We start from the raw sequence: 70,552 nt of genomic DNA, 5'->3' as shown, positions 1-70,552 counted from the left end.
CCCTGCGACCTTCTTAACCTCATCCGCCCACCTAACTTTCTGCCGCCCCCTGCTACGCTTTCCTTCCCTTGGAATCCAGTTTGTTACCCTAAGCGACCCCTCTCTTCGCACTACATGTCCTGCCCATGCCCATTTCTTCTTAATTTCCACTAGAATGTCAGGAACTTGAGTTATTTCTCTGACCCACTCTGCACGCTTCCTATCTCATAATGTTACCCCTTCCATTTTTCGTTCCATAGCCCTCTGGGTTGTCCTCAACTTAAGTAGAACCCTCTTTGTTAGCCTCCACGTTTCAGCCCCATAGGTAAGTACAGGAAAGATGCAACTGTTGTATGCTTTCCTCTTGAGCGATACCGGTAAGCTGCTAGTCATAATCTGCGAGTGCTTGCCAAATGCGCTCCATCCCAATATTATTGCTTTTATTTCCTTTTCATGGTCCGGATCTGAGGTTACTACCTGTCCTAACTTATAAGTGGACATATTCGCCTACTACTTCCTGTGCCTCGCTACCTAACGTAAACTGCTGTTCCTTCCCGAGGCTGTTGAACATTACCTTAGTCTTCTGCATATTGATTTTTAAGCCTACCTTTCTACTTTTCCTGTCTAGGTCATCAATCATTGTTTGCAGTTCATCCCCCGAGTTACTTAGCAAGGCAATGTCATCAGCGAATCGCAGATTACTGAGGTATTCTTCATCTACCCATATCCCTAACTGCTTCCATTGCAAGTCTCTGAATACTTCCTCTTAGCAATAGTACTGGGGGGATCGTGTCTCCTTGCCTAACACCTTTCTTTATGGGAATTTTGTTACTTTCTTTATGCAGAAATATGGTTGCTCTGCAGTCCCTATATATTGTAACAGTACAGAAGATGAAGTTTAGAACACAAGAGAAGGAGAAAGACGTCGGAAAAAGACTCTCGTGCCGGACGCGCAGCCCTTGACCAGCTGAGCTCCCTACCCTATCGACTTGCTGTTCAGCGCTCCGGCGCCTTACTCCCGTCGTAACAAATTGGTGGAGGTGTGGGGTGCGACTACCCTCAAGACGCATCCTCAATCGCTGGAGCTTCGCCCGAGCCGTCGTCTCTCTGGTCTCCTACCCTTTTCAACAAGAATGCAGCAGACTACCGAGCAGCCCCGAACATCAACACGGGACCCTCTACTCCCGTCTCGCGATGCGCCGCCGACCACCACGAATGCGACGCTACCGTTTCGCGAGCCTCGTTCCTTTGCCGGCCAAGCAGGGGAAGATGTTGATGACTGGCTCACTCATTATGAACGTGTGAGCCGCTATAACCGCTGGGATTCAGTGGCTAAACTAGCCAATGTAGTCTTTTTTTGACGCAAACCGCCTTGATGTGGTATGAGAACCACGAGGACTCCCTGACAACTTGGGAAAGTTTTGTCGAATTTATCAAGGAATGTTTCGGTGACCTAGCTGCAAAGAAGAAACAGGCCGAGCAGACACTTGCTCAGAGGGCCCAGGAAGCCGGAGAAACTTGCACCACCTACATAGAGGCCATACTCAAGTTGGGCAAGACCGTTGACAGCAGGATGAATGAAGATGATAAGGTAGGCTATCTGGTCAAGGGCATTGCGGAAGATGTCTACCACTTCCTCATTGCCAAGGAAAACTTGAGTTCGGTCTCTGACGTTATCCGGCACTGCCGAACATTCGAGGCCCTAAAGACTCGCCGCATTACACCGAAATTTGGACGGCTCGCAAATGTGACTACAGTGGCTAGCATTGAAGAATCGCAATCTCAAAGCCTCCTGTGCACCATTCGTGAAATTGTTCGAGATGAGATGTCACGACGTGAGCAGCTTGCCCGGCCCAATGGCTTCGGAGGGGACGTATATGCTCGTCCAACCTATGGGAGTGCATGCCCGCCGATGTCCGCGAATGTCACCGACTTTGTCTGCCGCGAAGACCTATACACTTCGCGACAAAGACCTGAAGAGAATTTCCAATAATTCTCTTGCCATCAGCGTAGAGATCCTCGCTCTTACTCCAGTCGTACATCGCGCCGACCGCCGGACGACTACATCGTCCCGGAACCACCATCCGGATATTCGTCGCGGCCCACCATGCAGGAACCAGCTGACACGCCACTTTTTGAGCGACCTCTTCCGGTGTGCTACCTGTGTGGTGCCGCGGGTTACATTTCCCGCTACTGCAATCGGCGCACATCGTTCCGGAATCCCCCGACGGCACCGAACCGACGCATCGTCCAGCCCTACATCGACAACTATCGGCCAGAACATCCTTCCCGGAGGGGCCGTTTTCAAAACGAAGGGCACCGCAGCCATTCGCCAGCGTCTGACCGTAGTGGGACACCACTTCCGTCATCTCGTGTGTGCTGCTCCCCGTCTCCACGGCGCCGAACTCCACCACCAACGCTGGAAAACTAGCCAGCGCAGCCAATGGAGGTGAGGTCGCATGACAATGTGCGCTGCTGCCTATTATTCCTCCGTCTGTGTTCATGTTAGAGAACAAGGTCAATGTGATTGTTGATGGTTTGCCAACGATGGCGTTGGTAGACACTGGTGCTACAGTTTCAGTAATGAGTTTAAATTTTAAGAACCTTTTGAAGAACAAAGTTATGTTTGTTTGGGACAAAACTGCAAATTTTTATGGAGTAAGTGGAGAGTTATTGTATCCGGTTGGGGTATGCAGCGTTAATGTTTCCTTGGGGGGCACAGTATTTCCGGCGTTGTTTGCAGTACTGCCCCGATCTACACATGACGTAATCTTGGGAATTGAATTCCTGCGTATGTACGGCGCTACAGTTGATTGTCGAATGGGAGAGCTGAGTGTTAGTGGTTCTCTTCGACGTGAACTTTTGGAAGAACATCAAATTATGGAGACGTTTTGTGTGTGTTCACACACACAAAATGTCTGCACAAGTCGTCATACCGCCACATTCAGCAGTGTGTGTCCAGGTGTCCTGCTCCCGTGCTATTAACGACTCTTTTGAGGCTACTGTGGCGCCTCTTAATTTACAGTGCGTAAAGAAAAATGCGTTTGTGCCTCATTGTTTGGTTCGCGTGAAAGAGGGCCGTACCGGACTGTGGACTGTAAATTGCTCATCGGAACCAGTTGTTTTTCCAGCGGGCTCCAAACTAGCTTCATGTAGCGCAACTCTCCCGAATTGTGTAGCTGTCGTTACTCCTTCCCTAGACAACCCCGCTACTAACTCACCTGCTGACGAAAAGCTTCTTCCGATAATCAGCGCATCGTTGAACACCTCACAACGACAGATATTGAAGAACCTTTTGTCCCAGCACCTATCCGTCTTTGATTTCACGCAGTCCGACGGCTCGCAACGTTTTCCGCTGTCGCGCGCACGCCACAGGATTGACACGGGATCTGCCCATCCGATCCGTCAAAAGCCGTACAATGCGTGTGTCGCCATCAGAGCGTAAGATCATCACCGAGCAAGTCCAAGACATGTTGAACAGGGGCGTAATACAGGAATCGTCCAGTCCTTGGGCTGCTCCCGTGATATTGGTGAAGAAAAAAGACGGAACATGGAGGTTCTGCATTGACTATCGTCGCTTCAACTCCACCACTAAAAAGGATGTGTATCCTCTCCCACGCATCAACGATGCCATAGATTGCCTTTTCTCCGCGTCTTATTTCTCTTCAGTTGATTTCCGATCGGGTTATTGACAGATTCCGATGGACCCTGCTGACAAGGAAAAAAACTGCATTTGTTACGCCGGACGGCCTATTTGAATTTAACGTGATGCCCTTCGGCATATGTAATGCGCCGGCCACATTTGAAAGATTTATGGACACAATACTTCGTGGCCTCAAGTGGGAAATCTGCATGTGCTATTTAGACGATGTTGTTGTTTTTGGCCGGACTTTTACTGAACATAATACGCAACGTTGTTTTAGATTGCCTACAGAAGGCTGGCCTTGTCCTGAATTCCAAAAAGTGCCGTTTTGGTGAACGTCAAGCGCTAGTACTCGGGAATCTCGTCGACCGCGATGGAGTTCGGCCAGATCCACAGAAGACTGCAGCAGTTGCAGCATTCCAATGACCTGACTGAAGATAAAGCGCACAGGAAGACACACACAAGAGAAGAAGACACAGGACACGCTTCTTCTCTTGTGTGTGTCTTCCTGTGCGCTTTATCTTCAGTCAAGTTGCAATGCACCATCTAGCCCAACTTCAAGTTTTGTTAAATTGCAACGACCACAGACTCAAAAGAAGCTCCGCAGTATTCTGTGCCTGTGTTCCTACTTTCGACGATTCATCCCAAGGTTTGCCGACGTCGCCTACCTTCTGACATCCCTTCTACAAAAGGACGTCCCTTTCGACTGGACCTCAGATTGCGATGCGTCTTTCCGCCAACTAAAGTTTCTGCTTACGTCACATCCCATACTACGGCACTTCAACCCCTCCGCTCCGACTGAAGTCCACACTGATGCAAGTGGGATTGGTGTTGGCGCTGTGCTTGTGCAACGTTCGACAACAGGCGAGCATGTAATTGCGTATGCAAGCCGTTCCCTCAGCAAACCTGAGCGTAACTACACTGTTACAGAGCAGGAGTGTCTTGCTGTAGTTTTCGCTGTTCAGCGGTTTCGGTGATACCTGTATGGATGCCATTTCACGGTTGTGACGGACCATCATACCCTGTATTGGCTTGTCAACCTTCGTGATCTATCTGGTCGTCTGGCACGCTGGGCCCTTCGTCTGCAAGAGTACGACTTCACTGTTTCGTACAAGAGTGGCCGCAAACACGCCGATGCAGACTGTCTTTCACGTCTTCCTCTTCCTACGACCGAATGTGACTCTGGTGATTTCGATCATTACATCGCCTCCGTCGTGCCCGAGTTTCCCGACGCCTCGGCTCTGCGGACTGCGCAAGAGACCGATATAACCCTCGAGCCCCTGCTTGCGGAGGCGCGGGATTCCACTGCTTCCAGACCATTTTGTCTCCGTGATGGCCTTTTGTACAAAAAGGCTTACTCAAGCACCGGTACGAATTTTCTGCTTGTGGTTCCCAAGAGCTACCGCTCGTGCATCTTACGCGCCATGCACGACGACCCCACTTCCGGTCACCTGGGCTCTGCAAGAACGCTCCATCGTGCCCGCGACCGGTTTTATTGGCCAAAGATGCGCCAGACGACTGAGCGATATGTGGCGAGCTGCACTGAGTGCCAACGACACAAACGCCCTACATCCACGCCACAGGGCCTGCTGCATCCTGTGACTCCACCAGGTGGCGCATTTGAGAAAATCGGAATCGACCTTATGGGTCCCTTCCCGAAGTCATCCGACGGATATCGTTGGATCGTGGTTTGTGCCGACTACCCCACCCGCTACTGTGAAACGGCAGCTCTTCCTTCAGCCACCACTCACCACGTGTCCCTGTTCTTGCTCCGTTCTGTGATCCTCCGCCATGGACCTCCGCGAGTGATCATCAGTGACCGAGGTCGCCAGTTTATGGCAGATGTTGTGGAAGAGCTTCTTCGTTTGTGTGCGTCGCATTTTAGCCATTCCACACCATATCAGCCTCAAACCAACGGCTTGGCGGAGCGCACAAACCGCACACTCACAAACATCTATCTATGTACATCGCATCTGACCACAAGAATTGGGATACTATACTGCCATTTATAACGTTTGCATTCAAAACTGCAACCAATGAGACTACTGGCTACAGCCCGTTCTTCCTGCTATATGCCCGTCCTCCTCGGTATTGTCTAGACACCATTCTTCCTTACTCCGTCCATGATGAACCGTGCATCGCGGAAACTCTTTGTCGAGCCGAAGAAGCTCGCCGTCTCGCCCGTTTGCGAATTCTCGCTTCGCAAGAGCGTTCAAAAGCTCGGTACGACAGCCGCCATAACCATGTGTCTTACGCCCCTGGAGATTTAGTGTGGCTTTGGCGACCTCTCCGAAAGCGTGGTTTAGCCCAGAAAATGTTGGCGCATTACGCTGGCCCTTACGTTGTGCTTGAACGCGTAGTGAAGTGAACTACCAAATAGCACGTATGACAGCAAGTGGTCGTCATTCAGTTAGAACTGAAGTTGCCCATGTCGCCCGGATGAAGCCGTGTCACTCTCGTGGAAACGAATAGCTACCTCGCCCGAGGGGCTTCGTCTGCCCAGGGGGAAAATGTAACAGCACAGAAGAAGATGAACTTTAGAACACAAGTGAAGGAGAAAGACGTTGGAAAAAGACTCTCGTACCGGACGCGCTGCCGTTGACCAGCTGAGCTCCCTACCCTATCGTCTTGCTGTTCAGCGCTCTGACGTCTTACCCCCGTCGTACCAATATATCTTCCAGCATTTTCACGTACGGCTTGTCTACCCCCTGATTTCGCAATGCCTGCATCACCGCCGAAGTTTTAACTGAGTCAAATGCTTTTTCGTAACTAATGAATGCTATGTATAAGGGCTGGTTATATTCCGAGCATTTTTCTATCACCTGGTTGATGGTATGGATATGATCGATAGTAGAGTAGCGTTTCCGAAGACCTGCTTGATCCTTTGCTTGATTGCAGTCTAAGGTTCTCCTGATCTTATTAGCGATTACCTTACTAAATACCTTATACGTAACAGACAGTAAGCTGACTGGTCTGTAATTTTCAAGGTCCTTAGAGTCCTCTTTCTTATGAATGAGGATAATGATTGCATTCTTCCATGCTTCAGGTACCGTCGATGACACCAGGCACTGCGTATACAGGGTGGCCAGTTTTTCTAACACGATATCCCCCCCGTCCTTCAGCAAATCTGTAGTTATCTGATCCTCTCCAGCTGATTTCCCCCTTTTCATAGTTTCTAATGCTTTCTTGACCTCGTCCTTCATCACTGGTGGAACGTCTGACTGTTTTTCCCTACCGCCAATCTCATTACGGTCCTCACAACTTTGGCTGCTGTGGAGATCTGTATAGAACTTCTCGGCTACTGTACTTTCTCCTCCATATTCGTGATGACGTTGCCCGCCTTGTGCCTTATCGCATACATCTGGTTGTTGCCTATGCCCAATTTCTTCTTTACCGCTTTAAGGCTTCCTCTGTTCTTTACAGCATGCTCAATGCTCTCCATGTTATACTTCCTTATATTGGCCACCTTGCGCTTATTGATTAGCTTTGATATGTCTGCCAATTCTATCTGGTCTGTTAGATTGGAAGCTTTCATACTCTGGCGTTTCTTAATCAAATCTTTCGTCTCCTTAGACAGCTTACCGGTACCCTCTCTAACTATCCTCCCGCCTACTTCTACACCGCACTCAGTAATGATATCTCTGAAATTATTGTTCATTGCTTCTAGGCTAATGTTGTCATCCTCGGTCAGAGCTAATTATCTATTCTGTAGCGAGTTCCTGAATACTTCTGCCATCCCCCTCACCGCTAATTCGTTGATGGGGTTCTTTCTTACTAATCTGTCGCGTTCTTTCTTCAGAATTAGGCTAATTCGGGACCTCGCCATCCTGTGGTCACTGCATCGCACTTTTCCGATTACCTCTACATCTTGTATAATGGCGGGAGTTGAACACAGTATGAAGTCAATTTCATTTTTAGTCGCCCCGTTATGACTTTTTTAAGTCTATTTCCGGTTCTCCCGTTTGCTAAAAATGTATTCATGATTCTTAAGTTATTGCGCTCTGCAAGCTCTACCAGTAACTCCCCCCTGCTATTCCTAGAACCAATGTCATAGTCACCTACTGCCTTGTCTCTTGCCTGCTTTTTCCCTGCCTTGGCATTGAAGTCGCCCATTAGTACAGTATATTGCGTCTTTACTTTTCGCATTGGCGATTCTACATCTTCGTAGAAGCTTTCAACTGCGTGGTCATCATCACTACATGTGGATGCACAGGCCTGTACAACCTTCAGTTTATAGCGCTTATTAAGCCTAATTACGATGCCTGCCACCTTCTCATTTATAGTATAGAATTCGTCTATATTGCCCGCTATATACTTATTGACAAGGAAACCTACTCCTAGTTTTCGCCTCTCCGGTAAACCTCGATAAAACAGTACATGCCCATACCAGTACATGCCCATGCCCATGCTCATGCGGCCTCCTAACCTCACTAAGCCCTATGACATCCGATTTCATACCATCCAGTTCCTCTAACAGCCCTGCTAAACTAGCTTCACTAGCTAGGGTTGTAGCGTTAAACGTTGCCAGGGTCAGTTTCCAATGGCGGCCTTTCCAGCGGAGCCACAAATTCTTAGCATCTCCCGCTGCGTCACAGGTCTGACCGCCGCCGTGGTCAGTTGTTCCGCAGCCGCTGGTGACTAGGGGCCGGGGTTTCATGGAACTAATCATGAGAGGTTGCGGCCAATTACTGCACCAGGGTGGCCAACGCCTGTTCTGGTGAAGGAGTCCGTTGCCGGAGAGGTGTTCACCGGCATCAGTTAGCACCCCAAGCCTGTTTATGCAATCGCACCTAAACGCGTTTTTTTTTTCTTTTTCTCTTTTCTTTTTGTTTATCCGGTGGAGAATTGCGTGGCACCGGGATTTGAACCCCGGTCCTCTTGCATGCGAGGCGGATGTTTTACCGCTACGCCACCGCTTCGAGTACAATTCGAGTATAATATGGTTAATTGTTTCTGTGGATTTAACACATAGAGCACATGTGTCATCTTCATTATGAAATTTCTTTTTGTAGCTGCGTGTTCTAAGGCACCCCGATCTAGCTTCGAAAAGTAGGGCACTGCCTCTTGAGTTATCAAGGGAAGCTTCCTTCCTAATCTGCCTTTTCCACCTTCGGTATAGTTCCACACTTTCCTTTTCCATCGCATTTATCCAGTTTTTTCCTTCTGGCATAGGGAAGGAACAAAGCGATACCTGGCGCCAAGCACGGTAAGTTCGTAGGCTGCCAGGAAGAAGTTACAGCTGCGAGAATGAAAGAACGCGCATGCGCACTGGTATGTATCGACACCAGAAGTCAGGTGGCTCGACGATGCAGTTTTATCTCTTCTTTGCCGCCGTGCTCCGACTTACTTGGCCGCCCGTTCTATATATAGAAGAAATAGATGTGGCGTCGTGCGTGCATGGCTGACACGTTGCCATCCATCCCACTGACAGCACTGCATGTCGTCTGACTGATCAGCCAGTCGTTTTGAGTGCGACAGCACTGATTAACACGGTCAAAGTCAGCCAAGAACCTTGTAATAGAGGGGTAATTACTCATTGGTACACACTCAAGCGCAGACATATGGTTACAAAGAAACACTATACAGCTTTCTCGGAAACTTCATAGTTAAAGAAAAATTCGTCCTGGTCCGGAGCTACGGAGAACTCGCCATATTTTGGAAGTTAGGACGCCGTAAATAGCCGCTTCCCCACAAGACAATCACAAGACATCAAGCAACTACCTGGAGACGGCTACAACTCATACCCAAGTCGCTACATATACAGTAAGATTCGGCCTACGCAATACACTCCAGAATGCGTGTGGTGCGGAGAGATAGCCTCCCTCTACCACACCACATGGGGCTGTCTGGCGTGCCAGATAGAGCCCAAAGTAACAAACCCGTCAGTCGAGCAGTGGGAGGGGCTTTTGTCCAGATCGAACCGACAAGGTCAGCCAGCGCTGTTTGGGCGGGCCGAAGAGGCAGCAAGAACCAATGGGATCCTGTACCTAGGAACACCATCTGCAGCTCAAGACCCCAACCCCTAAACCCCTTTCCAATTTGTGTGGTATGAAGTTTTATAATAGCACTTACAATTTCAATTTTTGTGCAGCCTTGTACAGCGCAGCGAAGAGACGGGAAGCGACTAACCTGAAGGCGAGCAGCTCTTCCATGAACGTTCGATCATCGGTTGAGTTGAGCACTTCCTGCCAGTGGATGCCCGAGTCCTGCATGCGCTTGTTGAGCAGCGGCCACCGCTTGATGGACCACGCCTGCTGGCGGAAGTTAGGCCACTCCGACTGGGAGGTGGTCAGGTCGTACCTCACTTCCCTGCGAGCGAACATACGGGGCTCGAGGCCTCGTCTCTTCACCGAAAAACGAGGACAAGAGAGGACAAGCGCTAACTTTCCACATTGTAATTCCACATTGTGAATACAGGAGCGCGCACACACACACACACACACACACGCACACACACACACACACACACACACACACACACACACACACACACACACACACACACACACACACACACACACACACACACACACACACACACACACACACACACACACACACACACACACACACACACACACACACACACACACACACACACACACACACACGTGTGTGCGTGCGTGTGTGTGCGCGCTATCCTGTTTTCATAATAAATTCTCCGTTGAAAGTTAACGCTTGTCCTGTTTTGTCCTCGTCCTCCGTTGTTACCGCGCTATGCTTCCTGAATTATGAGAAGCGGCGCTAGCGTTCATGTTTGTGGTGTCTTTCTTCAGTGGTTGTCCTTGTCGGCTACCTTTTTAGTCTAAGTGTGCCTCCTGAGTTACGAATATCTACCAACATGCCCAAGCCCTCATCAAAGCCGTTCTCAAAACGCCAACCATGTACGACGCCATGAAGACTCAAACATCCAAAAGACCGCCAGAAAGATGCCACCTTTATATTCGTCCTTACATCGCGAGACCAGACCATCAAGTTGTTGGCGTCAGTAAAACTATAACGACACCGTTAAATTACACCACTCATCATTTAAACGATGATTACAGGCAGGCACCTCTAGATGTTTCAGGCTTAGCGCAGCAGCCATCTCTGTCCAAAGTACAGTCAGACAAATGGACGTTGCCACAATGTAAAGTGTCAATGCTCTCTAACTGCGAGATCGATCCTGCGGTTGCTATACGTATCAGTGCCAACCAGGATGCCACCTTGGATGCTATGCTCATCGTACTCGCATCTCGTCGACATGTTTCGCAAGGTGCTTAAGAGTAATCCTCCTTCACTTATGTAGAACACGTCAAGATTGACCAGAACTTGATATTTCACACCATTATGCAGATTGAACAATCGTGGTAAGGAAAGAGTTGTTTATAGAAGTAAGGGTGACCTATTTTGATAACCTGCAGGCCATTTGCTTCACCAAACTCACTATATATTGCTCCGGGGTTGTTTTTTGACATTTTATTTTCCCGCGTATGCTGCGCAGCATTCTGCCCGACTAATCGCGAATATGCATATTTTTCCGGAATATTATGTGTGCCCTCAGAATGCAGCGATTACCCGCTTATATACTTATTGACAAGGAAACCTACTCCTAGTTGTCGCCTCTCCGGTAAACCTCGATAACACAGTACAGGCCCATCGTTCAGTACAGTATATGTCTCATTCGGCCTCTTAACCTAACTAAGCCCTATGACATCCCATTTCATATCCTCTAGTTCTTCTAACAGCACTGTTAAACTAGCTTCACTAGCTACGGTTGTAGCGTTAAACGTTGCCAGGGTCAGTTTCCAATGGCGGCCTGTACAGCGGAGCCAGGAATTCTTAGCACCCCCTGTTTCGTCACAGGTCTGACCGCCGCCTTCGCCAGTTGTTCTGCAGCTTCCGGTGACTCAGGGACGGGTTTTTACGGAATTAATCATGGGAGGTGGCGGCCTATTACTGCACCAGGGTGGCCAACTTCTGTTCTGGTGAGGGAGTGCGTTACCGGAGTTGTTCATCGGCATCAGGTCGCACCCCTAACCTGGTTTTATCCAATTCCATCGGCACGCGGATATTTTTTTTGTATCCGGTGATGACGCGCGGCACCGGGATTTGAACCCCGGTCCTCTTGCATGCGAGCCGGGTGTTCTACCGCTACGCGAGCGCTGCAACGACGAAGGACGAGGTCGAGAAAGCATTAGAAACTATGCAAAGGGGTAAATCAGCTGTACAAGATCAGATAACTACAGATTTGTTGAAGGACGACGGGGGGGGGGGGGGGGGGGGATATCGTGTTAGAAAAACTGGCCACCCTGTACACGCAGTGCCCCGTGTCATCGACGGTACCGGAACCATGGAAGAATGCAAACATTATCCTCATCCATAAGAAAGGGGACACTAAGGACCTTAAAAATTACAGACCAATCAGCTTACTGTCTGTTACGTATAAGGTATTTACTAAGGTAATCGCTAATAAGATCATTACAACCTAAGACTGCAATCAAGCAGAGGATCAAGCAGGTTTTCGAAAACGGCACTCTACTATCGATCATATCTATACCGTCAACCAGGTGATAGAAAAATGCTCGGAATATAACCAGCCCTTATACATAGCATTGATTGATTACGAAAAATCATTTGACTCAGTAAAACCTCAGCGGTGATGCATGCATCGCGAAATCAGGGGGTAGATGAGCCGTACGTGAAAGTGCTGGAAGATATACATATATAGTGGCTGCACAGCAACCATAGTGCTGCATAAAGAAAGTAGCAAAATTCCCATAAATAAAGAAAGGTGTTAGGCAAGGAGACAATCTCCCCAGTACTATTCAGAGCTTGCTTAGAGGGGGTATCCAGAGACTTGGATGGGAGCAATTAGAGATAATGTGTGTTGTGTTGTGTTTTACGGCACATAGGCAACTAAGGCCATCATGCGCCAAAAGTAAGGTTTAGAATCTGGACTTTTTTACAGGACTTTAAGAAATTATTATAGGTTCTATAACCTATTTAGATGTTTTACTTCTTTAGGAACGAAAATATGCAGGAAATGTTAATGAGTGACTTTTCTCCTAAAAGTAAGCTTGGGTGGAATGATATATGTTCATTGTAAAGTTGTGGGAAGTGCTTCTGTCGTAGGCCCTCAAGTCTTGTACAACTGATTAGGATATGGTTGATTTTGAGCACGTCTCCACATTCTTCACAAGTAGGCTGATCGTGTTTCGTTAGTAAAAAGTTATGTGTAAGGAGTGTGTGACCGATACGAAGACGACATAGAACCACCTCAATGAATCACTCTTGGTGGCTACATGTTTTCCATTCCTCTACCATGGCTGCTTATTGCTGGTTTCTTTGTCCTATGAATCCTTCCATTTCTCTCTCAATTTTCTTTGTATATATTTTATGACATTTCTGTGAGGTACATTTACTTGTTCTATTTTTGCATTCTGGACGGCTGCAGCACACGCATCAGCTCTTTCATTTTCATTTATACCTACGTGACTTGACACCCAGCAGAATTTAATTTCGCGCCCCCGTGTTTGAGCTGTTTTTATGCAATGTATTATATTTCCTAATAAGGGTTGTGTTGCATTTCTGGCGTGTAGTGCTGTGATCACACTAAGTGAGTCTGTGTAGATTATACTTTTTACGATGTTGCACTTTACTATCTTTTCCGCATCTAAAGAGATGGCATACCATTCGGCAGTAAAAACTGTTGCACACAGAGGTAGCCTAACTGTTTTTTCAAGTTTTTCTTTTACTACACCACTACCAACGTAAAACGTTGTTTTAGAACCGTCTGTATAAAATGCTGTGTGGGTTTTGCGCTTTTCCTTCAAGGCTAGGGAATTCTTATATTATATGATCAGGTGGTGTCTGCTTTTTACGAAATTGTGTTAGTGAGAGGTCGCATACAGAAGGGAAGCTGCACCAAGGGGCAATTTGTTTGGGACTGTGGACAACGTTTGGAAGTGTATCATGTATCTTTAGTTCCTGGCATATCTGTTCATAACGGAGAATTAGGGGTCTTATTGCTAGAGGTTTATTGTTAAAAAGTATTCTAGATGGGCCCTTTGTGACTACAGAGTGGCAAAGGTGTTCTGGGATGGATCTTATTTTTAGCACGTAAGCACACGACAGCATTGTCCTTCTGTCTGCGAGGGGTGGTTCATTTGTTTCGACATGGAGGCTATTTGCGGGGGATGTTCTGTATGCGCCAGTTGTAAGCCGCAGGCCAAGGTTTTGCACAGGATCTAGACGTTTTAAGTAAGATGGTCTTGCTGACCCATACAATACACATCCATAGTCCAGGGAAGAGCGTACTACTGAGTGACAGACACGCATAAGACATGTTCTGTCAGAGCCCCAGCGTCTGTGTGATAGCACTTTCAGTATGTTCAGGGATCGGAAAGCTTTCTTTTTGAGGTTGTTAATATGTGGTAGAAAAGTGAGTTTCTTGTCAAACGTTACACCGAGAAATTAGTGCTCGTTTTTTATTGGCAGTATTATTTAATTTAGGTGCAGGTTAGGGTCAGTTTGTAACCCTCGTCACAGAGAGAATAGAACAGCCACTGTTTTTGTGGTGAAAACTGAAATCCATTTTGATCTGCCCATGTCGCCAGCTTGTTTATAGTAAGCTGCACTTGTCTTTCACATGTTGATACATTGGAGGATGTGTAGATGGTGAATACGGATAAGGGTAGATGGAGAATACCTCAGTAATCAGCGATTGAATGATGACATTGCCTTGTTATGTAACTCTGGGGAGGAACTACAAATAATGATTGATGACCTAGACAGGAAAAGTAGAAAGGTACGTTAGAAAATCAACATACAGAAAACTTAGGCAATGTTCAACAGCCTCGGGAAGAAACAGCAGTTTATGTTAGGCAGCGAAGCACTGGAATTAGCAGGCGAATATGTCTACTTGGAACAGGTAGTAACCCGCAGATCCGGACCGTGAAAAGGAAATAACAAGAAGGATAAGATTAGGATGGAGCGCGTTTCGCAAGCACTCGCCGATTATGACTAGCAGCTTACCGGTATCGCCCAAGAGGAAATTATACAACAGTTGCATATTACCTGTACTCACCTATGGGGCTGAAACTTGGAGGCTAACCAAAATGGTTCTACTTAAGCTGAGGACAACGCAGATGGCTATGGAACGATACATGGTAGGGGTAACATTAAGAGATAGGAAGCGTGCAGATTGGGTCAGAGAAATAACTCGTTACTGACATTCTAGTGGAAATCAAGAAGAAGAAACGGGCATGGGCAGGACATGCAGTGCGAACAGAGGATAACCGATGGTCGCTTAGGGTAATGAACTGGAAGGAAAGCGCAGCAAGGACCGGCAGAAAGTTAGGTGGGCGGATGAGGTTAAGAAGTTCGCAGGGGTCAAGTGGATGCAGCTAGCACAGAACTGTGTTAATTGGAGAAATATGAGAGAGGCCTTCGCCCTGCAGTGGTATAGCCAGGCTGAAGACGATTATACTCGAATGTAATGTTATGCATCCGGAAGCCGATGCAGGCGCAGTCACTTTTCCTGAAGTCCTGGAGTTTAGAGATACCAGTGACCGGGCGAATGAACCTGAGGCGTAAGCTAGCAAAAAACGATTGGAAGGTTGGTGGCTTGAAAGCAGAAAAGTGGCATAATGCTAGTAATGTAGAAACCAAAATTCAATAAATAGAATGATGGTATAGCTAACCAATCTAAAACAATAATTAGGATACAGGGGAAAAAATGAGCATGATAGCAACTGCTACCACCCCGTTTCAAAGAGGACGCTCCCGTATTCCATCCATTCCATCCATCCATCGGCAGCGCCCATGATAAAACGGTGTATATGAACGACAGTTATTCTCCACTTATCCATGGCAAGTGTAGCTAGCCAGCACACAGTAGTGTTAACTGGAGGCATTGGGGAGAGTTTCGAACCGTTCCTGCAGTCGACGCAGTTAAGCTGTGGATAGTGATGGCATGATTTGAAATGTCCCTCTCTACCTGCTGTGTGTCTGCAACCCACGAAACTTCCGGCACAAATTCAGCAATCAGACTATAGACTAAACATGCATGACTGGTAAAGCGCGAGAGGAAACGCGAATGACTCACAGAAAACGACATGGACAGGTACCAACGCGCAACTTATTACAGAAAGACACGACAATAAGTGGGTAGACGAATGAAAAAATGCAAACAGAAAACAAAGAACCAAACATTGCCGCACGTCTAAAAATTAACGACAAAGAAAAAATCTACAGTGCACTCAGCTGTTTGGGAGAACCAAAGTTTTCAGCAACCATGATGGAATTGTTCACGAGATAATGGAAGCCTTTCATTGCGTCTACATGGGGAAGAATGTGTAAGGCAAAGTTCGGTATGTTTGGCTGTTATATTGGAGTTTTAGTTTCTGTCCGCATCGCTGGGGTTTCAAAAATAATCTACTCTTTATGGTTCTTTTGTGTGGGTGCCGGAAAAAGATCGCCGCCTTTATATGGTTGTTTGTTTCATGTTTGGAATTTTTCATTTGCTTCCTATTTATTCTCTAGCCTTTCTCAAATAAGCTTCAGTTGCGAGCTAGCGCCTGTCCGTGTAGTTTTCTGCCTCTCTTCCGCTTTTCCCTTCGCACTTAACCAGCCATGCCTCTCAACCAACTTGCCTAACTTTCTGCCCTTCTAGACTGTGTTTAATTACATCCTATAGCCCCGTCGGGGTGGCGCAGTGGTTACGGCGCTCGACTACTGTTCCCAAGGAAGCGGGATCGAATCCCGGCCTCGGCGGCCGCTTTTCGATGGAGGAGAAAAGCAAGGCGCCCGTGTGCTGTGCGATGTCAGTGCACGTTAAAGAATCCCAGGTGGTCGAAATTTCCGGAGTCCTCCACTACGGCGTCTCTCATCCTGAGTCACTTTGGGACGTTAAACCCCAAAACCAAACCAAGCCAAACCAAGCTTCAGGGTGCAACAGTGTGATCACAATATCCAAGACAGGAACCAAAAACAGGAAGGAGATAGAATGAAGCGTGCAGATATACTTACACGCATTCGGGAAGACATAGCGTCTTGCACTGCTGCCCTCCGCTGGACGATGTGTAGGAGCGGAGATAACGTGTGCGGCAGCGAGCTGTAAGTGGTAGTTAAGCATATTGAGCTTAGCGCCCTCAAATCCCAAGGTTATATTGCATGTTTCTGATAATTCAAGCGCAACAATGACGGCACACAGATACAGAAACCACAGGACATGCGCAACCTGCAACAATTTATTGAAGCGACACACAGCTGCCTATATAGCCATTAAAAGGCGGAGGGAAGAAAAAGGGAACGAAAGGTGAAGGATGCGCGCGCGATCGCAAAGAAGGCACAAGAAGTGACGTGGTTGATACAATGGGTGTGTAGAATCAATTCCGATTCAACACACGCAAAAACTGTTAAGCGCGCCATAGCCATCATGTGCCTTGAATCGTCCCTAAGAAAATCATGTAATCACAAAGCGCAGCAAAGCTTCGACGTCCAGATACGTAAGATTCAACAGATTGATTTTCCTTCTTCCATTTTAAGTTCTGTCACCAAAGCGCTGCTAAAAAAGGTCAAAAAAGACAAAAAAGAGACAAAGACGAAGGAAAGACCGCAGAAAAGAAAGATAAGCTGGTGGTGATTTATTATTCTCACCAAGTTGCTTATAGTCTGAAGCATATGGCGGTCAAGTACAGAGTTCCCGTCATCTTTTCTGCCTCCAGGAAACTCTCATCGTTATGTAGAATGATCAATTCTGGAAGTGATAAAAGAAAGTATGTGATAGTAAACATGCTAACCCTTTTGTAGAATGTGCTGGGGCGGGGTTGTGTACATCATCCCATTGACGCGTGGAAAGATTTTCATCGGACAAACGGGCCGATGCATTGATGAACGACTAAGAGAGCACAAACTATCGCTGAAGAGCGGAACAGGCTCAAATCTTCCACTTCACTGCAAAGAATGCGGGAAAGAAGAAAAGAGGAGTTGCAACGCCAGACTTCAAGAAACAAGAATCGTCTGCAAAAGTAATGACACTGTGGCACGCGAATTGATTGAGGCACACAAAATAGCAAAGCACTCCCTTAATCATGATATGTAAAAAAGAGTGCAAGTGTGTAGATATGTTTTAGATACCGTCGTATCACCCATGTTCCTTCTTGTGCCTTCTTTGTGATCGCGCGGGCATCCTTCACCTTTTGTTCTCTTACTCACCCCCCCCCCCCCCCCCCCCCCCGCCTTTTAATGGCTATATAAGCAGCTGTTTGTCGCTTCAATAAATTGTTGCTAGTAGCGCATGCCCTGTCGTTTCTGTATCTGCTTGCCGTCATTGATCACAAGCAATGCACCAACGTGCCCCGCAAAGTGTTTTACTTGAGATATTGCAGGTCTCTGGTGTGTAGTTGCGTGAGACTTCCGCGAAGAACAGGGCAATATTTTAAGGGTGATGCGGCTGAATGTTTATGAGACTAAGCAGTTAGCAGTTAGCAACTGCAGTTCAGCATTGCTTTTACCTTTGTTGCGACTGTCGTTGAAAAGCAATTCGTAAAAACTGAGAGTTGAAATCACATGGAGGCTGCCGATTGAACACCCGTCTGTCCAGGAAGAAAGAAGGTACATGTGAACGTGGTAGCTTCTGGTTACTGCGAGTTACGAGTCCGACTCCGTTGATACACGTATGCCGTGCATCTGTTTTTACAAAATATTTCAGCTGTGCTTTGTGCAGCGTATTTAACTATCATCTACAGAAAGGCCATCATCCCACTGCAGCTTAAAGAGGTCTATTGCCGTACCCTGAGTGGCGTTGCAGAGGTCGCAGGAGGCGCGAGTGGTACTAGAGAGTTCGTCGAGACATCCACAGGTTCGAAGCAGCGCGGCTTCCCGGCACAGTGTCTGGCAGAACTGTAAAGCAACCAAGAACAGCCAGCACAGGGGACGTCATAGAACCGCCATCATAAAATAGTACGCCCTTTAGAATCAATATTTCTCAAATTTCCGCTCAATTTCAAATGGCCCACCTCAGAACGCCAGTAAACCCATACGAACAAATGTGCATAGTGCTGGGCTCTCATAAGACAAAAAAAAAATGTTTTCGAGTGAACCAGGTGAAATGTTTTACGCTCTCTTCTCAGTACACGATTCAGAACGTTACAGGGAAGCAAAAGTCCGTAGAAGTTTGCATCGTATTTAGAATGGAAATAAAGCAAGTTGTGTTGAAAATAAGAACTGTCTCAAAGACATGGCACCAATCAATTTGTTCTTAAACCACAACCACTAGACAAAATATGAGGTAAAAGTCCGACGGTAGATGCCGCGCTCCTCCTATTCTTGTTGCGTGCTGACTGCTGATTGCGCGCTTTGATAGATTCGAGCGAGAAAATGGCAGTTCAGTGTCTCGTGTGGTTGATTTAGAAAATCAAGTAGGTTTGTTAAGGGCAGAAAATCAGAAACTGCTAGGACAGCTTCCTCGAATAAAAAAAAAAAAAGGTCGACTTTGTCCTTAGAACCAACAAGGACGGACATTCCAGTGCGGGGCCACGTGGCTAGGACCAGCACTGGCATGGAAGTCATAAGCAAAGTAGGTCAGGCGGATCCGAAACGACAGAGTTATTTAGAAGCAGTTACTAAGAAGTCGAAAAAAAAGGAAGAAGTAAGGAAGAATAAAAATTCCAGAGAGAAGGACACAGATAACCGAAAGCAGGAGCCAACAGTTGGGAGAGGGAGAGAGAAGGCCCAGGTGCTTATCGCCGGAGATTCTAACATGAGCAGGTGCAAGCGAGATATCTTGCAACGTGTAAAGGGTGATAAACGAGTGTTAGTTAATTGGAACCTTCCCAGCGATAACAATGAGGGCAGTGCTTAAAGAGAGGAAACAAAGGCTGTTGAAAAATTCCGTAGAGCGCAATATGGTGACAGTAGCTGCGGGGCTAAACGATGTCCTAAATGGTGACGCTGCAGGAGTGGTGGAAACTTTAACTAAAGGAGATGACGATATCAGGGAGATAACACAGCAAACACAGCATGCACAGTACCGGAGGTGCTAGGATCGAACGGAAAGCTGGAAAAGGACGTGGTGACAGTTAACCAGGACATAAGAAAGTTAAGCCTCGAGAAGCGTTTAGAAGTGATTGAGGTAAACAGGGAGGTGTATAAAGCAGGTTTTGGCAGGGCTTTTCAGCGAGATGGCATTCATTTTAACAGAAGGGTGGGAACAAAGATCGGCTAGCGCCTGGCAGGCAAGGCTATAGCTTTTTTAGGGGGTCCGCGAGGGCTCAGTGCACAGAGGTAGTTAGAAGTGAAGCAGAAGAAAGCGTAATAACGGATGCTGAGCCCACAAAAATGGCAGGGAGGAGGTGGAGAAAGAAAAGTACAAAAAAGAAACTTAACACTAGGATCAGCCACATAAACATGCAAGGAGGTAGAAAAAGAGCGAAATGGCTAGAGATAGAACAGCAGTTGAAGGATGACAAAATAGGTGTGTACGCTCTTTGCGAGACTCATCTCAGGGATCTATAAGATCCGTCGTTTATAGAAGGCTACGCCTGGGAAGGGTGCAACAGAACGAGAACGAAAAAAAAAAGGTGGAGGGGTAGGTTGATGATACACTGGGGAACAAATTGGCAAATAATAAAATCATTTTGTAAAGAACATACATCGGTATCAAGAACAATTGCCGGCATAAGGACATGGCTAGGGGTAGTTTATATAGGAACAGGCAAGAAAACAATGATCTTGTTGAATGTCCCAGGGACGATATAAGCCACTTTGGAGACGGGGCCGATACTATTCCGCTGGAGGACATGAACGGCCACATCGACAATCTGGATTGATACAGTGATTGTAACGAGAAGCTAATGCCAGATTTCTATGAGCGACACGACCTAGTTATAGTAAATAGAGAAAGACAATGCGAAGGATAAATCACGTGGGAATTCCGCAATAGGCAGACGACCATTGACTACTGTCTAATATAGCAGGGAATTTATAGCAAGGCCGCAAAAATGGAAATAGACGAAGAAGGGGAGTGTAGTCTGGGAAGTGATCATAAACGTATTAGTCTGAAGATGGGGCCCTTGATGAAAACAGATATGGAACTTAGACAAAAAGTAAACACAAAATAAACGACGATCAAATAGCGCAGATAGCAGCAGACATAGAGGAAGCAATAGAGAAAAGCCGCATGAAAGACTGGCATTGTGAACAGGTAGAACTACTCATAAGGAGGAATATTAAGGAGGTTAAAGTAGCAAACCGCTGAAATAGAAAGAGGAAGCCAAGTAGCTGGTGGAATAAGGAAATCAGGGAAGCCATTGAACAACGACGGGCTGCTCCAAGGGAACACCGAGATGCAAAGAAAGCACAGGTATCTCAGGAGAAAATCGGCCAAAAATGGGAATCATATCGCAAAAGAAGCTTGATGTATACGCCCTCTTCCAAAGTAAAATAAAGCAGTCCACCGATCGCTGGATGGCTGACATACACGATGCCTCTAGAGGCGGATCAAGAAAATTCTGGGACCATATAAGCTGGCTAGGTAAAAAGAATCAAAGAAAGCAGGACCGGATTCAAGATAACGAGGGAAATTGTTTAAAGGGAGGCAACGCAGTGAACTACATTACATCAGTTATAGCCCAGTCATTTAAGAGCGACGATAGAGTAATCTCCGCCAATCAGGAAGCAGCCCAAGACAGCAGAATACAAAGCAGCTTAGAACTGACCAATTTAAACTGGAAAAAGGCAGAAAAAAATATTCATAAAAACACATCTACAGGAATAGATGGAATTCTGATCAAGCTGATTAATGAACTTGGTTCAAGAAGTAAGGAAACGTTGTTAGAAGCTTTGGAAACAGTCATAGCGAATAAGCAAATTCCGGACAGCTGGCGGCAGAGTAAAATGAATTTGATTTATAAAGGTAAAAGAGAAAGGATGCACATAAAATCCTACAGGTCGATTACTATAACATCTGTTACGTACAGGGCATGCAGGCGGTGGAAATAAAGGTGCAAGCATGGGTAGAAAGTAATAATATAGAATAGGTATTGGGCTCCGATATTTTCAGCGCCTACAGCTGAAGAGAACGACGACAAGGATGTTCAACGCGCGTGACGGGCAGGAAGGAAAACGACAACGAAGCTCGCTTCGACGCTCGTACGTGTGCTGACACGTCTCACGACTGATCGCAGAACGTTCTATTGACTGTTGACGACGTATCGCCCAGATACTCGTAGAATTCAGAACGGCTTTAAAAATGGTAGGCGCTTAGATGATAGCCTGTTTGTGCTTACCCAATTAATGCATCGAAATATCTAGAGTGGGAAAGAGACCTTTGTATTTGTCCTTCCTGAACATACACGAGGTGTACGACAACGTAAAGAGGGAACTCCCGTGGAACATATTAAAAGAAGGTATCGGTCATGATAAATAGAGTTCCTACGCGAAATATACCGGGGTAACAAAGTAGAAAATCATGGGAAGAGACAATGAGTGCAGAAGCTATCAAGGTATGCAAAGCATTAAGACAAGGTTGTCCTCTATCATCGCTGCTGTTCATTCTTTATATGAAAAATATGGAAATGAGGATACAAGACAGTAACCTAGGTTTTAACCTGACATATAGATTAGGTGAAAAGGCGGTAGAGCAGCGCCCCCCCGGTTTGAGGTATGCAGACGATATTGTGCTGCTATCTGAGAGTCTGGAAGAATTGCAAACTCTAGTTAAGTATTGCGGAGACAAAGGGAACGCTCTAGGCTTCGGTGTCAGCGCAGTTAAGTCGGGTCTGATGATTTTCAACGGCTCAACTGATCAGGGTCTTAAAATACAAGCCATGTAATACCCAGAGTAGCAGAATATAAATATCTTGGGGTAGGGGTAAACGAAGGATTGGCATACATTGGAAAGCATGAGCAATATCACTTAAGGCCAAAGGGCGAAGAAATTCCAGGATAATGAAGCATAGGGCATTGTGGGGATGCAACAGGTATGAGGTTTTGAGGGGTATTTGGAAAGGAATTATGGTGCCCGGGCTTACTTTCAGAAAGGCGGTTTTGTGCCTAAGCCCAGAAGTACAGTCGACATTAAAAATAAATCAGACATCCGTCGGACGATTAGCACTATGTGCCCACGGCAAAACCACAAATGAGGCGGTACAGGGAAATATGGGCTGGGCATCTTTCGAAGTACGGGATGCTGAGAGTAAAATATTATATGAGGAACGCCTGAAGAAATTGGACAGTAACAGATGGGCAGCTAAAGTATTTAAATATCTATACCTGAAAAGCATTAACTCCCAATGGTGGAAAAAACTAGGAAACCAACCAGTAAGTATGCTGGCCATAAGGACGAAGAAATAAAGAGCGTTAAGCAACAGGTGAAAAACACAGAAGGTAAAAATTGGATAAATTTATGGAAAAGAATCAGTGTGGGATTATACCGAAAGTGGAAAAGGCAGATCAGGAAGGAAGCTTTCTTTGATAACTCGAGAGGCAGTGCCCTACGTTTTTAAGCTAGATCAGGGTGCCTTAGAACACGCATCTACAAAAAGAAATTCAACAATGAAGATGACGCATGTGCTGTATGTGGTAACTCCAGTGAAACAATTGACCATAATATACTCGAATGTGATGGTATCCATCCGGTAGTCGATGCAGGCGCAGTCACTCTTCCTGAAGCTCTGGGGTTTAGAAATACCAGGGGCCGGGTGAATAAACCGGCGGTGGAAGCTAGCAAAAAACGACTGGAAGATTGGTGGCTTGAAAACAGAAAAGTGACATAATGTTAGTAAAGTAGAAACAAAAGTTCAGTAAAGAGAATGATGGCATAGTTAACCAATCTAAAACAATAATTAAGATATAGGGAGAAAAATGAGCATGATAGCTGCTGCTACCACCCCGTTTCAAAGGGGACGCTCCTATATTCCATCCATCCATCCATCCATCCATCCATCCATCCATCCATCCATCCATCCATCCATCCATCCATCCATCCATCCATCCATCCATCCATCCATCCATCCATCCATCCATCCATCCATCCATCCATCCATCCATCAGTCCGTCCGTCCGTCCGTCCGTCCGTCCGTCCGTCCGTCCGTCCGTCCGTCCGTCCGTCCGTCCGTCCGTCCAATCCATCCATCCATCCATCCATCCATCCATCCATCCATCCATCCATCCATCCATCCATCCATCCATCCATCCATCCATCCATCCATCCATCCATCCATCCATCCATCCATCCATCCATCCATCCATCCATCCATCCATCTGTGTCCCTGCAGGGCCGCAGCAGAAGAGCACCGCTTTGCTTCACAGTTGTTAGACATTGCACATATTGTGTCACATTCTCACAGTTCGCCTTTATGAAGAGGCCCCTTTGCGCATGCGCGCCTCTCCCCTGGTTGAAACCAAACTACCAACCCCAGCTGCGCATGCGCAGTTTTCGGCTTCCCGATCGGTGTAGCCGCAGTCGATCTCGGAGGCCATGCGTAGTTAATGTTCGTGATAGGCGTATGCGATAGATGGCGGTAGTTGTCGAGAACAAACACCGTCTTTTCGCTGGCGACTGCATCTCCTAAGGGCGTTTTCAACCAGTAGCAGACGAATTTTCAACCACTCCCAGAGGGCGCCACATTTTGTGAAAAAGTCGGATAGTTGCTGCAACTAACAGAAACGTAGTATAATTCGAAACAGAGTAGAGTTATCAGGCTGCTACGTCGTAGGGTCACTTGAGCACTTGGCAGCAGCAGGGGCAAGCTGACGAATTCATTATTTTGTCCACTATCATTGCATACACCAGTGCCCGGCCAGTGATCATCGGTGCTGGAAACAACCGTTTACAGGAACGGCAGACGCACGTCAGCCGCTGTCGCCACGTCCACCAGGGAAGTTTCTGCTACAAAAAGAGCCACAATTTTGCCGAACACTCACTTGGCAGCTGCAAGGTCAGCTTGACGAAATCATCTAAATATTGTCGGCTATAATTACAGGTTAGAACATTTTGCATGCCGTAAAGTTTCATTTTTGTCCTTACTGCCCGAACTGCTGCCAAATCTGTTGGTATATAAAATTAATTGCCCAACCCATATCTCTTGTTCTTTCTAATATCATCAATAATAGCATGTTTAAGATCGGAATCTTTCCTCACGAACTAAAGCACGGCAGAATCATTCCGGTGTTTAACAAAGGTGACCGCTCCTTGGTAACAAATTATAGACCAATCTGTGTACTCCCCATTTTCAGCAAATTGAAAGGTTAATTGAAAAACGCTTGACAAAATATTTCAATAAATTTTATGTCCTCCGAAGTTAAAGTTTTTTTTTAGCAACAGAGGATAACTGATACTGAATAATGACTATGTTATCAGCTCTGCGTAGTTTGTATTTTTATCTGGTTTAATATGGTTTAACATGCCTTTTTATGCATATCCTTTATTACTGTTTGATTTGGTGCTAAGTTACTTGCTCAGTCCTTTTTATGTTGCAAAATCATTAAATTTTTATTATCAGCTTATTTATAGTCTACGTTCAATTTATCTTACTGTGAAAAATTGCTGTCTTGTATATTACTCTTTATCTGTCATTCATAGGAGGTCCCGATACAGTCGCTGGCTCTGGGACCTTCTTCTGTATGTATATGCTGGAATGTATTCAACGGTGATATAATAAAATTGAACTGAAATTGAAAATTTGTGTCCATTGTTTTATTGCATTTGAGATGCTGATTCTGCATAACATAGGAATGAAATGCATGACATTCAACCTAAATTGGTTGGAATGTGGCTTAAGAAAAGAGTTAAAGGAAATAGAGGCGAGTCTTGAATATTTCAATCAGCAATTCGAGAACAGAAACAAGAAAGTGAGGAGCTTGCAAAAAATAAACGAAGTGCTCAAAACAGCTAATGCATAGCTTTTAGAAGAATGACAACCGCTCATAAATTAAGTTTCACAGCTTGAGGGTCTAGCGACTGTCTTAGGGCAGAATTCAAAGAGTGGAATCTTGAGATTAAAGGAATTTCTTTCTCTGAAGACCAGCACCTTCCTGAGGCGCTTAATTCGGTAGGTGAAGTTTAGGAGGAACCTACTGTGAAAGATGACATTGTAATGTGTCATAGTGTTCTTGTAGAAAGCTCCAACACTGTAAGCAATATCGCTGTGCAGTTCAAAAACCATCCCAAGCGAGATGCTGTGCTTCAAAAAGCACGAAAGATGACAACCAAAGGTCTTTATCCATAGCGCACCCTCGTTCTTCAACAAGCGCCTGTGTTCAGCACTAAAACGAGTGGCATGGCTATTCAACAAAAGAAAGCCAAAGACTGGATATTTGGTCTAGACCAAAATAGTGAAAGACTTGCTATGCGGCGGCGTATCTCGAGTGGCTATAAATCTGAAAGGGATTTCAGATATGATACACCTGTCCTGTCCTGTTTTGTCCTGGACATAGCGCCTGTCTTGTCTACATCTGTGTTGTCCCCGTCTCTTTTTTGCGCTATGTCTTCAAGAAACTGCTACCAACTAGCCCAAACCAAACATCTGTTGCATAAATCTGGCGGCGCGGTTCTGCAAAACTTCTAGTCCATTGGTGAGGTAAGCTTGATGTGGGTGCCAAATGGGTGATGCATATTCTAGCTTTGATTTCACAAGTGATTCGTAAGCTAGTAACTTGACGTGCACGGGAGCATCGCGAAGATGACGTCTTAGAAAACCAAGGGATTTGTTAGCTGAAGAAATTATGTTAGTTATATGAGTTTTCCAGGACAAATCAGCGCACAGAGCTACCTAAATATTTTTATGATAGCACTGGTAGCACGGGGACGGATTCAATTTGATAACGGGATACGAGTGAGTTACGGCGGCGATGAAAAGACAGTACAGTGGTGAGTAGCCTTGTCTAGAGCGCTCCGACGGCGCTGTGCGGAGCAAGTCAGCAACATCTAACGTTAGGCTCTGGGTTTGGGTTATGCGTCCAGTGCGCATGCGCGACAAATCAAAGGGATGCCTGCTCACCGCTTCCTTTTCCAGCCACTCTCTTGCGATTGCCTTTTGGGCCGCGCTGCCTGCATTTGTGAGGCTGTAACGGTCGCCAGCGCGTCGCGACGCTGCAGTGTTCCTAGAGTGTATCAAAACGGCTAGATAAGCAAGCGCTAACAATAGCGGATTAACGCGTGTTTCTGCATACACGGCGCTCGCCGCCCCGGCGATTTTCTCTTGGAGGATGTCAAGTTCCTAGATCTGTACGGATGCCAAATGCAGTGTCCCATGTGTAGCCAATGCAAAGACGTGATAAAACATAACGCCTGCAACGCATTAAACAACCAACAAGGCCCAATTCTCGAACTCTTAGCCTAGTGCGTGTCTGAAACGCATGATCATCCGTTATCACTCGCACTTACTTGCCCAGCCGCTTCGTGATTCGTATGAAACGCGTTGCTTTTCCGGCCGCTGTTACATATCCAGTGCGTACCTGGCGACATTATGCGCAAGCACTGAGCGGAAATGAGGCCGTGAACACGCGAGCAAGCACCGCTTTATTTTGGCCGCGCATGCGCACTGGACGCATAACTCAAACCCAGAGGCTAACGTTAGACGTCGCTGACTTGATCCGCACAGCGCCGTCGGAGCGCTCTATACAAGGCTGCTCACCACTGTACATAGCATTTGTGAGGGTTTAGTTCCATTTGCCAAATTTCGCACCACTCCTGAATCTTGTTAAGGTCGTTTTGGAGGTAAAATTGATCAGAAGTGTTATTAACTGTTTGATAAAGAACACAATCATCAGAAAACATGCGGATTTTACAGGACACTTGAAAGGGTAAATCATTTATGTATATTAAAAACAGAAGGGGACCTAGTACGGAACCTTGAGGGACGCCAGATGGTACAGGAAGGGAGCTGGAATTATATTGATTTACGAAGACGGATTGAGTGCGGTTAATTAGAAATTCGGTGATCCATATAACCACATTTGGATCGAGGTTAATGTGAGATAACTTGGGTAACAGGCGTTTGTGAGGAACTTTGTCGAAACCTTTTTTAAAATCAAAAAAGATAGCGTCAGTTTGTAGGTTAAGATCTAGGTTGGCATGCAGGTCATGTATAAAAAGCGCTAGTTGAGTATCACAAGAAAAGCATTTCCGGAACCTGTGCTGCGCAGAATGAAAGAAATTGTTTGAATCCAGGAAAGCAATGATATGGGAGAATATGGCGTGTTCCATGATCTTACAAGGCACACGTGTTAAAGAAATGGGCCAATAATTGAATGGATGATTGGTGTTACCGGATTTGAAGACTGGAATGACCTTCCTGTCATGTTCGCTGTGTATTCCTCCAAGCACCGGGAGAACGAACGATCGGCTTTAGTGTGTTTGTGTATGCCGTGCGCCCCGCGAAGCGTTGGCAGACTTAACACATTCCCGAAAGCAGAGCAGCGACCAGAGAAGCGGAGCAGCGACCGTGGTGACCGGAGAATCGGCGCCGGGAGGACGGCAAGAAGGAGAAATTTATGGGCTCCCGCAGGGCGCACTGCCCGTGTCATCCGAGCTGGCCCGCGGCTGGGAGCGGGAGCCTGCAACGGTCGCCGGCTTCTGGGAAGCGTTCGAACCTCCGAGGTGTTGGGAGCTTGGGACGCGAAGACAGCCGTGGACCTGGAGAGGAGGACTCGGAAAGAGAGAGGGGTCGGAGCGAGCACGGTGGAAGCAGGGACGAGGAGATGACAGAAGGGACTGAACCGGAATGTCATGAGGAGAGGCCGCGCTCCGAGTGATACGTACGATATGCGCGCAATTTGTAAATAAATTCATAATAATCAGGAAATGCCAAGTGTGGTCGAGCTTCGTCGGAGTATGCAAGAGGGGCAGAGCAAGGGACCTGTCTAACTCCAACTTTCCAGTCAAGTGGAAGTTGGCCTGTAGAAAGTGATTGCTGGAATAGCAAGAATAATAATATGGCACTGATGGGCTTAGTACTCTTAAGGAATTTAGCGTTGATATTATCAAATTCGGCTGAGGATGAAACTTTCATTTTATCAATCAGCGATAGAATCCCAGAGGTAGTAAATTCCACAGGTGACATAATATCAAAAAAGTTGTCTAACACAGGAAATGGCTCATCGGATTCGTTAGTGAACACTGATTGAATGCAATATTAAACATGTGAGCACAATCTGCATGACTAAGTACTTCCCCCGCTTCATTTGTGATAGTGACATCGTTTTTGTGCTTAGGGTTGATGATGGGGTCCCAGAATTTTCGAGGATTAGTATTAAGTATTTTGGGCAATGCCTATTAAAAAAAGAATGTTTGGCCTCAGTCCGAGGAGTTGACTTATGCGCCTTTTCGGCGGCGTAGTATTTATCCCAGGCTGTTTGGTTAGTTTGTGCTTTGGCTGCGCGAAAATTCCGATTTTCCAAACGTTTCAGTGTTTTAGTGAACCATGGTTTCTGCGAATTCTCTCGGAAAGTGAAATTAGGGATAAACTGATTAGTTAGTTCGGTAATCTTATCCTTGAACATAGTCCAGGTTTCTTCAATAGACCGCCTATGAAAACTAGTTTGCAAAGATGGAAAGGCGTCCAGTTCACGACTAATATGTATAGTCACCCTTGTAGTACAAACGGATGGTTTTCATTTGTAAGCTTTGGGTTCGAAGCGAAGTTAGAGCTATATCGGCATGAATCACTTCGTGATCACTTACTCCAGGAAGAATCGTAAATTATTTAACACTTTCGGGGTGGCTGATAATGTTTGCACTCGTTTGTGTTATTCTGGTTGGGGTAGAAATAACGTGTGTAAGGCCAAAGTTCAGACAGACTTCTATGAAATTCTTCGCTTCCAATGGGCCTCATGCTGCAATAGTGTTAGTAGTCCAGTCAAGCGTAGCGGTGGCGCAGCGGCAGATTATCCGCCTCGCATGCAAGAAGACCGGGGTTCAAATCCTGGTGCAGCCCAATTCTCCACCGGAATAAAAAAAAATGCGCCTGTCGATGGAATTGCATGAACAGGTTTGGGGTGCGACCTGATGCCGGTGAACACCTCCGGCAACGCATTCCATCACCAGAACCGGAGTTGGCCACCCTGGTGCAGTAATTGGCTGCAATCTCTCATAATAAGTTCCATAACACCCCGGCCCTAAGTCCCCAGCAGCTGCGGAACAACTGACCACGGCGGCGGTCACACCTGCGACGCAGCAGGGGGTGCTAAGAATTCCTAGCTCCGCTGGACAGGCCGCCATTAGAAACTGACCCTGACAACGTTTAACGCTAGAACCCTAGCTAGTGAAGCTAGTTCAACAGGGCTGCTAGAGGAACTAGAGGGTATGAAATGGGATGTCATAGGGCTTAGTGAGGTTAGGAGGTCGAACGAGGCATATACTGTACTAGAGGATGGGCATGTACTGTGTTATCGAAGTTTACCAGAGAGGTGACAACTAGGAGTAGGTTTCCTTGTCAATAAGTACATAGCGGGTAATATAAATGATTTCTATAGTATTAACGAGAGGGTGGCAGTCATCGTAATTAGGCTTAATAAGCGGTATAAATTGAAGGTAGTACAGGCCTATGCACCTACATGTAGATATGATTAATAGGCAGTTGAACGCTTCTACGAAGATGTAGAATCGGCAATGCAAAAAGTAAAGACGCAGTATACTATACTAATAGGCGGCTTCAGTGCCAAGGTAGGGAAAAAGCAGGCAGGAGACCAGGCAGTAGGTGACTATGGCATTTGTTCTAGGAATAGCAAGGGGGGAGTTACTAGTTGAGTTTGCAGAGCGCCATAACCTAAAAATCATGAATACCTTCTTCAGCAAACGGAAGAACCGGAAATGGACATGGAAAAGTCCTAACGGGGAGACTGAAAATGAAATTGACTTCATAATGTGTTCAACCCCCGCCATTATACAGGATGTAGAGTAGGACTAGCAGCTTACCGGTGTCACTCAAGAGGAAAGTATACAACAGTTGCTGTTACCTGTACTCATCTAAGGGGCTGAAACGTGGAGGCTAACCCACGGCCGGTCTCGAGGGAGAGCGCGTTTCTCTCTTCTCTTACGGCCTCTCCAATGGGGTCTGTTTCCACCGCCCGCCGCGCCTCGGTGGGGTCGCCACCGCCCCACTGCTGCTCCTCCGCTACAGCCGTTCACGCACAAGGGAAACGCGCGCTCGCTCTTCGCTCCGCCCGCATCGGTTGCAACCGGCAAGTCGTGGCATTTCGCCCCTTATGGCTTATAGGAAGAAGCCGTAATCAGCGTCTGATTTATCGTGTATAAGCAATAAAATAGTCAATAATGTGTGCGAGAGCGCGCGTGCCTTCGTCAGTGCTGTCGCGCACGGTCGAATGAAGTTTCGGGTGCACTTGCATCAACACTTTTTGCCCCTAAATTTTTCACAAAACTATATATACTATTTTATGCAGTGTGCCTTTGAAAGCTGTAAGCAGGTACAGCGCGACCTGACGCTAGTGCATGACAAACTGTTCGGTGGATATTCTGCCATCCGCTGCCGTTTTCGTTTAGAGCAAAAGAGGCACTGACGAAAATTCATAGCACATCTCAGATTCAGAGTAAGAAACAAAAATTTACGCATACAGTTAAAATTTCAGTTGTCTAGTGAAGTGGGCTGTTCTAGCTTCGTTTAAAACAAATCAGTAGGTTGAAAGACAGCAGATGTATACGTAGTCGCGACTGACGCACACGTAGACAGTCGTAGTCAGTTTAATACAGTGATAAAAACAACAACATTTAATCAAGGAAATGGGCATAAACAGATATGCATAATTGAAAAGAGCAACAAGCAATAAAAAAAATGTCCTCCAAAGTTTACACATTGCACTCATTCATCAAAACGGTACATGCGGCTAGAAAATTAATGTCTCAAAATCTTTCTGGACGGTTTGTGCACATAAGGAGCTGGCCTTTCGTTCCTGTCTGTCACTTTCTTAGCATAATTGACAAGAAGGATTCGGAGAAATTTCTCACATATTAAAGAAGTGGACCTTATAGCATGGCTATTGTCAATGCCTTCCGGGCAACTCAGCAAAGGTGAGTTCTCAAGTGCTGGCTGGATTAAGATTTGAAGGACTTCAAGGACATTTGTGTGCGGTAGGTGCACGACAGCTTTTTCAAAAAAAAAAAAACACAACCTTGTCCAAGAGGGCTACAAACTCTGGTTTTGGATAACGCAGTCCGCTAGAATCTTCTCCTCGCAGAATAGTGTACATGGGGCTGCTTCTTTCGCTGGTTTCAAGAAGGATAGCACAAGCGTCACACCCGAAGTCACTGATTAGCTTCACAATGTATCCACCGACGTAAGCTAAACCAGAATACGTGACGGGTAATGGGATGACAGGAGATGCCATCACTTCTTTCAGTTCCTCGGTTACTGATTGCGGCAGAGCTGAAATGATTTCGTCGGTGTCGACATAGGTACCTAGGCGCGCAATACAGCGCGACATACAACTCCTATAGTCACCTCTGAATAAATAGCACAAAGAAAAGCTTTTATATCCATTATTGAGGAGTGTTCCTTGAGCAACAATGGCGAATGTGTAATAAGCAAAGCATTTTACCAAAATAATGGGGCAGCGATTGCTCTCTAAGGCAGGCAATACTGCACAGATAGTTGGAACTATTTAGTTCAAAAACATACTAGAAAAAGAAAGAAAATATTGCTAGGAATTAGTGCTTGAAACAGATTTCCAGTTTTTTTCATGAAATAATCATGATATCATTAAACATTTCATTAAACCGAAGTTTATTTGCAAAATTAAAATAATGTTTATAATACAACATAAAGCATTTGCTGGTCTATAATTTATAGCAAATATGATAACAAAACTTAAAAGCGTTTACTCTGACGTTATACTAATACTTTGTCATGTAAGCATTGTGCAACTTACATTACATTTTTATAAAATTATTTTCATTTTCGGTGTTACCTCGATGGTTTCTCATCTAGCGCTGAAAGATGGTTTTGCCATTGTTGCTGTTATGTTTGCCTTGAAGAAGCTTTGATGTGATCATGCTCATTCATTTTTTTTTATTCATCTTCTTGTACAGGCTTGGGAAAAAATTCAAATTAAAATGAACAAAAGTAGATACCATATGCCGCAATAATTGTCATATGCTTGTCGAACGTTTGCTGAGCGACAGTGTTTTTTTAATATATAGACTCCATTCACGTGTGTAGCACGTTGACAGGATGCCGCTGCAGCATCTACCTTCAGTAATCTTTCATTTAGGGGCTGCACTCACCACGAAACCCGCGGGCGACAGCACGAAACCAGGCAAAAGCCACCCGCCGCCACTGAAGCAGATACGGAGCGAACGGTGAGCAGGTCGCGCCCCTTGCGGCGGCGGAGAACGTGACTCAAGGAGAAAAATTCCCATTGTTCACGCGGCGATTGAGAAGGCCGTAAGAAAGAGCGCGCGCTCTCTCCCTCGAGACCGGCCGTGGCTAACCAAGAGGGTTCTACTTAAGTTGAGGACAACCCAGAGGGCTATGGAACGAAAAATGGAAGGGGTAACATTATGAAATAGGAAGCGTGCAAAGTGGGTCAGAGAAATAACTCAAGTTACCGACATTCTAGTGGAAATTAAGAAGAAGAAATGGGCATGGGCAGGACATGTAGTGCGAAGAGAGGATAACCGATGGTCGCTTAGGGTAACAAACTGGATTCCAATGGAAGGAAAGCGTAGCAGGGGGCGGCAGAAAGTTAGGTGGGCGGATGAGGTTAAGAAGTTCGCAGGGGTCAAGTGGATGCAGCTAGCACAGAACAGGGCTAATTGGAGAAATATGGGAGGGGCCTTCGCCCTGCAGTGGGTATGGTCAGGCTGATGATGATGATGAGTCCAGTCAATGTCCGGAAAATTGAAATCGCCAAAGAGAAGTATATGTGACTTTCTATATTTAGCAGTAAGTTAACACAGCAAGTTATTAAGCTTTTCTTAGAAGTTCGAGTTGTTGTGCGGGGGCCTCTAACAAACACCTAGAACTGACTGAGGAGGTTGAAGCAAAGTGGCCTGCGGAAGCGAGCAATAGAGATCAACCACATCGATGCTAAATGCGCTGTAAACGATTTCGCTGTCGCCTGCAAAAAACTGCGCTTCTGTCTCTGAATTATTGATTCTGAAGAGGTCTTGAACTAGTAACAGGTTAAGACATTGCTGCAAATTCAAGAATGTTTCATGCTGCCATGTTCGCGCTTCTGATACTATTGTACGAAAGGCCATGCATTGTGAGACTTGATGGTAAAAAAAATAGATCAAGCTCGAGCCACTCATCCTTTTCTACCCGAGCGGAAAGGCTTTGAAGGTTCAAATCCTGCGCCAGAAGCCTGGCCTTCTCCTTTTCCTTTGAGGGTCTTTCTCTTTGAGGACAAAGAGGTACAAAATTTTCCTGGATGACTTTGAGACCTTTCTCCTAGAACAAAACTTCATCAAAATTGTAAAATATTCTATCAACTCCTACCAACTCAGTCCTTGAATTGATAGCAAATGTAAGACATGTCCCAGATTACATACAGGTTGATTTCTTGCCTTCGGACCAGCCAGCGAATACACACACTCAGAGACGCTCCGTGAACGTTCGCCTTTGCCTTGTTTGACATATCTTCCAGTGCCCACTTTTCAACAGGACGTAGAGAATGCTCGACGCCGAACTTCGGTCCGAGCCTCAGAATCGATTGCAGCCATTCTAGAAGTGGGGTTTCAGAAAGGTTGAGGAGTTTACCGGCCGACGCAGGCGGTCTTTTTCATGAAGGTATACGTCGGTCAGTTGCAGCAATATCTTAAAAAGTTGCTAATTCAATACTCGTTCAGAATTAAGAATTCAGAGACAGTAGCGCTGTTTTTTGCAGGTGAAAGCCGCCGTAACTCACTCGAATCCCGTTATCAAATTGAATCCATTCCCGTGCTACCAGTGCTATCATACAAATATTTAGGTGTAGCTCTGTGCGCTGATTTGTCCTGGAAAACTCATATCACTTCAGTTCAGTCTTTCAGTCGTGTCCGACTCTTCATGCCCCTATGGACCATATCACGCCAAGCTTTCCGGTCTCTCACTACCTTCCTAACATCACATAACTTCATCTGCAGCACCTCGGGGATGCCATCTAACCATCGCGTTCGCTGCCTACCCCTTCTCCAGTGACCTTCAACCTTTCCCAACATAAAATGCTTCTCCAGCGACTCCTCTCTTCTCATGAGATGACCAAATTAGCTGAGCTTTAACTTTAGAATTTGACCCTCCAATGAGCAGTCAGGGTTTATGGTCGACAATATCGACTGATTTGATCTTCTGGCAGTCCAAGGAACTCTCAAGAGTGTCCGCCAGCACCACAATTCAAATGCGTCCATTCTTCGGCGGTCAGGGTTCTTCACAGCCCAACTCTCGCATCCATACATCACAACTAGAAAGACCATAGCACGAGTTATACGGATCTTCGTTGGCAGACCAATGTCTCTGTTCTTTACTAGGCGGTCAAGGCTAGCCATGGCTCTCTTTCCCAGAAGCAGGCGTCTCCTAATTTCATGGCTGCAGTCTCCTTCCGAGGTAATCTTGGAGCCCTAGAAGACAATATCTGTCACAGCTTCCACTTCTTGTCCATTGATGCTCCAGGACTTGATAGGGCAAGACTCCATGATCTTTGTTTTTTTTTTAATATTCAGTTTAAGCGCAAACTTCTCAATCTCTTCTTGTATGCGCATCAGAAGTCTCTTGAGTTCCACTTCCCTTTCTGCCATTAAAGTGGTATCATCCACATATCTAAGGTGTTTGATACGTTTTCCAGCAATGTTCACTCCAGCTGAAGACTCGTCCAGACCGGCCTTCCTCATGATGCACTCAGCATATAGGTTAAATAGGCAGGGCAACAGTATGCAACCTTGTCTCACTCCTTTCTGATTCGGAAACCAATCAATAAGGCCATGCCCTGTTCTGACTGTGGCCTCTTGCCCTTCATACAGGTTCCCGAGGAGACAGATGAAGTGAATTGGAACTCCCATCTCTTGGCGAGCTTGCCACAATCTACTGTGATCTACGCAGTCAAAGGCTTTCGCATAATCAATAAAGCAGAAGTAGATTGGTTTCTGGAACTCTCTTGCTTATTCCATGATCCAGCGAAGGTTGGCAATCTGGTCTTTACTTCCTTTGCCCTTGCGAAACCCAGCTTGCACGTCCGGAAGCTCCCGATCTACATACTTCTGCAGCCTACCTAGGAGGATTTTCAACATCACCTTGCTAGCATGTGAAATAAGCGCGATCGTACGGTAGTTGGAACAATCTTTGGGACTGCCTTTCTTTGGAATGAGGATGTAAACTGGCCTCCTACAATCCTGTGGCCACTGCAGCATTGTCCAAATTTGCTGACACAATGTATACAGAACGTTAACAGCGTTATGGTTGAGGTTTTGAAGCAAGTCAGCTGGAATGCCATCAATTCCGCTAGCTTTGTTCTTAGCAAGGGTGGCTAAGGCCCCTTCAACTTCACTCTTCAGGATACCCGGCTCGAGATCAGTAATCACAATCGTCTTATGTTGGGTTTGCACATCTGGGTCCTTCTTGCACAGTTCTTCTGTGTATTCCTGCCACCTCTTTTTATCTCTGAGGCTTCAGTGAGGTCCCTGCTTCGTTTGTCCTTTATTACGCCCAGCTTAACACAGAAGCTTCCTTTGATATCTTTGATTGTCTTATACAGAGCTCTTGTGTTCCTCAATTGGCTGTTGTCCTCAACTGCTTGGCAATGTATGTTCGGGAAGGCATTCTTATCTCTCCTTGCTAGTTTTTGAAAATCCGCATTGAGAACCATGTATCTTTCTCTTTGCCCCATAACTTTTGCCATCCCCCTTTTCTCAGCTATTTGCAAAGCCTCTTCAGATAACCAGTTTGCTTTCTTGCATTTCGTTTGCTTTGGAACTACCTTAGTAGTAACGTCTTGTCAATATTGTAAAAGAAGGCTAGGTCGAGACGGCGAGGTCGGGACGGCAAGGACAGCGAAGAATTGTCTAGCGTTTTAATCCGATCACGAACCCAGGCGCGCGCCGGAGCCGGCGCCGCGGGACGATGATGATGGTATGTACAAATGAAAGAAGAAGATCATGGCATGTACAAATGAAAGAAGGTCCACAGAAGGCTCACACATTCTGCCCGGGGGGTCGGAAGCGGCCAGCCTGGCCGCTCCTAATTAACCGATGTACCGCGGCGCACAAACGGTTTCAAGCGAGAAACATGAAGAATTTCAGTTCCACGGTGGCGTCGATCGGCTGGGGGATCAACAGGCGTGACTTTGTAGTTAACTGGAGAAGTTTGGCTGATGATCTCGTAGGGACCAAGGTAGCGGTGGTGGAATTTGTCACTAAGGCCAGGGGTGCGCAGTGGTGTATAAAGCAGTACTTCGTCACCGGGACGATAAGAGACCACGCGATGCGTAGAATCGTAGCGACTCTTGCGGTCTTCCTGGCACGCTGCTGTGTTGAGGCGGGCAAGATGACGGCATCTGGCCACACGAGATAAGAATTGGGTAGGTACTGATGTGGAGTAGTCGGGCGTAGAGAAGAAGGAAGCGTCGAGAATTGTAGTGGGAGGACGGCCATAAACGAGGAAAAATGGAGAATAACCGGTAGTCCGCTGTACTGCTGTGTTATAGGCGAAAGTGACGAATGGCAGAATAGTGTCCCAATTTCGATGATCCGGTGTGATGTACATGGAGATCATATCCAATAAGGTGCGGTGAAATCGCTGTCAGCCCGTTAGTCTGGGGATGGTAGCTTGAGGTTGTCTTATGAAGGGTGGATGACGCGTGAAGAACTTCGGCAACGACTGCCGATAAGAAGGCAGTCCCGCGGTTACTTAGGAGCACCCGAGGAGCGCCATGACGCAATACAATTGATCGCAAAAAGAAGTTTGCTACTTCTTGAGCGGAACCGGTCGGTACAGGTGCTGTCTCAGCGTAGCGTGTAAGGTGGTCGACAGCTGTTATAACCCAATGGTTACCCCCATCGGAGAGAGGTAGGGGACCATATAAGTCGATGCCGACTACGTCGAATGGCGTGGCGGGACAGGGAACAGGTTGTAGAAGGCCAGCGGGCGAAGACGTCGGCCGTTTGCGATGTTGGCACAGAGGGCAGGATGCGACGTATTTGGCAACGCAGGAAGATAGGCCAGGCCAAAAGAATCGTTTTTTCACGCGGTCGTAGGTTTTGTCAACACCAAGGTGACCTGCAGTAGCGTCATCGTGGAGAGCCGCCAGTATACGTGGGCGAAGCACACGCGGCACGACTGGGATCCAGCGAATTCCATCAGGGCAATATACGAAGCGGAGTAGGATGCCATCTTCGAGCTTAAAATTGCGAAGTTGTCGGCGAAGCCGAGCATTGGGTGGGTCCGAAGCGCCAATAAGGCGGTCGATAATGGGTCGGCAGTAGGCATCGGCTAATTGCTGTGAGCGGAGAGCGTGTTTGTTCTTACAGTCGTCAAATGAAACTGCTGTGATATACGTCGGGGAAAGAGATGGTCGGCTGTGGTCATAGGTTGAAATGCATTGGGAAGAAAAACAGCAAGCCGATTCCGTAAGTGGGCAGCGAGAAAGAGCGTCGGCGTCTTGGTGTTGGCGACCCGATTTATAAGTGACGTCGAAATTGTATTCTTGCAGGCGTAGAATCCAACGGCCTAGTCGGCCTGTCAAATTTTTGAGCGAGGACAACCAGCAAAGAGCATGGTGATCGGTCACAACTGTGAAATGCCGACCATATAGGTAAGGGCGAAATTTTCGGACAGCCCAGACGACGGCAAGGCACTCCTGCTCGGTAATGGTGTAGTTTTTCTCAGCTGGAGTCATAGTCCGACTGGCGAAGGCAATCACTTTCTCACGCGAAGTTTCATCGCGTTGCAGGAGTACAGCTCCAAGACCGTGACCACTGGCATCAGTGTGCAGGATGGTTCGAGCGCTATCACTGAAGTGGCCAAGAACAGGGTCTGACGTGAGGGCGTGCTTCAGATTATTAAAAGCGGCTTCGCACTGTTCAGTCCACACGAAAGGGCTGCGTGTTTTAAGTAGTTCATGAAGTGGAGCAGCAATACTTGCAAAATGCCTTATAAAACGCCGGAAATAAGACGCCAGGCCGAGAAAACTACGCAATTCTGTAGTCCAATGTGGACGAGCAAAGTTCAAGACCGCGATAACTTTTTCAGGGTCTGGACGAATGCCGTCATGGCTGACTAGATGTCCCAATATTTTAATTTCCTTCTGTGCAAAGTGGCACTTCTTGGTGTTGAGCTGAAGGCCCGCTGAAGCGAGACACGTGAGGACCTCATTCAGGCGCGTGAGATGGTCGTTAAAGGTTGACGAAAAGATGACAATGTCATCCAAGTAACATAAACAGGTTCTCCATTTTAGGCCACGAAGCACAGTATCGATCATTCTTTCAAATGTCGCTGGTGCGTTACAAAGTCCGAAAGGCATAACATTAAATTCGTAAAGGCCATCGGGAGTTGAGAAAGCGGTTTTTTCTTTATCGTCCTCGTGCCCAGGTATTTGCCAATAACCTGAGCGGAGGTCCAAAGTCGAGAAATATTCGGCGCCTTGGAGAGAGTCAAGGGCGTCATCAATTCTTGGCATTGGGTATACATCTTTGCGGGTAATTTTGTTGAGTGCCCGGTAATCAACACAAAAGCGTACCGAGCCGTCCTTTTTTTTAACTAACACTACTGGGGAGGACCATGGGCTTGTCGAGGGACGATTAATATTGCGATGGAGCATGTCATTTACATTTTCTTCAATTACTTTTCGTTCAGAAAGGGAAACCCGCTAAGGCCGTCGGCGAACGATAGAGTTACCTTCAGTAATGATGCGATGGTGCGCAACACTAGTCCGTCCCAGTGGTGGGGAAGTGGCATCAAAAATGGCTTGGTGGTGTCGAAGCAATGTCAGCAGTTCTTGGCGTTGGTTCGGCGTGAGGTTAGGATTAATAGTCTTTTTGAGAACAGAAAGAGAGACGTCTGGCGAAACACGGCGCTGAGGCAGAGGGGCAGTGAGCACCATCAAGGACAAAGGTTGAACATCCACCATGCAGGGGAGAGAAGTTCCTTTTGGGAGCACGAGGGATTCACGTGAAGTGTTAGTGGCCGCTACTGTCGCTGAGCCGTTGCAGAACCTCACAAGACTAGACGGGAAGGCGATACCGCGTGCAAGATGACGATGAGATGATGCGATGAGTACATCCCCGTCACTGATGTGTTCGGAAACAACGGTAATAAGTGTTTCGCACTGTGGAGGCAATGCAGTATCAGCTGCGGTAATGAGGAAATGATACCGTGCAGATATGTCAGATGAAAAATCACTGTCTGTCATATGGATGACACGGTCGCCACAAGAAATTAACGCCGAAGCGGTTGACAAAAAATCCCATCCTAAAATCATCAGATGCGCACATGGTGAGAGCACAGCAAACTGCACGTGATGGCGGACGCCGTCAATAACAATTCGTACGGTGCACTTTGCTAAAGGGTGCAAAGGGACGTCATTGGCTCCACGGAGTTCAGGCCCATCATATGGTGTCGCCACTTTTCGCAAACGGTAGCACAAATCAGCGTGAATGACAGAAATTGCAGCTCCTGTATCAATCAATGCTTCGACCGGTAATCCTTCAGCGAAAACAGAAATCACATTATACGGGCGATCTGGAGGACTTTTGGTAAGCTCGCAGAGTGCAGTTTGACCTCCGGAAACTGCAACGCTTAGTTTTCCGGATGGCGGACAGGGATAGTTGTTGCGGGTCGGAGAGGGGAAACTGAGCGGCGGTATGGGGATAGGGATCGACGTCGGGATGCGTGGGTTCCACGAGGCTCAGACGAGGATTCTGGAGGTGGGGATGATCTTCGAGGTGGGCTTGGAATAAACCGGCGTTGATATGACGTTGGAGGGATGTCACTTTCAAAGGTATCGTAACCACGGCGCTCGTCCTGGAGGCGGCGGCGACAGACGCGGGATATATGTCCTCAATGCCACAGTAATAGCAAATTGGTCGGGAGGGGCGCCAAGGTGCGTAATAGGGTGGTGCAGGTTGAGCCGTCGCTATTGCATTGACATGATTGTAGGTTGGTGCCGGTCGAGGCGGGGGAACTAAAGGAGGGGGGGATGCTGCGACATGCGCGTAAGTCGGTACTGAGCGGGGTGCCGGAGGGCCAGATGTCATAGGTTCGGTGATTGTTGCCAGCTCCTCTTTGATGATGCTGCGGAGACCGGCGTCATTAGATGTTGCGGAAGAGTGATCGCACCCGTGTCGACAGACAGGCTTGAGGGCCAGGAGCTCCTCGCGGATGATAGCTCGAATAAGTGCCTGTAGGTCGAGATCAGCATAGGTCGGGCCAGTAGCGTTGGCGGGCTGCAATCGGGAGGACTGCAGCTGGTCGATGCGTTGGCAGGTCGTAATAATGAAATCAATAGTTGAAGGATTCTGAGCAACTAGGATGTTATACGCCGTAGAATTGATTCCTTTCAAGACGTGGTGTACTCGTTCATGTTCTGCCATGGTGGGACTAATACGCCGGCAGAGTGCAAGTATGGCCTCTATGTAAGACGCATATGACTCATCAGGACCTTGAAGGCGTGAAGCGAGCTTGGTCTTCGCGATCTCAGTCCGAACTGCCGGGTCGGCGAAGTACTGTCGGAACTGCTGCTTGAACGTGGTCCAGTTAGTTGTGTGGGGCTCGCGGTTGATGAACCAAGTCCTGGCGACCTCAATAAGGTAGAAAGAGATGTTTAGAAATTTCAGAGCATCGTCCCACCGGTTGTAGGCACTGCAGCGTTCATAGGTGTCAAGCCAGTCATCGACGTCTTCATCGCGACGACCAGCGAACAGCGGCGGGTCGCGCTGTCGTGTGGGCACAGTCGGAGGGGGTGGTGCAGCCGAGGTAGAGGGTCCGGCTTGTTCGTGGGTACTGTCGGTAGACATAGCGATGGTGACAGTTGCCAAACGGTGACCGGAACGTAGCTCCAGCGAGAGGCAGGGCCCAAGGCAGCAAGGGGATCAAATTTCACCTCCACCAATTGTAAAAGAAGGCTAGGTCGAGACGGCCAGGTCGGGACGGCAAGGACAGCAAAGCCTTGTCTAGCGTTTTAATCCGATCACGAACCCAGGCGCGCGCCGGAGCCGGCGCCGCGGGACGATGATGATGGTATGTACAAATGAAAGAAGAAGATCATGACATGTACAAATGAAAGAAGGTCCACAGAAGGCTCACAATATCACGAACATCAGTCCACATCTCTTCATGCTGTCTGTCTTCTAGATATAATTCTTGAAATCGATTCCTCACTTCCACAGCATATTCTGATGGAATTTGATCCAGATCATACCTGAAAGGCCTTCTAGTTTTCTGCGTTTTCCTCAATCGTAGCTTAAATTTGGCAACAAGAAGCTGATGATCGGTGCCATAATCGGCCCCAGGCCTTGTTTTTACTGCTTGTATAACGCTTCTCCATCTCTGCCGGCAAAAAATATAATCGATCTGATTCCTGTACAGACCGTCCGGTGAAGTCCATGTGTACAGGCGCCTCTTGTGCTGTTGAAAAAGAGTATTCGCTATGGTCAGGTTGTTTTCTTGACAAAACTCTACTAGCCTCTGCCCAGCTTCATTTGGCTCACCAAGACCGAACTTGCCTGTAATTCCGGATATTTCTTCACTCCCCACCTTAGCATTCCAGTCTCCTATTAGAAAAAGGACGTCTGATAATGGAGTGCGGTCTAAAAGGTCAGCATACAATCTCTCAACGTCAGCTTGAGAGATTTTCTACATCTAACCATTTTCTACATCTAACACCATTTCTACATCTAAAAAACCCCTTGGTTTTCTAAGACGTCATCTTCACGATGCTCCCGTGGACATCTAGGTACCAGCTTACGAATCACTTGTGAAATGAACACTAAAAAATACATCACCCATTTGGCACCCACATGAAGCTTACCTCACCAATGCACTAGAACTTTTGCAGAACCGCGCCGCCGGATTTATTCATTCGTCATACCATTACAGCACCAATGTATCATATCCTAAATCTCTTTCAGGTTTACAGCCACTCGAGATACGCCGCCGCATAGCAAGTCTTTCACTATTTCACACGTGTTTTTTTACAGCCATCTGCAAACGGCACCCTGCATGGTCCCACCGGCACGCATATCTCACCGCACTCACCAACATCTCCAGATCAGCCGTCCACGTGCACGAACCGTCTCATTCGCAAAATCAATTTTTTCACGCGCCGCCGCGGACTGGAATGGCATTCCCGAAGAGATTGCAACAACAATCTGTCCATTAATCTTCGCACGAAAAGCCTACAGCTATTTATCGTCATACCACATGACTTTGTACCATCTACTCCAAAATTTGTACCCACCCCTTATGTAAAGCCCCTCGTTGACAACGATGGATGTGTATTTAGAAGTCAGTGTGGCATATCAGTTGAGTATTTTCCTGAGTTACTGAGCTTCTGCCTGAAATTGACCTTTGTGTCTTGGCGTTGTGGCACGTTTGTATAGAAACTGGTGTTTGTATCGGGTCCTGTGGCGCACTGCTTGACTGACATTTTTCTCGGAAAAGTTGACCGCCGTATACAAGTCCAACTCAGAGAGATATAACTGCGCGCGTGTTCTGATTTATGTACGATTGCCTTGTCGCTGTCGAATAAAGTGTGGGACCTCGTATTCAAAATGATGTACGAAACGCTTTTTAGGATTGCGCAATGGGTCTTTCCTTCACATTGGAGCAGCAGCACGGCAATGAATTGCGCTTTTTGGGCCTGCCGTTGAGGTTTCTGAGGAACCATGTGTGTGGGATTTACGATCCCCGCGCTGCAGAACCCTTACCCGACTACAGGTTTGCTCACTCAAAAATTTAGAATAAGAGACATTGCGGTCACATGCTTAGAATCGGCTATCTCCAATCTTCCTTTCATACCATAAAAAGCCGCTTTCATAACCAAGTGCCAAGATTGATAAGTGCTGGCCTACCGCTTTGTCTTGGCGTCACTAAGCAAAAGCTTGCTCAAACATTCCAGGAAAGATCAGGCAGGAGCCGGTGACCCTCAACCAAAAGAGAAACAAAATTATGCAGTGGTGTCATACGTCCACAGAATGACGCATCGTTTGAAGAAGGTGGGACTGAGATAAGGGGTACAAGTTGTGTCTTCAGGTCCTATGAAACTTGGCCATATCTGCGATTAGGCCCATAGAAGGGCTGAGTCAGACGCCAAGGCAGGTTATTGCATTAGGCAAAAGTTCAGTTATGTCGAATGCGCCATAGGCGTTGGTCAAACGGGCAGATGCCTTAATAAGGTATTAAGGGTGCTTTATCGTTCCCTGTTATGTCGGCCCTTCAGAAACTTCGCCGAGCACTGCAGTTCATGCCGAGGGTGCTCGCCTTTTCTTGATAGGACAATGGTGCTTTTCAGGCAGAGAGATAAAATAACCTGAGAGGCGTATCAAATACAAAAAGCGGGGGACTCATTCGTTAGCAGCACCACATTGAGTTTGCATGAAAAAGAATGGATGTTTATTGATAGCTCATGTTGATTGTTGATTGACCAGAGGCACGTGTTGTTTAAGCGTGTGACCTGTAGCACAGCGACACTTTTAAAAAGATGTGTTCTTCCCAACAAAATTCATTTTATAGTCAGCGCCTTGTGTGTCCTTTTGTTGTCCGTCGTCTTTTTACGCTATGCCTATAGCATAAATCCTTACCAACTAGCCCAATTAGCCGTACTAGGTCGCTTTTGATATATCGAGAATAATCAGCTTGAGTTGATTTCATCTAAATATTCGATCAGCAAGGTATAAAGAAGAGCTTTCTATTTTTCTAAATGAATTTGTTTTTGATTTCGATGTAATAATGCTGACAGAAAGGTAGTATTCGCCGGATGTAGACGTTTACAGGCAAATGTATACAGCAGTTTTTGTCTAGAAAAAAAACTATTCGACAAGTTAGGGATGTTGAAATCCTTCTAAAGAATAATGTAGAATGTGAAAGATTCCTTCAACTGTTGGTTTTCATTGATGATATTGAATGTCTATCCTTGAAATAAAGAAAAAATATATTATCTACCGACCACCATTTCAATAATTTCATGCCCTCCTTGATTTTTTGTTCAACCGCAAGAATTAGACCACCTTGGAATTATGATTTGCGGGTGATTTCAATATTTATGTACTAAACTCTTGCCCTGCGCAGGAGGCTTTCCTTTCGAGAGAATATGCAAGTGGACATGCTATGTTTACTAAACCACAACATGTGTTATACAGCACACAGCCATATTGATAGGTCTATTTATTACCAAAATTAACCCAAAAACAGTGATACCTGGTTTTCTATGTAACCACATGTGTGAAAATTTTGAAATATACATTTCTGTTGGGAGTGAAGAAAAAAGAACGCATGCGCTAACTTCGATGACACAAAGTCTTCAGAACATCACCCCCAAACCCCCGAAACCCTGAGAGAGAGAACCCTTCAAAGAAAAGCTTAGCATTTAGCCGGCATTTAGGATTCGTTGACACGCTACTGTACTTAGGAAAAAGACTTTGGGAGAGAAAGACGGATGAGAGGTGCTGAAAACAAAAGAAATAAATTAGAGGTAGATAGACTGCGACCATAAATGCGTACTAAGGTTCATTGGTGAGTAATGTTTAGCAATGAAGTGATGAAATTCATTGTCTTGTCTTACAAATGGCCATACAAAGCTCAAAGTGCCGCAAACTGTTTAAATCTTTATTTGTTCGTGTTCGACAGCCGCTTGCATGCGGCCTTATCATTGTTATTCTGGCGCGCTTATCAATTCTGTATCCCGTGTTTGTTCATGCTCGTTGTCGCGATACAACGCGTTATCATTTTCTTTGTCGCGAAAGATGCGCCGAGATCTGTCTCGAAGATTTCGATCACTTGCGTATGTTTCTAAAATGTTCCAGGTTGTGCTACTAGCAGTTTGTGACGTTATCTAGATTGTTCTGAGCAGCCTTTAAATTGAGCGCTGACGAGTGCGACTGGAATTGATCGACGATCGACGAGCACGTTTGTTGCCATCACCGCCGTTGAGTAGCTTAGTTCTTTTACGGGTGCAAGTCAGCCCAATAAAGAGATAGTACCATCAAGCCTGTGTCTATTTTGGTGTCTACGGCCTTATCACCGCTACGTGACAATAGCGTAACAAATTTGTGACGGTGACCTGAAAATACACAGTGTGTGGCGTGAAAAAACACGTGAGTGTGACATGTAATGTGAAATTAGAGCTTGTGAAGAATCCAATGCCTTTTAAATATGCAAATCAAAAAATCGTTGCTTGTCTCTGTGCCTAGTACAGCCTAAGGGGCCAAAAATAATGTCCTATGTTCGAGGAACTGGGGAGAGCTTTTCCAGTCAAGGTTCATAGTAAGTACGCTCGTCAGCATACGCAGGGCGCTCAAACAGGATACGTTGTAGAGTTTCGATCGAGCTGCAGTTTCCACAATGCGGACTGCTCGTCTGACCGAAATGGTATCGCAGACCCTCTGGCAATGCACAGTTCAAGCACAGTTCCCGAATATCGAGGAAATTGGGGGGGGGGGGGGGGTTGCAATAGTTGAACGCTAGGAGGGAGTCTTGATCTTAGATGACGGTCTACTGAGAGAAAGGACTGGTAGTGATATGTTGACACGCTCCAAAGCCGATACTTTTCTTCACAAGCAAATCTTTTAGCCTGTTGGTATGTATCAGATTCCGTTAAGGAGGTCCGAATATATCTCTGGTGTTTGTGACCTTTACGAGCCGCTTAATCTGCTTTTTCATTGGATAGAATGCCACAATGTGATGGTATTCACTGAAATGTTATGCAATGGCCGGCGGCAATAACGAAACAATGTAGATATCTGAACTCAAGGTAAACAGGTTGATAACTGGTTCTCTTAAGCAGGTTGGAGAGGATTTTCAAAGATTGTTTAAAATCGGTAAAGATAACCGATAGGCCATGGGTTTCGACGCAACATTTAGGAAACAGCTTTTGATACCGTGAAAGTTCGCTGTTGTAGAGTATGTTCTCCGCTGCAACCGGTGGGGAATGATCTTGCTTGTTAAGGGCCGTAGGATGAGGTTTCTTGAATTGTTAACCCATCGTTGAATATGTGGGTGTTGTGCATATATTTATCGGTTAGGTGGGCGAGAGTAGCTTGAAATAGCGTTGTGTGTGACGTGCCGCTCTTTGCCTTTACACCTGGAATAAACGCCCTCAAGTTTAAAGCCGAGAGTGTCTTTGGAAGGAAATGTCATAGGCAGTGATTTTTTTTGTCAATTACTATTAGGCAGGGGCAGAAGCTGCAGAGCTCGTCCAAAGCCAGACGACACGATGACATAGGTTGACACGGTATAAGAAGTGTTTCTTCCATTGGATGACATGTCGGAGATGAGATCGCATTGTTTCCTATGCGGTAATCACATCCAGAAGGAGAAAACCTGCTTCTGCTAGCGTTCCTGATGCAGAGGAACCTTTTGGGAGTCCAAGGCACACCAGCAAGCAGTTGTTTCACACACGGCCTCAAGAAACTTCTTGTCTGTTAGAGGTAAGTTTTGAAGGGTACGTTCAACATTCGCTTTTTCAAGCAGAACCATCGATTGACATTTGCTACGCTACCGTGTTTCCGCCATAAATTTGAAAAATTGTGACGCTCGTGTGATCCTTTCACGGCGATTTTTAATCTGAGGTTATCAAAGAGAGATTACTGTCAATCATAATACCCAGGAATAGCTGACATCATACATATGGTAGTGACCGTACATCTAGGAGAAGCGGATATTGAGCCATTGTTTCTCATGTGAAAGCCATGGCTACTGCTTTTCTGGTTAGAGGCAAAGACCTCGTGGAGCCAGGCACATGTAGTAACGCTGTCTGAATACGTTGGTAGATAATATAGCGCGATTGTGACGTGCTCCAGATTCCCCAATATCTTTCTACTCGAGTCTCCTGCATCAAAACTGGAATGACATGGTGATACGGCAGAATAAAAGCGCGAAATGCTCTCTTCCATAAGTTCCTATCATGCAGAGAGAAATTATTATTTCAGGAATACAAAAAGATCCGTAACAAGTTAGGTAACGATATAAAGAAAGCACGTATCCACTACTATGCCAATAAATTTGCTGACATTTATTATGATCCTCAAAAGACATGGCGCATAGTAAAAAGCTTACTTGGCAAACACCATACAGTTTTACCTGCTGAATTAAAGATTGATAACCAAATGTACGGTGGTGTGGCTCTCAGTAATGTGTTCAATAGACATTTTTTAACTTTTGGATCTTTTACTACTTCTGGTTCTTACGATTTCGATAAGTATATTCAGTGCAACCTGACTAAGTCCATGTTTCTTTATCCAGTCACAGAAACCGAAATTGTCGACCTAGTTAATGACCTTAAAAATAACAGTTCATGTGGTTTCGATGGTATTATGGCAGCACCAATCAAAGCGGTTTCTGATATTCTATCTGAAGTGTTATGCCACTTAACTAATCAGGTGTTATCTACAGGAATATTTCCAGATAAAATGAAAATGGCTAAAGTCATAGTTCTACATAAAGGGGGTGCCGTCGATTGTATCAGTAACTATCGCCCAATATCAGTCCTCCCACTGTTTTTCAAGATAGTAGAAAAAGTAATTAATCTAAGGCTAACTAAGCACTTGACTGAAAATGCCTTGCTCTCTGCAGCCCAGTATGGTTTCCAGAGAGGTAAGTCAACTGAATCTGCTCTATTATTCATTAAAGATAAGATAGCACATAATATAGACATGCAGTTGTGTACTATAGGAACTTTTTTGGATTTCAACAAAGCTTTCGACTCAATTAAGCATGAAATACTTTTTGAAAAACTGCCACACTACGGAATAAGAGGTGTCGCACTTCAACTGCTCCAAAGCTACTTGTCAAACCGTTCTCAGTTTGTCGTTATAAATAATTTTGCCTCGGATCCTGAATTCATAAAATACGGTGTTCCTCAAGGTTATATCATAGGCCCTCTATTATTTCTTTTATATATAAATGATATAATTGCTATCCCTGGAACTTCCAATATCTTGCTCTATGCCGATGACACGAGCGCCTTTTTTTCCTCGCCAAGCTTACCCTCCCTAGTGTCTGCAGCTAACAAATGGCTTGAAGATCTGTCGAGTTGGCTTTGTGCAAACCAGCTGATGTTAAATGTTAATAAAACAAAATATATACTTTTTTCCGCTGTCAATAAACCAATAAATAAAAATATCACACTTTCGTTCCAATCTGTCTCCTTAGAACGTGTTTCAGTGCATAAGTATTTAGGTGTTCTATTTCACGAAAACCTCCGCTGGTCTTATCATGTAGACTTTGTATCCAGCAAAACAGCCCGATACATAGGCATACTGAATAAATTTCGCCCGCGTCTGCCAATGCACTTGAGGAAGCAACTATATTTTTCCACTGTCCAGTCTCGTGTTCAGTACTGCCTGTTGGTATGGGGAGTGGGTACAAAAACCAACATGGAAAAGATTTATATTTTGCAAAAGAGAGGCCTTCGGTTTATTCACAACCTGTCTAGATATGATTCTGCGTCTGCATACTTTAAACTAAGTAATATATTAAGTATTACAGCCCTCTATAAACAACGACTATCCGAATTTATATACCGACATTACAAAACTGACAGTAATGCGTTTTTAACTACGTTTATCAACACTGATCCACATTACGTCCTTAGAAATGTGAACTTTATAAAACCTCGCATAAGGACCGGGTATGGTATGCAGTTAATTCACTGGCAAATCCCTAACCTCTTGAACTGCTATCCTGACATATTTTATCTACTTGAAGAATAATCCTCCTCAACATTCAAAAAAAAATTAAGATGTACTTTTTGGAACATACGTGATTATTTGTTTCCTATTTTCGTTGTGTAATACCAATTACTGTTGTCACTGTTACCTTGATGTATGTTACAGATTGAATTTTATGTATTTTGCCCCTGGTTTGTGTTTGTATTACATTCTCACATATTACTGACTATTTTGTGCTGCTCTGTGCCTGCTGCGTTGTGTTGCACATGTCATTTGTGGTGCCGAAGGCCCCGTCAGGTGACTTGTACGTCACCTTTAGCCTCGGTCCCACGGCAAAAATTGTATTTTTGCTACAAAGTGCAATAAATAAATACAATAAATAAATGGTGCATATGAAACATTCATATTTGTTCTTAAACGCATTTGCTGTAAACAGTTCAGAGAAATAACTTTAGACGGCATCAGGACAATCAGAAGCCCTGGATTAGCCGCGAAACTTCGAAACGAACAAAAAAAGAAGACGTACTAGATTACATAAAATGCTTCTCAAAAGAAGGTCACCTTTAGACTTAAAAATATACAAGCAATACTGAAATAAGCTGAATTATTTCCTCAAAAATAAAAAAAAAATATAAAAAGCGGCGTTTCCCCCGACATCAGTTCCAACCCTGTAAAGACAGTGCAGATGTATGGAAAAACCTTCAGCGGCTTAATCGAACCAGCTGACAAATATCTCATTTTTCTGGGCCGTTATATATAAGGAACATAAATTGCTGAATAATTTAACATTTCTTTAGAGATGCTGTAAACAGTTCACAAAACCGCCGCTTTGCGAACTGTATAATAGCTAGAAAAAACCGCAGCATGCATTTCGAGCCTACTGATGAAAATGAGGTTTGCACTATATTTAACTCGTTGAACAATAGCAAAGCACATGATATTGAAGACATCCAGATTGTTGTAGTGAAATTCGTGCTCAATGTTATTGGCGCTATACTAACTTATGTCTATAGGTTGCTGTTATATAAAGGTTGCTTTCCGAAATTGATGTAAACCTAGAATGTAACTGTGGTTTTTAAAAGTGGTGATAAAAATGACGTTATATTTATAGACCCATTTTTATTCTGTCGATTTCTTCTAAACGCTTAAAAAGAGTAATTCATAGACTCGTGAAGTTCTGCCCTTAGTTTAGTATCATTCACCCGTGGCAACATGGTTTCCACGCAGACAGGTCCACTGAAACAGTTCTGCTAATGCAAAAAGAGATAATCCTCGAAGCAATCGAAAAGAAACAGAGGGGCATTGGTGTTGATGCGGATTCTTAGAAGGCTTTGAATCCCCTCAAACATCAGACACTACTCAGTAAACTCGGAAGAAATGGAATCCGCGGTACTGAAGCTTGTTACTAAAGTGTTACCTACAGCATCGACATCAATGTGTAACAATTGAGCAGGACGCTTCAACCTTTAAACCTATAAAGCTACTGGCGTTCTACAGGAAAGTATTTTAGGATCACTCTGTTGTTCATTTCGTACATCAACGACATATTAGATATAAGCAACTTTCCAAGTATCTTCTTTATGCAGACGACACAAGTATCTTGTTTAAAGGCAGCGATATTCTATTGCTCTTTTAAAACATTAACAGTGTACTAGAAAAATTGAAATTATGGAGCGCAACAAATTCGTCGGTAATAAATGCTAGAAAAAAGTTTTCAGCGTTACCAGCCCGTGTTAGAGGAAAATACAGATGGACAGCGCGTGCTCGGAGCGCAAGCACGGCACGGGCTGTTCAGGATGGGAAGCCTGCCAGGCTGGTCATCTTGCTCTGGCTCTGGTGCTACATTGCGACCCTGCAAATTCGCAACGGTGGTGACTCCGGCCTAAGAAATGACAGATCCCAGCAACCTACCGCCCTGAGGCGACCTTCTGCCTGACGGTACCTTGAGCGAAAGGGACGTCGCAGCTCTCCGGCTCCGCCTACCAACATTCTGGCCCAAGTGTCCGCAGATCTGGTTCGCCCAAGTGGCAGCCATCTTCCATCTGCACCACATCACCTCTGAGGCATCTCGGTTTCGTCATTTACTTTCCAACCTGCCTGCTGAAGTGGATCAAGAGGTGGAGGACATTACCGCTGGACCCTTGGGCGATGCCCCGTACCAGCAACTAAAGCAGGGCCTTCTGGACCGCACCACGGCGTCCGCAGCGCGCCTCCAGCAGCTTCTCACCTACGAAGAGCTTGGAGACCGCCGCCCCTCCCAGCTACTCACTAGCATGCGGCAGCTCCTGGGCGAAAGCAACGCCGACTCGAATGGCGCACTGTTGAGGCAGCTCTTCCTTCAACGCTTGCCGCAGTCCACCTGCCTCATCTTGGCTGCTGCGGGGGACTTGACTCTTGACCGCCTCGCCCAGCTCGCTGATTGAGACCAACGACGCGACTTCTCCTTCCGTCGCTGCCCTCTCTTCTCCCCCGGAAACCTCCGTCATTTCACGTTTAGAGGCCCGGGTCGATCAGCTGGCCGCTTCTATCGATGCCCTTCGGACGTCTTCTCATGCCAACACGGTTTCTCCTCAACACCTCGCCGCCGCTCGTCTTCGCCGAGCGGTCCGCACTCGTCAAGTCCTCGCAGTCCGCGTCTCTGCTGGTATCACCGAACTTTCCAGCACCGCGCCCGCCAGTGCACTCCACCATGCAACTGGTCGGGAAACGCGGAGCGAGATCACTGACGGTGGCGTGTGACCTCGCTCTTCAGCCTGCTAGCCTTTTCGTCGTCATGGACCGCGTTTCTGGCCTGCGCTTCTTCGTTGACACTGGTGCCGAAGTGAGCGTACTGCCGTCCTCCAAGGCCGACCGTGCTTCCAAGTCACATAGACCTATTCTCCGTGCGGCCAACTCAACCTCCATCGCAACGTTCGATCCCTCACTCTGGACATTGGCCTGCGGCGCACATTTCGATGGGTCTTCATCGTCGCTGAGGTACATCAACCCATCCTCGGATCCGACTTCCTGACGCATTTTCATCGGGACGTCAGCATGCGTCGCCATCGTCTCATCGACAGCAAGACGCATCTTTCCATCACTGGCGTTATATCGGCTTTCGCTTCCACTGGCATCCGAACTCGTCTTCGGTACATCCCTGCGACTTCCCGGAAACTTGTTATTAACTTCGGCTCCCTCGTCCCAGCCCCTACAATACCTTCATCGCCTACAAGACTGTCTTCAGCATCTGCGCCCAGTGCTGCCTCGCTCATCTGCCCATCAAGTCTGTGCGCCCAGACCTTGCTTCCTTGACGCATGTGTTTCTCAGGCAAGACGCTGTAAAGGCGCTTCTTACCCCCTCATACGACGGCTCGTACCGCTTCCTCAACAGGAAGACAAAGTCAGCGACAAAAAAAAAGTCTGCGGTTCGTTTATGTGTAGATTACCATGCTTTAAATAGAATCACTCGCAAGGATGTGTATCCCCTCCCTCGAATTGACGACGCCCTCGATTGTTTACAGGGTGCCCAATTTTTCTCCAGCCTTGACTTAAGATCAGGCTACCGGCAGATCCCCACGCATGAAGAGGATAAAGAGAAGACCGCCTTCGCAACACCGGACGGTTTATACGATTTCAATGTAATGCCATTTGAACTCTGCAACGCTCCTGATACATTCGAGCGCATGATTGACACAGTTCTCCGCGACCTCAAATGGAAAACATGTCTCTGTTACTTAGATGACATCGTCATATTTTATTCGTCTTTTGCTGATCACCTTAGTCATCTCGAAAAAGTTTTCACAGCACTTTCCAGCGCTCGCCTACAGCTAAACACGAAGAAATGCCGTTTTGAATCAAAATCTAATAAAGTTCTTGGCCATCTCGTAAGCAGCGAAGGAATTAAGCCTGACCCTGAAAAATCACTGCTGCGCTGCACTTTCCCCGTCCGACTCGGGCAAAAGATCTCCACCGTTTCCTCGGCTTGGCATCATAGTTCCAACAATTCAACCGCAATTTCGCCTCTATTGCCTCCCCTTTACATGCGCGTCTTCGCGCCGACACGCCTTTCGTCTGGGCTCCTGCTTGCGAAAAAGCATTTGAAACTCTGAAGTGTGCCCTGACTTCTGGTCCCGTACTCTGCCATTTTTATGAAAAAGCTCCGACTATTCTGCCCACCGACGCCAGTAGCCATGGCATTGGCGCTGTCCTTCTGCAACGCCAAGACAACTCTACAGAAAATGTAGTTGCCTATGCAAGCCGAACTCTAACTCCTGCGGAACAAAACTACACTATTACCGAGCAAGAATGTCTCGCCGTCGTCTGGGCTGTTCAGAAGTTTCGTCCTTACCTATACGGCCGTCACTTCACAGGCGTCACTGACCACCACGCCCTGTGCTGGTTATCCTCTTTGAAAAATTTGTCGGGTCGTCTCGGGTGGTGGATCCTCCGCCTTCAAGAGTACGACTTCACTGTCACAAGCACAAGGACGCCTACGCTCTCTCTCGTTGCCCTATTACTTCGCCGTCGCAACGCATGTCCTCGCATTCCTCTCCTGTCCCAACGCACTCACACCATTTAAACGTACACAGTTATCCAGTCTTTGAGCGCCGCCTCTATTGCTCCCAAGCCAGATATAGATCGCAATCTTGCTCACCACCAGAGTGCTGACCCTTACTGTCGAAAGCTGACTGATAGTCTTAACAGTGTTATTAGACCTCCAAATGCCCGTCTCCGTCGTCGGCTTAACAATTTCAAGTTTGTGGGGTTATGAGGGGGGGGGGGGGGGGGCGGTCTTCCGCCCCGCTCCTACTTCGCAGGTGCAACGTCCTCGCTGGCGACCCGCGGAGGGAACAAAGGGACAAAAGGACGGGGACGACACATAGTTAATACTCGAATGCTATTTATTGCACTGCAAATATTACAGAGCATGCCGGCTAGCTATACATTAACAAGGTTTTCTTTGGAAGGGCAAGGCTACGTAAGAAGGGCTTTTGACTCACCGGCTGGGGAATGGGGGTGAGATTTCGGCGGCGGACATTTGAACGCGCCGTGAATATGGCGGCCGGGATCTCCCGTGCGCGCCGCATTCTTCGGACGAAGCCATACCACGGCGTTTGCCGCGGGAGGCGGCGAGAGCGTGCGGTATTTACCGGTCGCTTCGCCGTTGGGAACCAGAAGATGGGCGGGCGTGCACGACAGGTCCTCCCGTGTGCGCAGCGTACTCCGTGCCTGCTATCCCCCGGCATTTGCCGGGAGAGGCGGCGGGAGACGACCGCTCTCGCTGCCGGCTGGATCCAGAATCTTCCTCTCGTCTTCTCGCGGCAACCCGCGTAGACGTCTTGGTGGCGCACCCATCGCTGGTCTCCTTCCCCCAAGGGGAGGTATTTACCTCCTCTCCCAGCCGGCGCTGCCATGAAGCTCGTTGGGGTGGTGGTGGTCGGTCGCGGCGAAAGGGGAGGAAACAGGTTTTCCACATCCCTCCCCCCTTAAATGTTCACCTATGGTTGTCGAGAGCTGCTCCTTGGACGCCATCCGCGAGGTAAACACCAGGCTTAGCAGGGCGATCCAAACGTTGGTGTCATCGGACGAGCAGCAAGGTGAAGGGGCCCCCGCTGTCCATCGGCGGGTCCCAGAAGCCAGCGTGACGGGAGGGTGTTGTTCCCGCTGACGCACCTTTGTTGGCAGGCAGGGGGTTGGCCTCCCCTCCCGTTAAGCTGGACTGGTTCCGTGAGACTCCGAGCTTCGGTGACTCACGGCCGCAGGGCAGCAGGCAGGAACGTAAACAATGGCAGCAGGTCCAGGCGGCTTCACTTGATATCTGCACAACCCTCCGGAGCTCCAAAAAGGTTGAATAAATTTAGCAAAATGACCATTTGGTAAAATGCGGGCCAATGCGAGTGCCAAACAATTTTATCCAGCACCGCACTGCGTTCCGTTAATCCGAACGAAGTACGGGCATCCGCGGTTCGTTTGCCGTCATAATAATCTGGTTCCACAAAATTTCCGATTCTCCTTCTCAGCCCAAAAATACCAAGTTCATTTGAACGAAGCTAGCTTTCTCTAATTCAGCGAGATGTTCGGCTACAGCGAGATCAATATAAAACAAGCAAAACGCATTTGCGCATGCTGTATGCCACGGTTAGCCTGTCCTCCGATGTGCGACAGGCAGCTCCCAAAAAGAGCCTTAAGCCTACTCGCTCTAGCGCTAAGGACAATGGCTAGAACACCACGCCGCGAGAATGTGCATCTCCGCCAAGGAACCCAGGGTGACCCTACTCGCTCGCTGCCATCCAAAGGCAACTTCTGAGCGAACGGCGCCCACTGCGTCCAGCGGTGTCGGAGCGCCCCGGTGCTTTCCGGCAATCACAGCTGCAATACCAGTCAACCGATTGCGGCACCTGGCTCCCAGAGCCAAAGAGACAGAAGAAGGGATATTTACAACTATATACAAGAAAAGTAGGGCCACCGTCCCGGCTGAGGCACTCACTCGCTTCCGGCGTGCTGTTCTCCGTGGACGGCTCGGTCTCGTGCTCCATGTACGGACCTCGTGGCTGTACCTCTCAAAGGTCTCGGGAATCGGCACACACATAAACACACACACACACACACTCACACACAAATAAAAATGCTCCACACACACACACATGCACGACCATTTGTTCTCGCTGCAGCTGCTCTCACCTCGCCGTCAAGAAAGCATATTAGCCTTGCTAGCATAGCGATGTCGGTTCAGGCCTAATGTTAAACGTCCGGGCAGGCACTCTGCGCCGCGAACTGACTATCGTCCTTTGTCCCTAGGGAGGGGTAACTTGGTAAAGTGCTTCTGCACGAGAGAACCACGTTGAGGCGCCATTGTGGGATTTTAAAGGGGGAACGGTCTTCCGCCCCGCTCCTACTCCGTAGGTGAAACGTCCTCGCTGGCGACCCGCGGAGGGAACAAAGGGGACAAAGGACGGGGAAGACACATAGTTAACACTCCAATGCTATTTATTGCACTTGCAAATAATGCAGAGCATGCCGGCTAGCTATACATCAACAAGGTTTTCCTTGGAAGGGCAAGGCGACTCACCGGCTGGGGAATGGGGGTGCGATTTCGGCGGCGGACATTTGAACGCGCCGTGAATATGGCGGCCGGGATCTCCCGTGCGCGCCGCATTCTTCGGACGAAGGCATACCACGGCGTTTGCCGCGGGAGGCGGCGATAGCGTTCGGTATTTACCGGTCGCTTCGCCGTTGGGAACCAGAAGATGGGCGGTCGTGCACAACGGGTCCTCCCGTGTGCGCAGCGTACTCCGTGCCTGCTATCCCCCGGCGTTTGCCGGGAGAGGCGGCGGGAGACGACTGCTCTCGCTGCCGGCTGGATCCAGAATCTTCCTCTCGTCTTCTCGCGGCAACCCGCGTAGACGTCGTGGTGGTGCACCCATCGCTGGTCTCCTTCCCCCAAGGGGAGGTATTTACCTCGTCTCCCAGCCGGCGCTGCCATGAAGCTCGTTGGGGTGGTGGTGGTCGGTCGCGGCGAAGGGGGAGGAAACTGGTTTTCCACAAGTTACAGGATGACACATTATTTTGGCATAACTACAGTCCACTGGGCCACACCTGGGTTCCCGTAATTCCTTCTTCCCTGCGTCCTCAAATTCTACAAGCCTTTCACGACGATCCCGCAGCATGTCATCTTGGATACTACAAAACTTACGACTGCATCAAAAGTCGTTTCTTCTGGCCTGGCCTTTCAACCTCAGTATTGAAATATGTAGCGTCTTGCATCCCTTGTCAACGACGCAAGCGGTCTACGTCGCCTCCTGCCGGTCTTTTGTAACCTCTCCCATGTCCTTTCAGGCCTTTCGAAGTCGTTGGAATCGACTTGTATGGACCCCTGTTCTTGACTCCAGCTGGCAACCGCTGGGTCATTACTGCCGTTTACCACCTCATCCGATAGGCTGAAACCGCAGCACTTCCTTCCGGTTCCGCTTCCGAAATCGCCAACTTCTTCCTCCACGCCATACTTCTTCGCCACGGCGCCCCTCGCTTCCTCCTCAGCGATCGTGGCAAGTCGTTCCTCTCCACCGTTCTCGCCGCATGCTTCAGGTACGGTGCACAAAACTACATCTCCTTACCACCCTCAGACCAATGGCCTCACAGAACGCTTTCTTCGCACCCTTTCTGATATGCTATCCACCTACATTCACCCTCAGCACAACAACTCGGACTCTTTACTCCCCTTTGTCACCTTCGCCTACAACACTGCCGTTCAACGAACCATCACCATATTTGCTTGTTTATGACCGCCACCCTACCTTCTCCCTCGAAGCATCTTTCTTCTCAGCTTCCACTCCTTCTGCCGCGCCTTCCTACAAACAGTTCGTGTCTCATATCGCCCACTGCCGTGATCGTGCTCACCTTCAAACTGAAGCCACTCAAGCTTCCAGGAAAAGCACATAGGATAGGACCCATCGCTCAGTGTCTTTCCGCCCTGGAGATGAAGTGCTACTCTGGACTCCTACTCACATCCCCGGCTTGCGTGAAAAATTTCTGAGCCGTTTTATTCGCCCGTACACGGTTCTAGAACTTCCCCTGTAAACTATCTCATCATACCTACATCGTGTGTTTGCGAGGCAGGTGTTCGGTAAGAAAATCCGCGTACCCAGCCAACCATTGCAGGGACTGTGTTGCGCTCTACGGAACAGCGTAACTGCGGATACTTGCAAAGAGTGAAACCTTCTGCGCAAATGCGCTTATTCTCAATGCTTTCGCCCTTTCTCACCGTGATAAGTTCTGAAAAGCCAGCTGGTCGATGGTCTCGCGTTCTACGATATGGTCTGATGTACTGCATGACAAAAATCGTGGTCACAAAGAATGCAAATGCATAAAATTATGAGTAAAAAAGATGGCTTGTTGGCAAATGGCACACTGTTTGGCTGAATTCCGCACGCCTTCGGCGCCTTGTACAGACAGCCTTATATGTAGCCATTGCTGGAGGCATGAAACCGAGAAATAACTAAAACTGGCATGCTCCTACTGTTTCCGTGTTTGCTTCTGCGCGTGTCCATGTTTCTGGCCGAGCTCTTAAGGATACTTTGCACACCATACGGCCTCCTCGCAGCGCGCGCCCGCAGTGGCATATATTTCTTGATCCTGCGTCCAGACTCGCGGTTAATACGTTAAGGGCCACATCTGTCTGCTGCTGTTTTTTCTAGGGCATGTATGAATTCCTGGCTGTCATCCAATCATTTCTCACTTAGGTCTAGCTCTGTGCAGCTTGTATTTCAGGAAAATCACAGATGTGTGTGCCCTGACCTGTTTTCTGGCATTTATAAACCAGAAAAAAAAAACAGTCGCCGCGTGCCTTCTAAAACAGACAATTACTCTGCCCCTTTCTGTTGCGCCTATTACTTTTGTGTCTCAAGCCTCTCCTCGTTTCCTCTCTGTGTTCCCTGTCACGCGCGTACGTCTGCAGCCGATGAGTTGCGGTAGTAAAGAAAAATCGCTTGATCGCGGAGTGCATTGTTCCTATATATTCAGGACGTTGTAAGGCGTGCTGTGACGCATTCGCAGCATAAGCATCACTCCCCAGAAAACGTTAGCATGTCGACGACCCTTTTCATCATCATGAGCCGGACCATACCCACTGCACGGCGAAGGCGTCTCCCATTCTCCCATATTCCTCCAATTAACCCACTCCTGTGCTAGCTGCATCCATTTGACTCCTGCGAACACTTGACCTCATCCGCCCACCTCAATTTCTGCAGAACCCTTTTCGTTAGCCTCCACGTTTCAGCCCCATAGGTGAGTATAGGTAAGATGCACCTGTTGTATGCTTTTCCTCTTTAGCGATACCGGTAAGTTGCTAGTCATCTGCGAATACTTGCCAATTGCGCTCCATCCTAACAATATTCTCCTAGTAAATTCTATTTTATGGCCTGGATCTGTGGTTACTACCCTTTTAGCCGACGGATAAAATCAAGACCAGCTTGCTTGTGATACGTCGCTGTCAGCGCTTTCTGAATGGGGCCAAGGAGAAGCAGTGTTTAAACGGCTTTTACTTTGGCTGCCTTTTCTCTGTAGAATAAAAAAAAAACAAAAAAACATAGGACGTGTTTCATAATAAGTAGCACACGTTCGGCTCAATCTACCTCTCTTTACTACCGCTCGAATATCACGTCACTGTTTTTTGCAGAAGGCTATCAGCGTAAAAAGATTTTTCACGAGAACTTCTTACGTCAAAAGTGTAGATGGAGCGCTGTATTAGGTCGTCGAGCCCGACTTCGCGAAGGTACGGCGTTATTCTGCTGTCATTGAAGCTCTTGCTGCATCCACGGTACGGCTCGGGCAACCTCTCGATCTTGCGCTGTGTTGAAAACAGCGAAAAATTATAATGAAAAGAGAACACAATCAGCAGGGTTAATCTTGTTTAATACCAGTGAACGGAGGCGGGATAAAAGTACCATTCTGATGCTGATGTAGCTTTTGCTCCCCGGCGTGAGAGTGATGCCGCCGCGCTCCAGACTGGGAAGAGTGCCGAGCGGATGGATGAGAATCCTTGCTCCGAATTCGGGAGAGATTATGTCCAGGTACTCGCTCCTCTCGATGTTCAGAGTCAAGCGCATTCCTGCAAGAGAAGGTGCGAGGCTTCCGGCATGCGGCTGTTACACGTAGCGTTGAGTACACTGGTTACGGATATGCGAAGCTTCAACCTACATTTCTATCTAGTGAGAATACAAGAAAAAATGCCTAGCTCAATATTTTCATTCGATGTCAAGAAGTACGCAAGCTAGTACACCCAGTGAACGACGAGCCTCTTCACTATGAAAACGTGCATTGTAATACTTTATTTGGTTCCATCGAAAGATCGGTGAACAAAATGCTCAGAAACTAAATGGTAACCTGGAGAGCGCGGCGAATTGCTTCGTGTTTACTTACCTATTTCTACAATAGGTAAGGCTGGTTCACGAAAAGAGGTTCAGTGAATTGCAATTGATACAAAGATGAGCCTGCTTCATCTGGTCAATTACTCAGAACCTGCGCTTCACTTTTCTTCATGCTGATCTCAGTTGACAAAATCTTATAAACACTCGAGTTGAGATGCACCAATCTGATGTTTGCAGCTGACGATCGGATGCTGCCAAGCTTGTGTACATTCTGAGAGCGATGACTAATAGCGTTGAAGAGCTCTCTTACCCAAAGTTGGCCCCGTCTTCCGCACCTTCAGCATGGATTCGTTGGCCAGGCGGATAGTCTGGCAGAGCCCGTATCGTGGCGAAGGGTACGCCTCCACACGAAGGATGGAATGGCTGAAAATTTCGACTTTATGAGTGAGTTTGCAGCGCTTGGGCGTATTCGTGCACACACAAATACATCTGCGGTTACCATTAATAATTATTTGTCGACTGTCACGCATGCGCACTGTGTCGTAGTGTAACTGTAGAGTGGAAGCTCTACTTTTCCCTTGCCAAACCTCAAGATCATATGGCTGGGAACGTTTGAAACTGTGCTGAGACATATACTGCGCCTTTCTCTCAATCTCTAATGTCGTTCGTCTGCGCGAGCAAGATACTGCGCATGCGCCAGTTTCATCTGCGCCTCGCCGCAGCTCTTCCGCAAAAAAAGAAATGAACAAGCCGCGACTGGGTTTCGATCCCGCGCCAGAACTGACAAAACAGCTTTCCTGTCTCAGGCACTAGAACATTATGCTACCTACGTTTTTTTAGTCTATTTATTGCCAGGCTATAACAGACCTCATAGTAACAATACTGGTAGCACAGTATTTTGTGTGTCAAAACTATACGACTGATGCAGTCGATCATGCCTCGTGTAAAACTGCAGCCAACCTTCGCCCTGTGCAGCAAACGTAATCGTCTTCGTGAAGTTCCATCTGCACTGCTGCTTAACTTAAGCTATGTAAATAAGCCATATGCAATCGCTATCTGGGTGCGTGCGGGCGAGGTCTGTGCGCATATTGTCTGGCAAATCAACCAGGTGGCATGACAAAAAGAGGCGGCGTGGCGTAGAGAAAGCCACTGAAGACAAAGAGCTCAGCCGTGCCATACATGCTGCCGAGGCCTCTGAACACTGAGAAACCAGAATAATCCGGCAGCAGTGACTGCGGTTACGGCCCATGGCTTACGCTAGTGAAACTTGGTTTAAGTCTAGTTGAACCTCTACAATTTGTTATCACTCGACAATTCTACCAGGCCTAAAAATAAAAGGATTGAGAATGAAGGACACAACCGCAGAGCGAATGTAGACAGATTCGCAACGAAACTCGCAAAGTGAGTCTTGTAAAGGTTGCTTAAAGTTAATGCAGAAGGCAGGCTGCACTTCTTTTTTTACTGCAAGAAGCTACAGACCAGCGTTTTTATGGTAAGAGGGAGATGCTTGCCTAATGCAGTTAATTTCTTTTTCAATTCGGGGAAAACCTGAAGGATCGCAAGAATGCAGCTATGAGTGCGGCCATAAAAGTGCGAATTTTTATTTTTTTTTAGAAAAAATCAACTTAGAAGGGCGTTGACTCAGCCATGGTGACCAGGGGTGAAATGATAGGGATAGGAAGCCCTAAAGCTCCGCTGTGCAATGGTTAAAGAAGTCATTCGCCCAATCGCATACTCGTGATACCCATTAATTTATTTTCCCTGCCTACTTTCAGATCATGGTGAGATCGCATAAATGTGCACATCCTCCACCAGGTTATGGCTTTCAGAAGGCCTTGAAGCAGCACTGAATAAGAATTCTTGCAAATGTAGGTTATGGGATTAATACAAAGCGTTACTTTAACTAAATACGGAACATTAGAACCCAGAAAAATCAAAATAATTAAATGCAGATGTCGCGGTCACTAGCTTTAAATATGAAAATAAACATTCCCGATAGCTGTCTTAATCTTATTATCAGGCAAATCCACGAAAGAGGCCGGAAATTTCTATAATTTTGTTAGTGCATTCGACAGGAATGTATAGTATGCATTGCGGGGCGAACTAGACGGCACTGTTGTCATGGGTGTCATAAATAGCCTCTAAGCAAACAAGTGAAATCATATTAATTGCATGGAGTTCAATGCAATATTCATCCCTACCTTTGACGGGCTATAATGAACTCATACATATCAGGAAAGAATATTACCATAAGAATATCCCTCGATACAAAAGACTGGTCATTATTTGTGGCGTTTTGTGCGGGATGTCAGTCACTCCCAACAGACGTAAGAAACATTTGTTCCTTGGCAACGTACATCTTTATGCTCATGACGCAAACGTATTTTTTTCTCAGTAGTTAAGCGCAGTGCGCCTTGGAGGCATGCATATTGTGACATGTATGCCCTGCATCGCTGGACGTTAAAGAAGACAACGATCAGCAACGGTGACACCGAAGAAGACAAAGTGGTAGCAACGTTTGGTGCTAGAAGAAGGCTGACGCTGCAGTGCTTCTGTGCTTTGTGTGCTGTGTCATCCTGGACTAACCTTCGTGCACTAACCTTGCCACGTATCATCTTGGTGGAGGTGACTAAAGATCCCCGTGTGCACACATGTCCATTTAAGCAGCCGAAAGCTGGATTTGCGCAGTGGCTGCCACCTACCTGGGATCACAACGTCAACAACGGCCACTATGACCTCAGAGGCAGCTCCTACCACCGCAACAACATCGGCGCAACCACTCGTCCTCCAAAAAATCCGCCACCCTCCCACCTTCAATGGCGAAGAAAAGACAGATGTTGACAACTGGCTGGATGAATACGAGAGATGCAGCAGGAACGATCACTGGGACGCGATCATTATGCTGGCCAATGTGATTTTTATTTGGCGGGAGCCGCTCGCACGTGGTTCCAAAATCATGAGCACGAGCTGGTGACCTGGGAAATTTGCAAGCAAAAGCTTCACGACTTGTTCGGGAAGCCCATGGGATGAGCTCTCGCAGCCAAAACCGAACTTTCGTCTCGCGCCCAATCCCCCACGGACACCTACTTGGCCTACATTCAAGACGTGCTCACGTTGTGTCGCAAGGCGAACAGATTCGTGCTGGATAATGAAAGGGTAGGGCACATCCTCAAGGGCATCACAAATGACGCGTTCAACATCCTCTTCTGCATGGATTGCTCTACCGTTGAGTCCGTGCTTCAAGTTTGCCGAAGATTCGAGCAGGCTAAACAACGACGCCTGGTACATCGCTTTGAGCGCCTTCCGAACACGGCAGCTACATCATCCTGCGATGATCTGGATCCTCTGCAACAACCTTCCCAGTCGACAATAATGACTCGGATCGTCAGGCGAGAACGCAAAGCCTTAGCTCCTGCACAACTCCCATCTCCAGTGCCCGACACCGTGGCCATAATACAGGCTGTTGTCCGCCAGGAACTTGCCAACGTCGGTCTTTCCTCCAACCCCGTACTGCCCTCGTCACCATCGCATCCTGTTCCTGTAGTGGCTGCTGCAACCACTAGTGTTAGGTTTGAGTCGCGTGCGCCTGGGTAGCGTACCGCTGCCACCAGTTATTACGTGCGGCTCGCGCTTGCGCGCCCCTCGGTAGCGTTGGCCTGGCGGCTTCGTGGACGGCGGACAGAATCAAAGGTGCCAGCAAAGACGAGGCGTCTTCTAACGAAACAACCTTTACTAAAACATCAAGAAGTAGCGGGCAGAGAAGCTGACCCGGAGAGAATACAGACACTCTCACACAGCTGGTGTCTAGCGTCGTATCAACGGCGCGTCAAAGTAGTCTCTATCTCAGCGGAGTCGGCCGCTGTTTTTTTATAGTTTTTCCAGTTCACGGGGAAAGGGTAAACCCTCACAGGAAAGGGAGAGCCCGACAAGACTGGGCAAGATGGGATGACTCAATCGCAGGTGGTCCGGTCGCATCTCCTCCACCTCCTGCAGACAGGCGAGGGCGGCGCACTCTCCCACGAGCTCCAGGCTTGGCCGGCGTTTGCACACACACGCACGCACACACATTTGGCGCGTGGCAGGATCACGTTGAGACTCGCCCGCGGGAGGAAGCGTTGCGCGGCCGGTGAACGGCACCAAAATGGCCAATCCGCTCGTGGTTCTGCCCGTTGCTATGCGGTGGCCGCGTCAGCTGTCCCACTTGTCGGTGGAGAAACGTAACACTAGCCAAGCTCCCCCACGTCGCTACGTTGGTCGCAATTCTGCAGAGTGGCACACCTCCGGATGACAGGCCAATTTGTTTTATTTGCTGTCGAGCCGGCCACACTTCACGTTATTGCCACAGTCGCACCTTCCCCACCCCTCGTTCTCATTACAACGCTGACCGTCGGTACTACTACGGACCTCAACGCTTCCCTGCCCAACCAGAACAGCTCCGCACGCATATAATGGACCTGGACACTTCCCTCCTCACCCACATGAACCTCACACCGAAGCCGTCTCAGGTGTCCGTCACTCCAGCCGATCTCCCTCTCCACGGTCTCGTCGATCTTGTTCACCGCGGCCTCGTCGCAAATCCTCCCCATCATACGCCGGCGCCTACTCGGGAAACTAGCGACTGCAGCGCCCGGGAGTGACGCTGCATTACCGACCCGGACTGTCGACTCGGAACTGACCCTCGCACCCAGACGTAACCGCATTGACATTTTTGTGGATGGAGTCTTGGTTTCTGCCCTTATTGACACTGGCGCCCACATTTCCGTCCGCAGTTCCTCGCTCCGCCAACGCCTCAACAAAGTCCTCACACCCGCTTCCTCATCTACCGTTCGTGTTGATGATGGCAACACAGCTACTGTGATTGATATGTGTACTGCAAGAATTGCCATTGCCGACCGCCATATCCCTGTGCTATTTGCAGTCCTCACCAGTTGCCCTCACGACTTTATATTAAGACTCGACTTTTTTACTGCACATTCCGCGCTCATTGACTGCTTCTTCTGGACCTGCCACTCTGTCCTGACAAACAGGCCTCTGATACTTCAAAGTTCTGTCTCCGCTCCTCAACATTTACTCGTCTGCCACCAGAAGCTGCAGTGTATGTGCTCATGTCACATTTCCCCTCCGTTCCTGATGGCGACTACGTTGTTTGCCCCATAACCGACCTGACACTGCAGCGTAGAATCGCTCTGCCTCATAACATCGTGCACGTAGAAAATAACAACGCTTATATTCCAGTCTTGAACTTCGGCCTTTTTGTGCACGTTCTTCCTGGGGGCATTACGCTCGCCGAACTGACCCCACTGTTTGACGTCACAGTTGCCGCTCTTTTACCTGACCCTACTGGTAAAGTGTCGACACGACCTGCATCGTCCCCACCTCCGGAGGCCCGCATATCAGGAATGCTTGCACCTAACTTGCGGCCTGTCCGTGCTACAGCACTTACGAGTCTTCTGAAGTCGTACAGCGTTATTTTCTATTTTGGTGGCCGCCCCTTAGGACAAACGTCCCTCGTTACACTTTGTATCGATACCGGAGGCGCCCGCCCAATTCACAGAAGACCTTATCGAGTCGCCATTTCTGAACGACGCGTCATACAAGATGAAGTGGACAATATGTTAGCAAAAAACATTATAGAGCCTTCTAGCAGTCCCTGGGCGTCGCCTGTCCTGCTTGTTAAAAAGGGCAATACCTGGAGATTCTGTGTTGATTACCGTTACCTCAACAAAATTACAAAGAAAGACGTTTACCCGCTCCCCAGCACAGATGATGCCCTCGACTGCTTGCACGGTGCCAGCTATTTCTCTTCCATTGATCTTTGTTCCGGTTATTAGTAGATTGCAGTGGACGAACGGGACCGAGAGAAGACCGCCTTCGTGACTCCCGATGATGATGATGCTTTCAAGGTGATGCTTTTCGGCTTGTGTAATGCACCCGCAACATTCGAGCGCATGATGGACTCTCTCCTGCGCGGCTTGAAATGGACGATGTGCTTGTGCTATCTCTATGACGTCATTGTATTTTTTTCTACATATTCGAGAGCCATCTCCATCGCCTTGATGCTATTCTTGGCACCTTTCGAAGAGCTGGCCTTCAGCTGAACTCGAAGAAATGTAGATTCGGCCGACGTGAACTCAAGGTGCTCGGTCACGTGGTCGACGCTCGTGGCGTTCAACCCGATCCAGGCAAAATACGTGCTGTAAGTGCATTTCCTACACCCCGTTGTAGCATTGACGTGCGTAGTTTTCTTGGGTTTTGCTCCTATTTTCGGTGGTTAGTACCCAACGTTGCGGAGACAGCTCGTCCACTCACCAATCTTTTGAAGAACGACGCTCCATTTTGCTAGGACCAAGAAAACTCCCAAGCCTTTTCTGCGCTCATTGCATCCCTCACCAACCCACCCGTCTTGGCACACTTCAATTCTTCGGCAGCGACGGAGGTACGCACCGACGCCAGTGATCCCGGTATTAGTGCCATACTTGCCCAACAGCAGATGGGTCGCACTCGCGTCATTGCTTATGCCAGTCGCCTCCTTTCTGCGAGTGAACGAAATTACTCGATCACAGAACGTGAGTGCTTAGCCCTCGTGTGGGCCATTATAAAGTTTCGCCCTTACTTGTTTGGCCGCCCGTTCTCAGTCATTCCCGACCACCATGCCTTATGCTGGCTTTCTGGTAGAGGCTTCGAACAGGGGTGCAATGGTGCAAGTGTGTTTGATTCCTATCTCATCCTTCAACACTAATGGAGCTGCCTGCATATGAAGCTCTTTTTACTTGACCAGGCCCGCGGGTCTCGAGGCGTCACATTATCCGCCGACCAATCAGTACCCTGCCATGACACCAGAAAGCTAACGCCTGGCAGAGGCTTCTTACAGATGTGCATGGTGCAAGTGAGTTTGATTCCTATCTCATCCTTCTACACGAATGGAGCTGCCTGGGTTTGAAGCTCTTTTTATTTGACTATGCCTGCGAGCCTCGAGGCGTCACACTATCCGCCGACCAATCAGTACCTGTCATGGCATTAGGAAACTAACGCCGGGCAGAGGATTCGAACATGGGTGCAGTGGTGCCAGTGTGCTTGATTCCTATCTCATCCTTCAACACGAATGAAGCTGCCTGCGTTTGAAGCTCCTTTTAGTTGCCCATACCCGTAGGCCTCGTGGCGTCACATCATCCGCCGACCAATCAGTACCCTGTCATGACACCAGAAAACTAACGCCTGGCAGAGGCTATTACAGGTTTGCAGTGGTGCAAATGTGTTTAATTCCTATCTCATTCTTCAACACGAGTGGAGCTGCCTGCGTTTGAAGCTCTTTTTACTTGACCATGCCAGCGGACCTCGTGGCATCAGACCTACCGCCGAACAATCAGTACCCTATTATGACACGAGAAAATTAACGTCTGCCAGAGGCTTGCTCGTGAGTTCTCGAGGCCGTGAGGCATGAACGGTCGACATGGACGCCTCCGGCCAATTCGTGTTGCCGGGGGCGGGGGGAAGTGTGGTGTACAACAGTCACGCGTTAAAATAGGTTGTGTCCCCTGCTCATATTTGCCATTCGCAAACAGCTTTGGCAGCATTACAGTAATACACATTTAGAATACAAACAAAAACATTTCTCTGCCATAAATCCTTATTGCCATACAGGTGTAAACTAAAAGATGAGCAGAGACAGAAAGCTCCGTCATCTTGACGGACATGTGTACAAATAAAAAAATAAGTACTGACAGGCAACATCAAAACCAAAGGAAAAATTAGTTTTACATACGCTACGCAAGAATTGCCAATAAAAGTCACTGGGGTCGAATTTATTTCTCGATAACCAGTGCTTTAACAGCGTTTGCTTCATTCGCTCGCTCAAGGCCACATCATGTGGCGGTTTACTTAAAAGTATAGTAATTTGGTGATCTAATTGTTTGTTACCATAATTTGCGCGTGTTCGAGGCTTTCTTTGCTCTTGTATGCGAACGATGAGCGTGTGTATGGACAGGACTACTAGTTACGTGAAGCTTATGTTTTTTCACTTCTTAAACTAACCTGAATAATAAACTTCATCAGTTCTTAGTAAAGAGTACTTTGTGGATGTCCAACATACTTCTCAAGTAACCGAAGTACACACTTCTGTAATTTCAGTAACTGGAGGTAATTTTTACTAGAGGTTGTACCCCCAACCAAAATACAGTACGAAAGTCTGGAATAAAAGAGTATAATAGAGAGAGATTTTCAGCCACAATGTTATAAGTCACTTAGGCAGCCGAGAGTTCTACTTAGGTCTAGAGCGAGATTAGTGTTTGTGTTCCAAGGCAAGTTTTCCTGAACCACACTCCCAGACATTTTTGCTTTTTGTTTAAGCTGCGTGCCCCGGAAGGTGATATGGATATATTTGTTTCGTTGGCTTATTAATTCGCGCGAGTATAATGTGTTTTGTTTTATTAGTATTCAACCTGTTGGTACGTAGCCAAGCAGCAAGTGACACCATATATTCATTAACAATCACCTGCAGCTTAGAAAGGGTGCGTGTAGTGAAGGAAATACTCGTGTCATCTGCGTACATTATTAGTTTGGGAGAATTATAGAAGCTACCAAGATCATTAATATAGACTGGGAATAGTAGCTGCCGAAGACTAGAACCTTGTTTAAATACTGTCTTGCATACGTTTTTTGGTTTACGGTAGCATATTGAAGCCAGTTTCCTAAGTAGCTTTCTATCAGTTTGAGGGCGACGCCGCGAACACCATATTTATTTAGTCCAACTAATAGCACGTCGTGGCACACTGATTCGAGTGCCTTCCGCAAATAGACAAACAATACTTACGTGTAAAATATGCTTGATACTAAGAAGCGCGTCTTCGGTGGATTTACTTTTTTGGAATCCGAACTGCATGCCACTTATGACCCTATATTTTGCGAATAAGTTTTCTAGTCGTATATTAATGACGCCTTCAAATACTTTAGATAAAACATGCAGGACCAAAATTGCCCTATAGTAATCGACATTTGCTTCCTCGCCACACGTGTGAATACGTTAGATGTGAGCTATCTTGAACGAGTTACAAAAGATTCTGGTCTCAATCATTTTATTAATTATATTTGCTATGAAGGGAATAACATTTCAGACACATGCTTTATTGGCATCGCTTTAATTGACTCAAAGCCAGAATAAACGTCATTTCTAATCCCATTATTCAGGCTAATAATTTAGCGAGGTGTAACTGGGACAGTATTATTAGGCCACCACGTTTGTTTTCTCTTCATCATTTTCATGTCCATACACTGCGCTTGTGTAAAATAGGCGTTGAGGGCAGTGGCTGCTTCTACCCCGGTTAGTGTGCCTGTTGGTGTGACTGTTATGAGAACGGTACTGTAAGGCCGCGGTGGCCCTTTCTTTAATGTTTCGGCGCGCGCGCCGCAGAAAACGGCGATGGAATGTTCTACAAGCTCCGAGAACGCGACGCGACCGATTACGTAATCTCGGCCACAGCGCCGCGCCTCCGCGCCCTCGTCGTCATGGGCGGAGTCACGCATGCATTCCCCCGCACGGTCCCGGCCCTTCTCCTCGCTTCGCGCGGGAAGGAGGGCAGCGCCTGCTGACCATGTTCGAGTAAATTCGAGAACTCTCCAGAGGGCCGAGGGGCGGAGGCATAGCTTTGGCAGCGCTAAGCTGTTTTCCGCTCCTCCTCTGCGCCTAGAAGCTTCTGCGCTGGCTATTTAAAGGCCCACTGTCCACCCTCCGGTCGAAAATATTTTCTTCCCCGGTGACTGTGAGACTTCGCCCCTGGAACGCAAGCCCGCAAAATATTTTTGAAAAGAGTAACTAATAACGCAGTTACAGCCACCGCAATCACCCGATTCTATCCAGCCTCTCTCCTTCCGTTCCCTCGCAAAGGTTTTTCACTCTCCTGCCCGAGGTCGTCTAGCCTCCGCAATACAAATTTCCTTTCCTCCTCCGCGTTTGGCGGGAGGTGGGGCGTGGCTCTCCGCGAGCGCGAAGAAAAAAAAACGGTCGAGGGAGCGCGCGCCGCTGGATTCAGTCTGGCCGTGGCGAGGGAAAAGCGCGCTGCGAGCGGTAGACACCCATCCTTCTCCCGTCAGTCAGCGAGACGGACCAATGGACGTCGTTCGCGGTACGTACGTCATTATCGGGGCCCGTCGGGCCAGCGCAGGAAATGGTGAAGCTGGCTTCTCAAAGGAGAGCATGAGGGAGCTTTGAATTGTATTTTCGATGCTTTGTGGCTCGCGTGTCGCTGTAGAATTTTGCACAGACTATCTCCGGTACCTGATCGAAACACTGGGCTCCTTTTC

At 47.2% G+C, this 70,552-nt stretch overlaps 1 long non-coding RNA gene across 1 annotated transcript; it reads right to left on the bottom strand.

The window, feature by feature from the left end:
* Positions 1-9,810: 9,810 nt before the first annotated feature.
* Positions 9,811-27,079, bottom strand: LOC146171470 (uncharacterized). Its single transcript, XR_014702871.1, has 4 exons — positions 26,994-27,079; positions 18,400-18,508; positions 16,634-16,718; positions 9,811-9,931 (listed from the first exon to the last, which is right to left on the bottom strand). It is a non-coding gene; the product is annotated as an uncharacterized LOC146171470 (long non-coding RNA).
* Positions 27,080-70,552: the final 43,473 nt, after the last annotated feature.

Source organism: Amblyomma maculatum, unplaced genomic scaffold (genome assembly GCF_055883805.1).
Source record: "Amblyomma maculatum isolate TAMU_Amacu unplaced genomic scaffold, ASM5588380v1 scaffold_22, whole genome shotgun sequence".
Taxonomy (NCBI): domain Eukaryota; kingdom Metazoa; phylum Arthropoda; class Arachnida; order Ixodida; family Ixodidae; genus Amblyomma; species Amblyomma maculatum.
The sequence above is the reverse complement of the archived record's forward strand: the minus strand, read 5'-3'. Positions and strand labels throughout refer to the sequence as shown.